The sequence below is a fragment of the Marmota monax genome, unplaced genomic scaffold, assembly GCF_021218885.2.
Source record: "Marmota monax isolate L192 unplaced genomic scaffold, Marmota_monax_Labrador192_F-V1.1 WCK01_AAM20220418_F8-fsc00180, whole genome shotgun sequence".
NCBI classification, from domain to species: domain Eukaryota; kingdom Metazoa; phylum Chordata; class Mammalia; order Rodentia; family Sciuridae; genus Marmota; species Marmota monax.
Window position 1 is genome coordinate 6,190 of NW_026693881.1, and position 60,948 is coordinate 67,137.

At 38.8% G+C, this 60,948-nt stretch overlaps 1 protein-coding gene and 1 pseudogene across 1 annotated transcript; both read left to right on the forward strand.

The window, feature by feature from the left end:
• The first annotated feature begins 13,805 nt into the window (after positions 1-13,805).
• Positions 13,806-15,079, forward strand: LOC124105575 (transcription factor AP-2-epsilon-like; annotated as a pseudogene).
• Positions 15,080-22,200: 7,121 nt separating this feature from the next.
• Positions 22,201-59,643, forward strand: LOC124105576 (zinc finger protein 420-like). Its single transcript, XM_058585123.1, has 4 exons — positions 22,201-22,441; positions 50,171-50,297; positions 56,252-56,330; positions 57,584-59,643. The coding sequence occupies exons 1-4, from the start codon at positions 22,409-22,411 to the stop codon at positions 59,511-59,513; spliced, it is 2,169 nt and encodes a 722-aa protein (XP_058441106.1). The 5' UTR covers positions 22,201-22,408; the 3' UTR covers positions 59,514-59,643.
• Positions 59,644-60,948: the final 1,305 nt, after the last annotated feature.

The following is a 60,948-nucleotide window of genomic DNA, read 5'->3' on the forward strand; positions in this document are numbered from 1 at the left end:
ATGATAAATTCAAACCCAAACACATCATACAGAAAAGAGGAAAAATGGAAAGCATTTCCTTTAAAATCTGGGACAAAATGGGGACAGCCCACTCATACCTGAACTTTCCAAAATAGTACTAAAAATGTAAGCAGACCAATAGGACAAGAAAATGAGATAAAAGGGAAAAATAGGAAGGAAAAATTCAAATTGTTGCCATTTTTCAGACATGATGCTGTACTTCTAAGGTCTAAAACACTATGAAAAGACTGCTAGAGCTAATAAGCAAATTCAGCAATGCAGTAGGTTACAAAATCAGCCTGTAAAATCAATATATACCCTATACACCAATAATAATGATCCCAGTGAAAGCAAAATCAGAAAGGGACTCAAAAAAATAAGAAATACCTAGGGAAAAAATAACCAGTGAGGTGAAAGACCTCCACAATGAAAACTATAGAACACTGAAGAAAGAAACTGAAGAAGAACTTAGAAGTTGAAAAGACCTCCCATGTTCTTGAATAGGCAGAATTCATATCATCAAGGTAGCCACACTACCAAAAGTGTTATGTATATTCAATGTAATCCCCATCAAATGGACAATGACAATCTCCAGAGAACTAGAAAACAATTGACCCTAAAATCCATGTGCAAAGACTAAAGACTCATAATTGCCAAAGTAATATAGAGCAAGAAAAAATGATGTTTGATGCATCAAAATTCCTCATCCCAAATTATACTAAAGAGTGATAATTTTAAAATCATTGTAACTTTTTGGACAGAACACCAAAAGCACAGGCACAAAAAGAAGAAAAAACTGAATTACATCAAGCCTGGAAACTTATTCATCAAGGGACACAATCATCAGTGAAAAGGCAACTCCCTAAATGTATGAAAGCATTTGAAAATCATGTTTCTGATAAGAAGTTAGAGTCTACGATATAAAGAGCCCTTATACCTCAACAATAAGAAAACAACAACCCAAAATTAAAATGGGCAAATGACTTCCATAGATGTTTCTCAAAATATATACAAATGGCTGAGAAGCACATGGGAAGATGTTCAACATAAATAATGAGTGGAGAAATCAAAATCAAAATCACAATGAAATCCAGCTTCACATACATGATGAGGCCTACCATAAAAGAACCAGAAAACACCAGTGCTTCTGAGAATGTGAAGGAAATGGAACCCTAGTGCACTATGGGTTAGAATGCAAAGTGGTGTAGGCTCTATGTAAAACTGGTGGTTCCTAAAATTATCAAAAGTAGATTTACATGATCCTTCAATTCTACTTCTCAGCAAACACCTATACAACATTACAAGAATGGTCTTGAAGAAATATTTATACACATACAATCACTCTAGGTTTGTTATTATACTCAAGGGTCCATTGAGAAAGAATTTTTATATTTTTAGCTGTGCATTATAATATACATAAGCAGCGAATATAGTGTTCCAATTTGGTCCCCAGAACTTGCCCATTCCCTCCCCTCCTACCTGGCTCTGTTTCTTTTCTTCTTCTCCACTGGACTTCCTTCCATTTACATATAATTTTCTTAACTAGGCTTTACCGACATACATAAAGATGTCATTCACTATGGTTTCTTTATAGAGGTCCACAGGATAGTTTGGTCAATTTCATTCCACTATTTCCGCCTTTCTTAGCCTAAGGAAGAATATTTTACATGTAGCAAAAGATGAAATATTAGTTTGTCTGGAAAATGAAGGAAAATCTGGCTGATGCTAGAACAAGGATTAACCTTGACAATGCTGAGTAAAGGAATACATTCTGAATGATACTTACTTACATGAGTCACAGTACACAGAGAGATTAAAACAGTACAGAGAGGAGAATGGTGATTTCTTAGGACATGAGGGAAACTGACAATTATTATTTCATAAATAAGCTTCAACTTTGCAAGATGAAAAAACTTCTGTGGCAGCATGCTGGTATTAGAAGAATGGCAAAATAAGTGTAAATAATGCCAAAAATGTGCCTTCCCAAGTAGTTAACATGGTAAAATTTTGCTGTGTTTGATCACATATAAAAAACTAAACTCCTTTTATTTATTTCCACATAAAAACCAAGGAAGTTCTCCACTAGTAGAACTGATCAATAAGGAATGTGAAAGGTTCACTCAGGTTGAAAGGATGGATAACTCACTCATTCCTGACAAGAAATGAAGAATAACAATGAGGGTAGCTCTTCAGGAAAATTTAAAACCATTATCATTGTACATTGTACATTTTTTTCATTTTGTTTTGTTTTTCATGTGATAAGTTTATTTTATAACACTCATGGCATTTATTTATTTATTTTAAGCCTTTTTTTGGTACATTCAGTTTTTCACTCCTTCCTAATGTGCTTGAGGAGCAACTATGTAATAATTATAGAGCTCATGGGGTTGCCAGAGCATGCACCCTATGAGGCCAGTCATGTGCACACATGGGCCACCAACAGAACCAGGCTGGGAGGAGCCTGTGGGGACTTATACTTAGAGTTTTGGCCTTTGTCTTGCAGAGGAAAAAAACCCAAGGGAGGAACCAATAGGTGGACAATCATAAACAACTCTCTCAGCAATAGTCCCTGGATCTATGAATCTGCCATAAACTTCCTTCTGGAGTCAGTCCCTTTGAACCGTTCTGGAGAGGAATGGCCATGCCTCATATCATGAAGGAAAATCTCCCCCACCACTTCTAAGGGGTCATCTTTGATCAGCTTCCATCCACCAACCCAGGATCCTGGAAGTCAGCCCCACTCAAGCACAAGAGGCACATCCACTCACCATCACAACCAATGCAGACAAGATGTCAGATAAGGATGAGAAAGCAGAAATCACTTTTGGAGCTCCAGATCCACAGGAACAAGGGTCAGTACACATGAGAAAAGCTTGCTATCACCAATGTGCTCCTGCTACTCCTTACAGCTATAGACACACACATGCCACCCAGCCACAGAGACCTGTGCACATACCACTCAGGCACACACACATGTGAGGATACACACTCAAACCCTCACACTATGGATATCATCAAACCCCCTCACATTTGGAAACAGGCGCATGTCCCACAACTCACTGCCAGACCCCAAACACACAGATGTGTAAATCTACCCCATCCTTGCCTTCCCTGAATACACACACCACCCTTTCCCTTCTAAAAAAAATATACTCAATGCATATCCCCAAATATACATGCTTGTGACTACTCAGGTACTGATGGACAGGCAGCTATAATGTATACTTTTCCAAATGCAGGCTTATACATTCCTATATACTCTATAGTTCCTGAAGACATGTGCACACGATATCACCAATCAACAAGTATACACACATGCACACGCACACACACAAATACACACAAAAAAACTACTTGTTACCAGAAGTCAAATAAAGAAAATCCCAAATCCAAAGATTTGATTCTCTCAACAAAAATACACACTCAATAAGCATAAGTAATATTGCTTCATCCCCAACTTACACAAAAAGCTCTTAGGACTTCCCCAAGCTTCAATGCAACCAGATACACCCTGGTCATAAAAATGTAGCATCCATAACCCTAAAGGACACAGGCAGAAAGTCTGGGACAAGTGCCCCAGATTGGCATTGCTCCCATTATAGCCTGCTACAACTGTGGCCAAGAGGGATACTACAAAAAAAGCATACATTTTTTTGTCTCCAACTACAGGGTCCCATAGTGATTTTGAGTTTCAAAGACAGGAAAATTAATTTATATGTCTACACTGGAGCCATTTTTTCTGTTCTCCTCTCAAACCCAGGCCTCCTCTCCTCTCACAGTATGACCATAAGGGGAGTGTCAGGAAAGCCTGTGACTGAATATTTCTCCCAAATTCTTAGCTGCTCTTGGGATGATCTCCTCTTCTCACATGCCTTTTTGATAATGCCTGAAAGTTCCATCCCCCTTATGGGAAAAGATATTTTGACTCACCTAGGCACCACACTTCTTATGACACCAGAAGAGAGACTTTGTCTGACCCTAGTTGAAACTGAGAATAAACCGGAAGTCTGGATACCCAGTGGGGAGGGGGGAAGATGCAGCAATAGAACCTGCTCCTGTACAGATCCATCGTAAAGATCCTCCATCCTTTTCCCAACACAAAATTATCCCCTGAAACCAGAGACTAAAAAGGGGGTGACAACCTATAATAACATAACTTAAAATGACAGGATTTTAAAATGACAGGGTCTATTAAGACCCTGTAATAGGGGGCTGAGGATATAGCTCAATTGGTGGAGTGCCTGCCTCACATGCATGAGGCCCTGAGTTCAATCTCCAGCACCCCCCCCACACACACATACACACAAAACCCTGTAATAGTCCACATAATACACCCATTAAAAGCCCAGTGGAGAATAAAAATGAGTAAAGGGCCTCAGATTGGTAAATGAGGCAGTGGTTCCCATATATCCAATGTTCCCCAATCTTTATACCTTGTTATCCCAAAATCCTCAAGATTCTAACCGGTTCAGTTTTAGACTAAAAAGAGGCATTTTTCTGCATCCTGCACCCAAATTCTCAATACCTAGTTTCTTTTGAGGATTCCCTCTGACAAGTGCACCCAATTAACCTGATATTTTCTGCCCTGGGGGTTTAAAGACAGCCCCCAATTGGTTGCCCAGGCATTGGCCCAAGTCTTAATTCAATTTAGTCAATCACAAGTTAAGGTCATACAATATGTAGATTACATCTTCCTTTGTGCCCCAACTAAGGAAACCTTACAGCAGGGCACCCAAGCTCTACTTGCTTTCCTGGCAAGAAAAAAAAGGTTATAAAGTTCCACAATCCAAAACCAAACTTTTCCAAATATCTACAAGACACTTGGGCATATAGGCCAAGGTAACCCAGATGTTAGGAGAAGACAGAATATAACCTATTTCTCCCTACCCAGTACCCCCATCAATGCCCCTGTTCAGTTTTAAGTAGCCAGAGTGGTCATGTCCCTTTCCCCTAATGGGTTCCCAAGCAGAACCACTGGCATCAGCATCTGTGCAGGAATCCTGGCTGCAGCTACTAGCAGGACACCTAGCTGCTACCCATGTGCAGGACTTCTGGCTGCCACTCGTGTGTTGACCCCCATCTACCAATGTGGATGAGGGCCCACAGTCGCCTCTATCTTGGGACACTGTGATCACTGCCATAGTCACCTAACCTGGGGACACTGCACAAGGTCTGGAGACAGCCACCAGCCACAATACCGCATGCCACATGCTGCATCTCTGAACACGCCTCCCAATACCACCACCTGGCACCACCCAATCTGACACTCCATTTCTGAAAACAGCCACCTCCATCTTAGGAGACTTTTGTTGCCATCTTTATTTGGTGCAACTCCTAGTTTGGGACACCAGCTGGGGCTTAGGAGCAATGTCAAGGTATCTATAGTCCCCAACTCCCCCCCTTTCTTTGACAGCCGCTAACCTTGCACAGTGCTTGCGGCTATGCTGCTGGTCCGTAACTCACAAAACCTTGTCCTGAACTGCCCAATACAAAACACCTCTCCACAACAGGTGTGCAGCACCTAGAGTGCAGCCCACAAGACCTCCAGAGAGAAATGTTCCTGATTGGGAAGTAGAAAGGGAGGGGTGAGTGAGATATAGTTTAGAGACTAAATTAGAGACCAGGAATTGTGAGGTCTACAGTGGATATAAGGAGATATGATCAGGTGCCCATATCACACAAGCAGGCCCCAAAGGAGATCCTTGGAGTTTAGTCTCACATTGGGGATGAGCAAATGCTATATCCCATCTCCAGGAGTTCTGCTCCCAAGACAACCCTCCAACACTAATAACTTTCACCATCCCGAGGGTGTATATACCAGCAAACAATAGACAACCCCACCTAATGGATGAGAAGGGAAGCAAGAAAATACTATCTCCAATTATTACAATCCTTGTATCTTTCTTCAAGATTTTTTTTTCTCTTTTCTTTTTCTCACATACTCAACATTTATGAAACCAAATGCTTTTCATGAATTAGGCTACTGAGGACTGGGATGTCTGAACAGTATATTACAGTTGTGTTGTATATTCTTTTATCTCCTATTTTTACATTTTTTGAATTTTTTTCTTAATACTTATGTTTTTTTTTTACTCTCTCTATTGTCTTCCCATTTAGCTCCCAAAATCACTTTCTCTCTCTTCTCCTGCTATTGACCAGCTTCTTTAGATTCCTTTTTCATGCTTCGTAAGGTCTAATAAATCTGTATCTATCTTCACCTCCTTCCCCCTCAACAATGCAGCCTACACCTCACCCCTAATTCTTTGTCCACCGTCAGAAACTGTAGACCCTTTTGCAAACCTACTCTTTGTATTGTAGATAATAATTGAATTTACCATTTCTGTATATTGGAACAAAACTGTAAGTGTCTTAATTGCATCTATTTGGTTGAAGGCTGTATATGGTTTGTATTGGCATCTCTTAATATTCTTCTCCCCCTTAAAGGAGACGTATTGGAACCCTGAAGGGACACCATAAGCCTATAGGGTAAAAACTGTAATGCCTCAGATCTGCAGTGCTAGAAGGAAAAAACACATGAACAACATGAAAAAGCAAGGGAATAAAGTGCCCCCAATAAACCAAAATACTACATTACTAGAATCCATGGAAAGCACAACAGAAGAAATGACAAATAAGGAGTTCAGGATGTACATAATTAAAATGTTCTGTGAATTAAAGAATGATATAACACAGCAAATACAAGCAGCAAAAGATCATTTTGATAAAGCACTACATAAGCAAATACAGAAAGCAAAACATTACTTCAATAAGGAGACAAAGGTTCTGAAAAAAATTAAAAAACAGAAATCCATAAAATAAAACAATAAACAAAATTTAAAAACTCAATACAAAGCACCACCAACAGATTAGATCACTTGAATGGTAGGACCCCAGACAATGAAGACAAAATATATAATCTTGAAAATAATGTTGACCACACAGTGAAGATGGTAAGAAACCATGAGCAGAACATTAAAGAATTATAAGATAACATAAAAACACCAAATTTAAGAATTATTGGGATAGAAAAAGGAATAGAGTTACAAACCAAAGGAGTGACGAATCTCTTCAATGAAATAATATCAGAAAAATTTCCAAACATAAAGAATGAATTGGATATAATCCAGCAATTCCACTTCTGCATATTCAACAGAACTGAAAGGCAGAACTTGAGAGGATATGTGCATAGTCACGTCCATAGCAGCATCATTCCAGTAGACAAATGATGGAAGTGACCCATGTATTCACAAATGGATGAATTAACAAAATGGAGCATATAAACACAATAACATAGTATTCAATCGTGAAAGGGAAAGAAATTCTGATATTTTGCAACACGACCATGCCTAAAGACAATGTGCTAAGGGCAATAAACCCTACATAAAACAACAGTGGGCTCTTACACATGATGTACTTAGAGTAGTCAAATCCACAGGGAAAGAATGGAGTTTCCACAGCTGAAAGTGGAGAGAATAGGAGGCTATGAATTACTATGTATAGTTTCAACTTGGAATAATAAATATGTTCTGGAAATGGATTTTGATAATTCTTGAAAACAAGGTTAGAGTAGTTAAGACCACTTAATGATCTCTTTAAAATCTGTTAAAAAGGAAACTTTTATACTATGTATGCTATATAGCAATTAAAAAAAAGAAAGAATTCTGTTTCGAAATGATATAAGTAGGACTTGCAGAAGAGGGGTTGAGCTGCAGTACAGTCACAACAAAAGCTTTAGTAAACTCCTTAGGGAACTATGGAACTAGATGTTCCCTCCAGAATTGACCTACCTTGAAGACAGGGGCAGGAATATTTTACCACCCGCATCAAAAAGTAATTGAGTGTTTCCTTTAATGAGAGATCTGGACAACAGAATCTACCATCCATTACAGTCCACGCTTCTGGATGCCTTACATAATACCCTGCCACAGCAGAGGCATTGTTCTATTACATACTGTTGTTCTCTCTCTCTCTCTCTCTCTCTCTCTCTCTCTCTCTCCAGGTTTTAAGAGCCATCTTAGGTGTATGGCAGTACACAGGTATAACAGATAAGTGCCTACATATCAATAATCTTATTATATACAATCTAAGGTCTTCCCATTTTGACCCTGAACCCTCCTCATAATCCAGATCTTTCCATATTCCACCAGCTCCTTGTTATGTGTTGGCTTAGTTTTGCATATATTTCAGTTTTAAAATGCATTATGACTTCCTAGCATAAACAATGCCCTTGGTTATTATAACTTCCATATTTTTTACCTATTGCTTAATTGCTTTCCAGATTCCCTTTCAATTTTGGCCTAACAAAAGTCTTGAATGTAGATACCAATATCATTGGAAGATTTCTTAATGTGGAAAAAGTCACAGTAGACTATTCAAGCTGTTAAATTTATTTGCTTTGTTGTCTAGTAAAAGTTGATACATGTCATTATCTATTTAATGAAAAATAAATGATAAGTGTTGTTTAAAACTTAAAAAAAAAAGAATGAATTGGAAAATCAAATACAAGAGGATTACAGGACGCCAAATGTACAAAAATCACAACAGAGCCACAAAAAGCATATTATAATGAAAATACCAAGCATTAAGAATAAGGGAAGAATTCTAAAAGCCACAAGAGAAATGAATTGTATATATACAGGAGGAAACCAATTAGGATATCTGCACATTTTTTAAACTCAGATCCTGGAGGCTAGAAGATCCTGGAAAAACATATACCAACCTCTCAAAGAAAATAGACACCAACCAAGAATCTTATATCCAGCAAAATTAAGCCTTAGATTTGAAGAAGAAATAAAAACCTCCCATGAAAAACCAAAGTTAAACTAATTTACAACTAGTTTAACTTCATTATAGAATATCCTCATGGCAAAATATTCCATGAGGAAGAAATGAAAAACAATGAAAATCAGCAAAGGGAAGTACTACATTAAAGGAAAAACCAATCAAAGGAGAAACTAAGCCAAGTTTATTACAAAAAAATTAAACAAAAATGAAGAGGAAGACAAATCATTTCTCAATAATAATCCTGAATGTTAATGGCCTAAACTCACCAATCAAAAGACATAGACTTGGGATGGGGTTGTGGCTCAGTGGTAGAATGCTTGCCTAGCACATGTGAGGCACTGGGTTCGATTCTCAGCAACACATATAAATAAATGAACAAAATAAAGGCCTATCAACAACTAAAAATATATTTAAAAGAAACACCTAGACTGGCAGATTAGAGTGCCCCCCCCCTCTCTCTCTATACACACACACACACACACACACATATGCACAGATGTTTTCTTTGAATGTGTTTGTTATACCTTTAATCAAGGCTTGACTTTGTCCACCAATTTCATTAGAACAATTTTACTCTCTCTCTCTCTCTCCCTGTTTGTAATATATGGCATACTTTCAGTTGATATACTTTAAAAACATGTATCATGGATAAACTTAGCCTGTAATATTGAGGGGACACACATTAGGTGTGACACTGCCAAGGGCCACCTTGGGTGAAGACAGAAAAGCTCTAAAGGAAGCAGACTGGGTCTTTGCCATTACTTCAAGGTTTCCCGATTGGGTGGAAGTGCTTCTGTTTTCTGAAGCTTTTCAGATATACTCAGACATGTTTTTTTTTTTGTGTGTGTGTTTTCTTTGCTCAGCAATCAGTATTAGCCTAAGGATTTATAATAATAATGGACAGATGGTAGGGCAGAAGGACATTTAACTGCTCCTTTCCATAGCCAGTCTGCACAAATTGAATTTGAGCTAGTTGGATTATATGTGCATGTAGAGTCTAGCCATTTTGAAGGAGTGCAAAACTGATTGCATGGGGTTAGGGATGAAGTTCAGTGGTAAAGCACTGCCCAAGATTGTACAAGAACCCTGAACATATCTTAGTCTAGCAAATAAGGCTTACTTTGAAAATCTTACGTCCATCATTCATTACAATAAACCATTATTTAAAAAAACAATTGTAGAATTATGAGAAACAACATTATCACACTGTCCTTTATATCACTATTTCAAAAAAAAAGAAGAAACACAACAGATTTAATATCAATGACATGAATGAAGACTGTGGGAAATAATGAGCATATTAGATAAGTGAAAGAAGAGCTGAAGAAGCCTGTTTTCAGTGTCTGAGTTTCCTGTTTTGCCCCATTTTTTTTAAAAAGGCTTGAGTTGGTGTTGAATACCTCATGAACACCCAAGTGTGTATTTTGAAGATTTGAATGGATGAAAGAAATATTCTGTTCATAAAATTCAAGCCACACTGCTTAGAGAATTGGCTTTTTATACCCATGATTGTGTGACTGATGAGAACCATGGCTAACTGGTCATGGCCAGCAGGGGAAGGAAACAGAGATAATTGATGAGGAGTTGGAATAGAGTTGCATCTGTCAAGCCACTGACCTGTAAATCTGAGAAACTATTTCAAAATGGCCCAGAGGCACACACCACTTATGGCCCCACTGAATTCTGTGAAGGGAATTTAAGTTCTTCTATACCTGCCTGAGCTCTTCATGGAATGTCTTCCCAGTCCCACCCAGGCCTGCTGCACTAACCCCCAATCCCCAAAAAATGTCTTGACCCCTCATTTCACTGGTGTTTACATTCAAACTTTGCATAGCTACAGTAGGACCCTGAGCATCTGCTATAGCCAGTTCATGCTCTGGGTCCTCTATTGATGTTTCCCACTCGTGAAACTGCAAGACTCTGTGTCCAGTGTCCTGGCCTTTAGAATGAGGTGAGTCTGGAGGGTCAGGAGCTTGTCATCATGCTTCCAGTTGCTTTGTAAAACCTTAGGAATTTGAATGGAGTAATTCTCTGTGGTCAACTGGTTGAGCAGAAGTAGAGGAGGGAAAGAGCCTCAGATGATGCACTTGACAAGGCTCAGGAAGTCCGGGAAGGCTAAAACTGCTCATGGGGAAGAGGGCTCCTAAGACACAGGTCCAGAAAATTGGGGTCTAACCCCATGTGATGGAGATTAGAACCTACTTTTTCTTCTATTAGATGCAGAGTCTCTGGTTTGATTCCTAGATCCTTGATCCATTTTGAGTTAACTTTTGTGCATGGTGAGAGATAGGGATTCAATTTCATTTTGTTGCATAAGGATTTCCAGTTTTCCCAATTTCCTTAATAAGACACCTATAGCACAAGAATTAAAACCAAGAATCAACAAATGGGATAAATTCAAACTAAAAGTTTTTTCTCAGCAAGAGAAATACTATGTGAGGTGAATAGGGATCCTGCATCCTGGGAACAATTTTTTACCCCTCACACACCAGGTAGAGCTCTAATCTCTAGGGTATACAAAGAACTCAAAAGCTAAACAGAAAAAAATAAAAAATAAATAAACCAAACAACAAATGGGCCAAGGACTTGAACAGACACTTCTCAGAAGAGGATATACAATCAATCAACAAATATATGAAAAAATGCTCATCATCCCTAGCAATCAGAGAAATGCAAATTAAAACTACTCTAAGATACCATCTCACTCCAGTAAGAATGGCAGCCATGATGAAGACAAACAGCAACAAATGCTGGCAAGGATGTGGGGAAAAAGGTACACTCATACACTGCTGCTGGGACTGTAAATTGATGCAGCCAATTTGGAAAGCAGTATGGAGATTCCTTGGAAAGCTGGGAAAGGAACCACCATTTGACCCAGCTATTCCTCTTCTCGGACTATACCCAAAAGACCTAAAAATCATCATACTACAGGGACACAGCCACATCAATGTTTATAGCAGCACAATTCACAATAGCTAGACTGTGGAGCCAACCTAGATGCCCTTCAATGGATGAGTGGATAAAAAAAAATATGGCATGTATACACAATGGAATATTACTCAGCAATAAAAAAATAATAAGATCATGGCATTTGCAGGGAAATGGATGGCATTAGAGCAGATTATGCTACGTGAAGTTAGCCAATCCCCCCAAAAAAACAAATGCTGAATGTCTTCTCTGATATAAGGAGGGTGACTCAAAATGGGGAAGAGAGTATGGGAAGAAGATTACCTTTACATAGGAAAGAGGGGTGGTCATAGGAGAAACCAAAAGGAGTATGATGTATTAATTCAAAAATGGCAAGGATAGTGAAAGTGAGAAGCAAATGTTATGTAAATAAAGGAGGTTAAGATCTGAGAGGTGATGACATAGTTGGTTCATTATCATTACAGAAACATCAACATAGATGACTACAATCTGCAGACTAGCTCACTCTAAAATGCACAACTGCACCCAAGGGAACAGAAATGATTCCAATAATTACCTTAAACATAGAGTTAAATAATTTGAGTTTGAAAGAGCTTCTAATTTATTTAGAACTATTTTAAATTTTACCAGTAAAATACTAAACCAAAGGGATTTTTATCTATTACTTATTTTGATCTTATTTAATATTTATTAATTGTTTGATCTATTACTTATTTCTAGAGAGTAATACATTTATTACTCACATATTCTGAATGAGCTTGCATCAATAACTAGGAGTAATTCAATAAAATTCATCATTGAAAAATGAACTGGCAAATGTGTTTAAATTTGAGAAAGCCAATCTGGGGCAATTGATGATAATTAAGAGTGTTTACTGGGATGGGGTCTACTAGATTCATAAATATATAAAATGGAGCCTTGAAAACACTAAAAGTTAAAGATCAGAGATAGGATGTGAACAGCCAACTACAAAAAAAAATAAGATTAGGTGAGCAATGCATAAGTAAGTGACTGAGACTGTGAGAGTGTGTATATTCACATGTGTGCAAATGTAAAACCACAATTAAGGTTACCAAAAAATTGTAATTTTTTCTTTCCTCTTTTCCTCTACTCCTTACAATCATCAGTATATATTCTCCATCTTTATTCCCCCCATAAAATAAGAATTTAGAATCTTATGAATTTAGAATCTTATTTAAGTTATAGAAAATTACGAAAAATGCCTTGAATTACAAAGAGTAAATACTGGAAATAGAGTACCAAGCAAATTTCACTCTCTGACAAGTTTTAGGGAGGAGCAGAAACTTCTCTGACACCATCTTGAGCAGATTCTGCCTGAGCAAAGAGTTCCCATGGTTAACCATTTCTGAAAGCATCAATCCAAAGCAAACTGTGCTTACTTATGAAGCAGGACTTTTTCACCATTCATATGAAGCTCAGAAAAATGAGGTTTCTTTAAGCACAATTAGATTTGATGTCCTGAACTTGATATAGTTCCAGTAACACCTCCAACTGTCTTCTCCCCAAGGAGCACCAAAAATGTTGTTGGCAGGCACTTTTTCCAACTTAATTAATACTTTTGACTGCATAATCTTCAAAATATTTAGTTCTAAATTTAATAAAAGCACTTGCCTTGTTTCCAAAAATTAACACATTTGGTTGACTTCACTCTTCCTGTTGTTGAAACAACAGTAATTAAATCACTGCCAAGTATAAAGTGCTCTGTAGGAGCCTCAGTGATGGACAGCCACTACAGGAGTTGAGCATGGTAAAACACATGTACACGCTCACACACAAACTCACTGAAATGCAAGGCAGCCCATTATTCCTGGAATGCATGGAGCAGGCTGCTCTCGAGGGAGTGGTGCAGGCGCTGGGTACCCCGGTTGACCGACTTTTCCAAGTGCCATCAGCGGCAGGTCCTTTCGGCTTCCTTGGACCAGCCTCAGGGTACTCACAGGTGAGGACTTTAAGTCGGCTGGGCTCAGGGCTGGGTGGTACCCAGGTGCTGCGCCGCGACCCTAGCCAGCTGTGTCCGCTTCCCACCCCTCTTCTAGCAGCCCTCGCCGTTGGGCGATAGCTCTGCCGCCGCCATGTCTCACACCCCGCACTACCCGCCTCTTGCTGGTGCACACTTACTCTGCCATGGAGTGCCCCCACGCGCAGCGGTTGGCGGGGCCCATCTGTCCTCTCGGCCCCAGGCAGTCTACAGACCAGCACCACCGCTCTACCACAGGCCAGCGGCAGCAGGGCCGCCCGACCCTATGGCGCCTGGCAGCCGCCATTGCCCAGGGCCAGGCGCCCGCCGCCGCCGCCACCTTTCCCCAAGGCCGGGGACCCATACAGAGAGGCCTGACGCTCCTGGCGCAGCCGCAACCTCCACAGGCTTGCTGGCGCCGCCCGCCAGCGCTCTGAGTCCCGACCAGCTCTGTGACTGCACCTCTGCAGTGCTGCGGCTACTGCACAGCCTGGCCAATGGTACACAATGCCTAGCTGAGGCACCCCTTGGTCTTCCCGGGCTGGCGGCACCATGTGGCCTGGAAGATCTGCAGGCCATGGATGAGCCTGGAATGAACTCCTGGAGCAGTCTGTGATAAAGAAAGGCCCCATCCCCTCCAAAGCCAGCAGCCTTTTGGTCCTCTCATTGGCCAAAGGCAGCCTGGTTGGCGGCATCACCAACCCCAGGGAGGTCTTCTGCTCCCTGCCTGGACGGCTTTCATTGCTCAGCTCAACATCCATGTATAAGGTGACCATGAGGGAAGTACAGCGGGGACTCTAACTCCTGAGTGCCTCAACACCTCCCTCCTGGGGGGCGGCCTCCACAGAGCCAAGTCCAAGAATGGGGGTCGGTGTCTACGGGAAAAGCTAGAGAAGATTGGGCTCAACCTGCCAGCTGGCCGCCCGGAAGGCTGCCAATGTGACACTGCTGACCTCACTGGTGGAGGGAGAGGCTGTGCACCTGGCTCAAGACTTTGGCTACATCTGTGAGACTGAGCTCCCAGCCAAAGCAGCTGCTGAGTACCTGTGCCTACAGCACACTGACCCTGGGGAACTACATAGCCACAGAGTATGTTGCTGGCTGCCAAGCAGATGTGCAGAGTTTGCCAACTTGATGGCTCAGGATCGCTCCCCATTGGGCAACAGCCACCCAGCACTTATCCAGGAGCCTGGAGTGCAGAGTTGCCTGACACACTTTAGCCTCATCACCCATGGCTTTGGAGGGCCTGCCATCTGTGCTGCCATCACCACCTTCCAGAACTACCTGCTAGAGTCACTCAAGCAACTGGACAAGATGTTTCTAACCAGTGCAGGCAGTGGGCATGGTGAAACCAAGATTTCAGAGAAGGATGCCAAACATCAGAAATAGCCGAATCTCTCATTCATCCTAAGGGGCTCCCAAGCCTTGAGCTGAGACTTAGCTCCTAATGTGACCCTGAAAGGACTAAAAGGTGGGATTAGAGTCAGGTCAGATAAAGAACATTCATCCATAAATCCTAGTTAGGGCTGTGAATAGGAACAAGGGAGGTGGTCTGTTGGTAAGAGCCCAGGTATCTGTCTCACATGTGCAATTGTCTGACCTTTGCTAAAAAGGGCTTGGACAGGAAATTGGAATGAAAAAGTCTGACTTGAGGAGCAGAGCCTTACCCGTTAAGGAGTCTGGGCAGTGGGCTCCTAGGGGCAAAGATTTCTGCTTTTTACTAATGGCTGGAGGACATTGTTAACAAATCAGAGGTGCCACTGAAGAGCTGGTGAGCCTCATCCCAGAATCTCCTATCCCAGAAAAGAGGTGCTGGAAGGAGGTCCCAGTGGGCTTTTTGAGCCCTTTCCATTCTTGGAGCAAAGGGCAGGAGAGGCCCTTGTGGAACACAGCACAACTTGCAGAACTTGAATCCAGGCTGTGCATCACAGCCCTATTGCTATTTGTCCTATTTATTTATGTTTGATGTAATTAAATTTGAAAGTTAAAAAAATGCAAGGCAGACCAAGGTGAATGCCCAGAGTTAGTTTCAGAGGCTGTGGATGGTCAGTGAAGTCAGAGAAAATATTCCCACTTCTGTTTAACTCCACTACCATAATCTGCTTCAGTTGATCTGATTCCCTTGTTTCCAAGCATCTCAAGACTCACCACTTTTATGCCCAGCCTAGATTCCAGCAGTCTTCAGTTTCTCTACATCTGCAACTTCCTAATTTTTTTTATCTTTTAAATTGTGTCCTTTTTGGCTGGGGATGTTGCTCAGTGGTTTAGTGCCCCTAGGTTCAGTCTCTGTGTTTTGAGAAATAAAAAGAATTCATCTCTGTCTGAGAGATCAGGAGAGGGTTGGGGATGGAGGGGCAGGGGAAGGTGGTGGTTACTGGCAGTAAAGACTGGGAAGGAGCTTGAGAGCACAATAGGAGAACCTTGAACACCATGCTGGAGATTCTGGATTTGAGGCTATAATAAATTGGTTCACATCATTGGCTTTTTCATCAGTAAAAGGATATTATCAGATGGGTATTTAGAGTTTGCAGAGATAGCAGGGTAGAGGAGAAGTATTGAAGGGGAAGAACCTGAAAGAGAAGACAAGTAGATGATTTTATCCTTCTAGGAAAGAGATGACAAAGATTTGATGTGTGGTTCTGGTGAGAAGAGACAGAAGCCTTGAGAGACAGTCTGGAAGGTGACAGAAAGTGCCCTCCCTGTGACCTATGCTGAGCCTAAGCTCCAAGGAGGGGTTCTTGCTCCTAGGAAAACTGAAACAAAAGAAACAGAAACTTGGGAAAGCAAGAATTTTAACGGTCACTTGGTCTAACATTGAGGTAGAGCTTAAGTAACTTTAGGAGTTACTTATTGTGTGATAAGTAAAGATAAAGTGGCTAAGCAAGGAATTTAGAACAGCAAGGGAGGAGCTAGTGTGTAATAATTTTACCATCACTAAATTCATAATTTGACTTAAGTCATTTTTTTTACTTTAACCTCAATTTCTTCATCTGTTTAATTTATATAATCTGTGCACTTCAGGCCAGGGCCAATACCACAAGTTTAAAAAAAAATTATATATCCTCTTTATTTTTAAAATTTACCCTATGAAGTTCATATTAGTCTCCCAGTTTTACAGATGAGGACCATCTTTTACAGAGGTACAGAGGGCAATTTACCTAGAGTCACAAATATTGGAAAGGATTGAGGAATGAAAGTACATTGTTTTTTAAACCTGATACTTTAATCTGCAAATATCAAGAGGGGGGGTAGGGTGCCCAGAATTAAACCCCATTTAGATTTCAGCTCCAAGGAGGAGGAGGCAGCTTTTTGTGTGACTCTGGAAGGGAAAGAGGGTACTTGGGAAGGAACTTAGAACCAGAGAGGATGAACTTATCATTTCCTTAAACATGGGAGCTCAGCACAGCTGAGTTCACAGTGCAGGTCCTATGGAAGAAGGGAATGGAAAGTGAGAAATGTGGTAAAGGAGAAACAACCTCAGACTCAACTAATCCAAATAGATTTTAACATCTATTTGTCTCACCAGAGCCCAGTTAGTTGATAAATTCACCCATTTCTTGTAGTTCCAAAGCATTAAGAATAATTAGTACATACTAGTATTCACCTGTCTTTTTATCATTTCACCATCTCAGTCATCATAGGCAACAGTTTTACTGAAAGTTTTGTGGCAATATAACAAAGGTTACCAACTTTCTAGTCTGTAATATCTGTTTCCTTGCCACTCTTAAGATTTAGGAAGGTGGGAGTGAATTGGAGAAGAAAAAAAATATTTTATTTGCATAATGAGAAAAACTTTACATAGCCTAATGATGATCAAGTGCCATAAATTTAAGACTTAAAAAATCAAAACTTTATATTTCATCAAACTAAAAACCTTCTTCACAGCAAAGGAAATAATCAAGAACATGAAGAGAAAGCCTACAGAATGGGAGAAAATCTTTGCTACCTGTACCTCAGATAGAGCATTAATCTCCAGGATACATAAAGAACTCAAAAAACGGGGGCTGGTTTGTGGCTCAGAGGTAGAGTGCATGCCTAACATGCATGGGGCACTGAGTTTGATCCTCAGCACCACATAAAGCAAAATAAAGGGCACTGTCTCCACCTATAACTAAAAAATAAATATTTTTTAAAAACTCAAAAAACTTAACACCAAAAAAAATAACCCAATCAATAAATGAACAAAGAAACTGAATAGACACTTCACAGAAGAAGAAACATGATTGGTTAACAAATATATGAAAAAATGTTCAATATCTCTAGCAAATTAGAAATGCAAATTAAATCTGCACTGAGATTTTATCCCACTCCAATCAGAATGGCAATTAACAAGAATACAAGTAGCAATAAATATTGGCAAGGATGTGGGAGAAAGGTATGCTTATACATTGCTGGTGGGACTGCAAATTGGTGCAACTACTCTGGAGAGCAGAACAGAGACTCCTCAGAAAACTTGGAATGGAACCACCATTTGACCCAGTTATTCCACTCCTCGATATACACCCCAAAGGACTTAATATCAGCATACTATAGTGATGGTCACAACAATGTCCATAGCAGCTCAATTCACAATACCTAAGCTGTAGAAACAACCTAGGTGCCCTTCAACAGATGAATGGATAAAGGAAATGTGGTATATATGCACAATGAAATATTACTCAGCCATAAAGAAGAATGAAATTATGGCATTTGCTGGTAAGTGGATGGAACTGGAGACTATTATGCTAAGTGAAATAAGCCAATCCCCAAAATTGAAAGGCCCAATGTTCTGATATTCAGATGCTGACTCACAATAGGCGTGGGGAGGGAGACTGGAGGGAGGGAATAAGAGGAAGGGAGGGGGATGGGATTGGGAAAAACCGTAGAACAATGTAACCCCATATCATGTATAACCTCAGGAATGGGAAGTTATACTCCATATATATATGATATATCAAAATACATTCTATTTTTATGTATAACAAGAAGAATAAATTTTAAAAAATCGAAAAAAAAATTGTGTCTTTTTTGTTAGATTTCAAGGAAAGACTATTCCAAACTTTCAGTGCCTCAATTCCTAAAATTCAGTATTCTTTATGGAAAATCCCACATAAGTGTAGGAAACAAATCTAAGATCTGTGATCTAAGATCTTAGGAAAACCTATCAACCCTTCCTGTCCTCAGCAAGTCACTACCTCTCATTCTCTTCAGCAATTGTCCAGAACTTTTAAGATTCTCTGTCAACCCACCATTCATTGATCACTATCATCAGATGCTGCTGAAAAACAGTAAAAATCAAGGTCAGAGTGTGAACTCCTTCAAGGTTTGGGTCTCCTACTGATACAAGGATTTTTCTTATACCATCCTATCTAAGTCTTCAGTGCTCAAAAGCACAACTTGTCTCCTCAAAGACTGTCCCCTTCAGCAATTTTTAATCCCTTTAATCTTAAATTTGTTATTCTCCACTGGCTCTTTTCCATTCAGCCTATGTGTGTAAATCTCTCCTTTGCAAGTAACCCTTCTGGAATTCTTTTTGCCCCTCCATCTCATGATATCACTTAATTGGTGTGTGTCACTATTTTTTATTATAACGGTTCATTATAGATTATTGGAAAAATGAAGAAATGTACAATTAAATAAAGTTGTTCTAATTCCATGATATACAAGGGATCTTTTTGTTTAACTTTTAAAAATATCACTATATTCTTTATAGTATTCTATTTTAATCAATTCTACTGTGTTCTATTCAATTATATATATAAGCTGCTTTATTTCGTAACAAAATCTGAACTCAAAATAATTTGAATTCTAAAGTTTGCATTTTACAATATCAAGAACATTACCTTGCACCAATTATTTCACAAAAAATATATTCAATGACTCCACATTAGTCCTTTGATCTCTGTAGCTTACATTATTTTTCATAAACTGTGGTAATAGAATATTTTATAATTTAAAAAGAAAAAAAAAAAATATATATATATATATATACACACACACACACACACACACACACACATTTGAATTAGTTTGATCATTGGAAATTTGGACATCATATTATCTATGTCTCTATCTGTTTTGTTATCTTTTTATGAAGTATATGTTGACATTCTTGCCCATTTTTCATTTATTTATAAGTCTACCTGTATATACTAAGAGTATTCACACTTTTTCATATGTGTACCAGTAACTTTGTCTTTGCTATGTGTCCCTTAATTTGGTTATAATATTTTATGCAATGTTTTTTTTCAATTTAGACTGGCAATTATTTAGACTTTTTCTGTTGCTTTATGCACTGTGAATCATCCTTCAGAAAATTTACATGGTTTCCTTTTTTCATATGGGCTTCAATTTTTTACATGTAACTATTTCATACCCATGTAATTTATTCTGTCCTGTAAAATAACATGAAAACCAGTTGAACCTTACATGTATTATAGTTAACAACAGTTCCAGCCACTTTTACTGTTTCTATCATCTCCCCTGATTTTCTGTTATCACATATTCTGTAGTCCATCCATTGACTCATTCTTGACCTTCTGCTGCTTTGCTGCTTTCTTAAGGAGACTGACCTATAAAGACTGTTTTCCACGCTGCCTTATTAAACTATTTCCAGCACTTCCAGGAGGAGGCACTGGTGTGAGGGCAAAAAACAGCCACCCTCTTGTTGCCTCAGGTGATGTCTTAGGCAGAGGTTACATTTTTCTCTAGCTCCTGTACCTGCTTAGACATTCTACCTTCCACCTGATTCCTCTACCCTTGGACTCTGGCATTCCCATCCCAGCTTAGGGACATAGTAGCTGCCTTCTGTTCAACATCAGGAACTTCTCAGGCTCTTCTAACCAGAGTCATCTTCCCTGTGCTTTAAATACTTAACTTAATTTCAATTTTTCTGTTTGAAACATTATCTTTCCTATTCAGTGACATATGTTCTTTTCTATATCAGGCTATAATTTTAAATGATTGTAGTTTTTATAAAGTGATTTTATTCATATTTTATAAAATGTTATTATCTAATTTTGTTTTGGGAAAAAAAAACCTTCTCTAAGTGAACTTAAATGTATTTTTCAATCTTTACACATTTTATCTCATTTTTACACATTTTTTATTATAAAGGTTCATTATAGATTAATATACTTATTAATATACTTATGAATACACTTACATGAATAACAAAAACCTATACACATCTAAAATATTTTTACTGGAACATTATTTATACTAATAAAAAGTGGACAAAAATCAGCATGAAATAAATTATAATATCTCTATATAAAGGAAATCTCTAGGCCATTAAAACTATGTAGTAATTCACTACTATGAGAGCATAAATTGCTATGATTATTCCAAAAACCTTTCTGGAAATCTATACTAAAATTAAAAATATGGATACTCCACTACCCATGAATTCCATATCTAGGTGTAGACCCAACAGAAATATGTAAGTATGTTCTCAAAAAGACAAGTCCAAGAATGTTCCCAGAAACCATTTCATAATATTTTCAGTCTGAATACAACTCTAATATCTACTAAAAGAGACATGTACATTCTGTATATATTCACAAAATAATGTGATATCAATTTGAATGGGAAAACCAAACTAATAAATGACATGTACACATGTAATGTTGAAAATGAGAGCAGACACAAAAATAACATCCTGCAGGATTCCCATTTGTGTAAAGTTTAAAAATGGGGAATACTAATTGAGGCATAAAAAACCAGTGGTGGTTTGGGGATTAAGATTAGAAGGTAGGGGTTGATTTCTACACTCTTTCATACTTATATTTTTTAGAAGTTTAAAAATTTTTACAGTAGATCCATGTGTATTGATATAGAAAGATATCCAAGTTATGCTGCTAAGTTGAGTAAAACGGTTGCTGAAGGGTATGTAAAGAAAGAGTCCATATGTGTAAAAAAAGGCATATATGTGTTTGTATAAATATATACACCTGTGAATACACACATATACAAGAAAAGAGATTGTGAAATTATATGTAAAGAAAATATAACCTCACTTATATTGATTTATATGAAGAAGCACACATACCTCAGGGTAGTAAAAGTTGAGTTTTCTCTCGTCTTGTCGGGTGGGTTTCTAGGAAGTGGCAGGCCTCTGCATCCAAGCTGATCTTAATAGGAGACTCTGCCCACCAGAGTTCCAGACTGCAGAAGCTCACCATCGATTTTCTTTCACAGGGTTCCCGGCTTGGCTTCTGAATTCCAAAAACGAAAACTACCTAGAAACATCCCCCACCACCTCTCTCTCCAGTTGAGAGCGCTCAGCTAGCGGTATATATACCTCTTGGGTCAACGCTATTGGTTCACATTTATGCTAATAAGGGTTTGGAAAAAGTAGCAACCCTATTGGTTCAAATTTATGAATTGCTCCTGCCACCACGCCCCCTGAGGGGAAAACGGAAGTGAGGGCGGAGCTCTTGCGCTTTACCAATAGCGTTGGGGGTTGGGGGGGGGGGGGCTGCACCAGAGCTCAGGAGCCAATGCGGCATTGTTGCATCCGGAGTGCTGGAGACAATTTGTTCCTCACTGCCTCCAGAACGTAGTAGCCGCCACTGCTACCACCACCACAGCACAGGCGCTGGAGCGCAGGAGCCATGGTAGCCTCCAGAGCACAAGAGATGCAGGATCCTAGGAACCTCTGCTACCCTGCGAGCATAAGCCAAAGCCGCAGCTGCTGCGATTTCAGAGTGCCAGAGAGCTGCTGCCACCACCGCCGCCATGCTCAGGAGCCAATGCCGCCACAGCCACCAGGTATGTCTACAATGCAGGACCCACCACAACCGCCTCCAGACCACAGGAGCCAGTACTGTTGCAGATGCAATGCAGGAGCTGGTGCCATTAAAGCTCAGAGACATCCACAGGGAGGGTGCAGTCGCCTTGGGTTGGGGGACAGCGGCTTCTGGAGAGGTACTGTTTGGCAAAGGGAGTCACCACATAAGAGGCAGGCTCACCCAGGGTGGGCATCTTCCTCTTCAGGGCTGGAGGTGTGGCCTGTGAGTTTTGGGATTGTGGGGCTGGAGGTAAGGAGATACTTCTGGTGTCTTTACCATGTGTGCAGGGGCGGATGCAGCGTGAGTATCCTCCAGGTGGGGGTTATAACTTGAGGTGTCTGGGTGGAACCCCGTTTAGTGGAGGAAGAGGTATGTGGGTCTCAGTGAGGAGACCTTAAAGGAAAGACAATCTCCTGGGGACTGGGAGGCCAGTTGGTGGGGGTCAATGTAAAAAGGGATGTCAAAGGGGGCCCAGCATTCAGCAAAGAGGATAGGTTCAGATTGGGGCCATAAAGATTTCCTCTCATGCCACAATATTCTCACTCCTTGGAGACAACTCTAGAAGTCAGGTGGTCCCAGTCACTAAAGGTTCTAGGATAAAGTGTGAGGACTGCTCCTTTGGCAAGTAGGGTCTCCTCGCCCCTTGCTTCCTATGACAGGAAGATGACAGAATTTGGCTGGCCCTCTGCCTTTTCATTTTCTCTTGGGTCAGCCTGGAGCTTAGTATGGCATCTGGATTTATAGCCAACAACTTTTCAGGTCCCTGTAGAGGTTGGGAATGTTTACAATTGTGGAGACTAAGGATAGTATTTGCATGTCTGGAGTGGGAGAATGTGGGTGCACAAATATGGCTCTTTATGCTTGAGGACATGTGGTTGGAATATGTGTATATGAGAATGTGCATCTGTCTGGAGATGTTCAGTGTATATTTAGGTATCGTATGTATGTGTATCTGTGTTCATGAACTGTTTTTGTGACTCTGTATTTATGTGATGTGTGAATTAGTGGGAATGAATAAGGTTATGATTGTGTGTGTGCTTGTGTGGTGTGTGTGTATTACCCTTCCCTTTTCAGGGCCCCCATCATTCAGCCTGGCACAAAATTGCAGCTATGTTTGTATCTTGTGAGTTGTCAGCCCAAGAAAAAGGTGAATACAAAATAAAGGAGATGGAATAGAGAAGTGGAAAAAAGGAAGAGGGCAGAGTGTTGGGGAAAGGTGTGAACAGAAAGGGCCAGAGTATGCAGGGGAATCAGGGGCATGGGAAGAGGCCTCTTCCCAGCCCTGAGTGCTTCCATTTGGGCAGGTGCTGCAGCCACTTCCCAGAGGCAGCATATGATATTGGGCCAAAGCTGCCTGCTCTCAGAGCCCTCTTGGAGCTGGGAGTGCACACCTAGGGGCAAACTGGTGACATCCTGGATCCTGAGTTCTTCATTGATTTGCAAAAGTGGCAACAGCAGTGCTTCTGGAAAGACAGGCAATGAACAGAGGCATGGCTCTGGGCAGGGACTCAAGAACCTAAGGACAGTGGCTAACTGAACACTACCAAGAGATGGTGGACCACATGATCACAGTATTTTGGAGAGGCAGGAAGGACCAGCATGCAAAGGCTACCTGGAGCTCAGCTGCCTGGTAAAGACTGCACTCACCACCTGATGCTCAGTCAAGCAAGAGGCAGTAGTGGATGACATTTTTCTTGGCTTAGCTCCTTGCTAAAGGAGGAAAATATTTTATGCACTAATAGGAAATGTTTTGCTAGCGGAGATAAAAGAAGGAATTGTGGAGGGAACAAAAGAGATTGTTCTGTCAATTTGGGCCTGGGGTGGAGTTGAATCTGAGAAGGCAGTCTGCTGTGGAGTTGCAGCTCCTGGACTGAGGGTAGGAAATGCCAAGGTGCCAACCAATGGGATATTCCTGTAATGGGATGTGACTATGATGAGAGGTGGCTAGGAAAGAGCCAGGGTCTCCCTACCCAGATTACTTACTCTTGGATTTTTTTTCTTCCTTTGATGCTGGATCCAAGACACCAAGTGTCAGGGCTGGCAGAGTTTTTAGGCTCTGTGTGTGAGTGTGTGTTCTCATGCCCAGACTTGTGAGCACAGTATGGGTGGGACCTTCATTTGATTTCGTAAGGTCTTTAGGAGAGCATTCACACCAACCTTCTAGAGGAGCCACTTGCTTGAATGACACTTAGTGGATCCAAGAGGTAAACGTTGGTCTTAGAGTAGTGTATGTGAAGGTCCTTAGCCAGGATGTGCTTTTTTACTCACCCAGTCTATACTTGGTTAGCGGTGGCTGCCGAGTTGCAATGGAACCCCTCTCTGAAACCCTCTCCAGGCAGGCTCCTTACAGCAAGACTAAGTTGTGCTTGTTTTAAATGGCTGACCCTTGGAGGAGGAAAACTCACTGGAGCAGATTTCACTTGTCTGCTTGGCTGGGTGCATGTTGCAGTTGTGATATTGATCTTGATCTGCATGCTCATGCATATGGGTGGCTCTTCTTGAATGCAGGTTGGAAATGAAGAGAAAGCAGGAGTTTGGGTATTGCATGCATATGGACAAATATCAAGCATGAAAACCTTCATTTGTGTACAAGTGTTATATGAACTTGTTGGAAATCTGTGAGGATATGTGCCCCCTACCCTATGCTGTGGATATTGTTTGAAATGTGAACAAACAGACCTCCTTGGGAGGGAAATGTATTCATTAGAGCAATTGTGTTTATAAGGACCCTGATTATTTCACTGTGTGCTTTGCATAGACCTTTCCGTTCTCCCTTGGCTTCTGATTTCCAACAAAACTAATAACCTATGCCCCATTTTTGCATTTTTCAGGGTTATTATTTGAAAAGAAGTAAGCATCCTTCATAATTATGTAGTACAAATAATTATGTATTGTGACATCATTATATTCCATGAACTATTCATCACTATTTCCTGTGTTTGAAACATTGTCCATGTATTTGCTTTAGAGAGAGATCATGCATGAGTATGTACTTCTCAGAAGGGGGAATGAGAAACCTAAAACAGATACATACTTGTAGACAGAATTGTCATGGCCACCTATAAAAGAAATTATTAATTTCTGTTTCAAATAAATTGAAATAGACACAGTGTGAGTGCACCCTCTGTAATGGAACCCAGTATTGCAGATGCATATGGACATGGAACATACCTTCTGCTTAAGAGTGTGTTCCAACTCCTGTGGTTCCCAGCCCATGATTCCAACACTAAATAGTCTGTCCTTGGATTTTCTTTACATGGTTTTCTCAATTAGCTGAATATGTAATTAGTTATTGTACTTTTTATAATTAGTGATTATGGAGGTACAAGGCGAACTATTTTTGAAGGAGTTTCCATATGGAGATATAACTTTAGCTTACATTACTAACTGAAAAATAATGATGTTGTAGTCTAATTTAGATGGTTTCTGTAGGCTGGATCCTATGAGATTGAATATAACATGAAAATAGTGAAGATGAAATTCTGGGTTTTTTTCAGTAATGGTGAATATGGAATTCTGGGATGAAGAGTAGACTTAAAAAGTATGGCACAGAAAATTGCTGTGACACCAAAGTGTAATTTGGGAAAAGGAATATGTGGAATTAAGATTTAGAGAAAGCAGAACTGTTATCATAATTAGAGTTTTGTATTAAGTCCACATTAATACTTATTTTCAAAATTTTGTTTTAAAGTTTAGAGAAATGTATGAATATGTATTATCCTCTGTAGGGCATGATGTAAGGTGGGGCATGTTGCATCAGAAAAGAGGAAACTTAACTTGCTGGCTGCTACCTGATTCCCAGTCCTGGGGCCACATGTGGCTAAGAAAGCACCTAGCGATTAGCCAGAAGGCATTGCCGTGGATTGTGATGAAGAATGAGACCTCCTCTAGAATAGGCTCAGAACCCTTCCGCCCTCAAGGACAGCTCCTGTCTCCCATTACTGCCTGTAGGATGGGTGTAAATGTGAATTCTCCTCACCCTGCTGACCTTTATCCTGATTGGCTCCTGTACATTATATTAGCTGTGTGTGTTTTCTCAATAAACAAGATTCTGCTTTGAGGGAGGGCTGGGTGCAGGCAGCCAGTCGACCTTTACCTTTCTTGGACCTTTACCTTTCTTGGCCCATCCTGGTTGGGGCATGCTCCCCCAATCTCTCTCGCAGGTCAGGAGGGAATGGAGGGATAAAAACCCTGACAATCCTCTATCTTCCTGGGGAGGGGGTATAATAAAATATTATTTTATTTCTTCAGGTTATTTAAGGTTGCATAAACCTCTTTAGTGTGCTACCCTCCCATGAGTTTCTTAAGAAGAACAACGATTATTTTCTCTTTTTAATTTTTTATTGTTCTAATTGGTTATATATGAGAGCAGAATGCATTTTGACTTTTGTACAAAATGGAGCACAACTTTTCATTACTCTGGTTGTACAGGATGCAGACTCACACCATTCGTGCAATAATACATGTACAAAGGGTAATAATGTCCCTCTCATTCCACAATCTTTCCCACACACCCCCATACCCTCTCCCCTTTCCTCATTTCCCTCTGCCTAATCCAAAGTTCCTCTACTCTCCCACCCTCTCCTTCATTATGGATCAGCACCCACATATCAGAGAAAACATTTGGCCTTTTTTTTTTTTTAGGATTGGCTTACCTTGCATAGCATGATATTCTCCAGCTCCATCCATATACCTGCAAATGCCATAATTTCATTATTCTTGAAGGCTAAGTACTATTCCACTGTGTATATATACCACATTTTTTTTTTATCCATTCATCTGATGGAGACTATCTAGGTTGGTTCCACAGTTTAGCTATTATTAATTGAGCTGCTATAAACATTGATTTGGCTGCTTCTCTATAATGTGCTGATTTTAATCCTTTGTGTACAAACTGAAGAGTAGGATAGCTAGGTCAAATGGAGGTTTCATTCCAAGTTTTCTAAGGAATCTCCATACTGCTTTCCAGAGTGTTTGCACCATTTTGCAGTCCTACCACCTATGCATGAGTGTGTTTTTTACCCTTTATCTTCACCAACACTTATTGTTTATATTCATGATAATTGCCATTTTGATTGCAGTGAAATGAAATATTTGCATTTCTCTAATTGCTAGTGATGTTGAACGTTTTTGAGTTATTTGTTGTTTTGGTGTTAAGTGTTTTTGAGTTTTTTTATTTATCTTGGAAATTAGTGCTCAAGGGTTTTTTTATTTTTTTAAGAGAGAGAGACAGAGAGAGAGAGAGAATTTTTTAATATTTATTTTTCAGTTTACAGTGGACACCACATCTTTATTTTATTTTTATGTGGTGCTTAGTATTGAACCCAGCGCCCTGTGCATGCCAGATAAGCATGTTACCGCTTGAGCTACATCGCCAGCCCGCTCAAGTTCTTAACCTTTAGTATTTCTATTTTGTATTTTTTTAAAATATCTTTTTGCTCAACCAATCATTGACAGAGTAATTATCTTCCATTGAATTTTTTTTTGTTTCTCTTTTACTTTTTATACTATGTTCTCAAGTGCATATATATTTACAACTGTTTTACCTTCTTAATGAATTGAAATTTTAATCATTACATAACAACTCTCCATTTTCCCTGGTTTTATTTTTCTTTACAATTTTCTCTCAATAGTTATATATGCAAAACATTTTTTAAAATGTATTTTACATGTAAGTACCTAATTTTTAATTTCTTGTAAAATGGCCATTTGAAGTATCCAGTCTTCCTTCTGAATGAAATAAAAGATTTATTGTGACATTTTGGTAAGCTAACCTCATTTTATTTGTACAAACATAACCATAATTAAAATAAAAGACAAAGCAAACATAAACCACTTTTAAAAAAATGACTAACTACTCAAAAGCTATGGAAAATATCATTGTAGGTAAAATAATTTTTTTTCTGGGCTTTCTCCAAAGACAATGTGGTGCTTCTCAGTATCCATGTCACAAAACAACTATGTTAAAGGGGTTTTGCTTTCATTTTGAAAGAAGACAGTAAAGTGAAACAAAAATAATTTGAGTGTTCTCAGTTTCTGACAATTAAAAATGTTTTATTGTTCTAAATCATGGCACAGTTGATAACTCAATCCTCTCTATGTTCATTGGGAGAAAGAGAGAAGTAATAAACAGTGGGGAAAAATTTAGAAAAAATGAAATTGAGTTGCAATGGAGTCATTGTGTCAAGAAGACATTCATTCTATAGAAATGTGTGTTCAGGATTTGATGATAATTATAGAAGCATTGAGGAATTGGATTTTTAGACCAGGCAAATGAATGGAAATACACATTTGTTGCTGTAAAAGAAAGGATACATGTATTTAAAATATTAAAGAGGGAATTGTACAAATATCAATTAATAGAAGTTACAAAACTGTTAAGCAGAAATGAATATTCAGGATTTAGAGGATATGTCATAAAAGTTAAATAAGCCAGATATCCTTGTAGCAGGACTAGAGTCAGTGCTTAATATAAAATCAATAGAAGGTGACATCCAGTTGAACCAAATTTACAGAATTTTCTATGTGGTCTTATCAATTTGCTTTGATAAGTTCTTACAGAGTGGTGCCTCTTTTTAAAATAATAAGTCTATTTTTTAGTAATGTTTTACCTGTAAAATATTTGTCCCCCCTCCTCTGAATAGCAGCATAATACTAAAAGGCATGGAGACAGACATAAACAAAACCCTACCAATATAAGAGTATATGTCAAGTCTACCATTTCTAATACAAACAGGAAAATAATAGGTCAGAAAGTCTGATGTATTTCAAGCCCGTGAGATTTTTAAACATGCCTTAGAATAACTAATAAAGGATAAGGGTCAGTTAGTTACTGACCCCTGACATATATTCAGGAAATATGAACCTTTCTAGATACTTAACCATGATTCTCAGCAACAAGTTCATTGCTAAGTCCTGCTTCTAGTTAAGGTCAGTACATAATTCAAAGTCCAGGCACAGTGCAACAGGGCTTTCTAAGGCTGCCATCCATAGTGACAGATGTTTCTTAAATTTCCTAGTGTAAGGCCAGGGATTTGACTGAATTGCTGGGAAATTTCCCAATGAAACCGCTATGGTTCCCATAATGTTTGTTGATCCAAAATATCTCCAAACCAAGTGCTCTGGAAACAATCTGATAAATATCTAGAGTAGCCTAAAGGTGTAACTATTATCAACTTGTATTGTGACAAAGAAAATACAAGGTGTTGTGCCTCATAACTGATTAATCTATGTCCTGGAAATCATACTGTAATCATTTTTCTAATAGGAATCTATGTAAATTAGAGTTCTGCTAATTTAAGATTGAATCTGTGATTAATTTTGTGAATAATTTTGGAATCAGAGAAATTTAAAATAAAAACCAGTTTAGATATTTAATCAGATTGGCTTTAGGGTTAGCCAAGGTAGTTGATTTCTGATTCTCAGTTTCTGCCTTTGTGAAATGGGCACAGGCTATCCCTTATATTCATATTAGTATCAACAACATTAATTACACATGAGGAGTATTAGTTATTATCACTGCCATATTCCATTCTGGTGATGTGCAGGAAATGATGTGATGTAATTCCTATGATTTAAATATAATAGCATTGGCCAAGAGAGCCCATGTTTAGAAAAAAAGTTTATAACTAAGTTTTCAAGTTTTTCTACAGTTGAGTTAGAGATCTTGCTGTGATCTCTATGCATTAAATAAGTTAGTTCCTATTTTCAGAAGGAGCAAAGAAGAGCAAAGTCAGTTTAGCTGGCACAAGGGAGACCTGAATATTGGCCAATGCCTGGTTAAGAAATTGAAATACAAACTTCTGTAAATAATGTCTTGAGCTGAGAACATATATCAGGATTGACCAAAGGGTCAAGCTGTAGACACAGAGCAAAAATGTTATAATTGGCACATTTTGCATACAAAGGTAATTATCAATTATGGAAGAACACCTCATGAATAAGCCAACTATGTACTATAAAGCAATAGGAAGTTTATGATGAACTCATGAGCTCCTCCTCTTCTCTTCTTCCATCCCCTCCCATATTAGTTTTGGTTCATTTAGGCTTGTATAACAGAATGTCACAGACTAAGTTGCTAATAAAACAACAGAATTTTTTTTTCTCACTAGCAGCTGGGATGCCAAAAAATAAAATGCCATGCATTTTGGTTAGCTTGTGCTTTCTGATACATAGATGGCACCTGCTGGCTGTGGTGGAAAGTCAAGTCAGCTCCAAGGACCTATTTAATGACAACATTAATCCCATTTATGAGGGTGCAGTCCTCATGACATAATCACCTCCCCAAATTCATTCAACTGGACACTTGTTTTCAACATGAATTTGGGGTGGACACAAACATTCAGGAGATAACATCTCTCACGACTCCTCTCTTTACTGTCCTTTCCTTCTTTCCATTATGCAGATAATAGTTTTATTCTTTATATTTTCTAAATATATATATATATATATATATATAGACATCTATAACCCTAAATTGAAAGGAGCTTATATGCAGTGTTCAAGGCAAATATCCTCCTGGCTGGGCTGGATTCCATTACTACAAGAAAACCTTCCCTTGGTTAGCGGAGGCCTGAGGCTATGGATTTCAATTCCCAGCACCTCAAAAGAAGAAAGAAAGCTGCAGCCAAGAACCTGTCATTCTGACCCCATTCATTCCTGCTTTTAATGTCATCTATCACCCAGACAGAAGACTCACTGGGCTCAGCCTGAGAGGGTGAAGCCTTAAGCCCTGTCCCTCAGGAGCCCTTAGGTAACCATTGTTCAGTCCAGCACACAGCCAGTGAAGAGGGCAGGCTTGGCCACCCTGGGTGGCTCCAGGGCCTGCCAGTGTTGGTGGCCATCACTAGGCTCCTGCTGCTTTGCTCGGGAGGCTTGGTTTGCTCTGCTGTGCAGGTGCTTGAAGATCTACAGGGAGAAAACTGGGCCACTTAAAAGCCAGTGAGTGGTGAGCGTGCAGTGGCCTCCTGAAACAGGGAGCGAGGCTGCTGGCCACTGGCCACACTGACTGCCATGGGAACTCACAGTCGTGAGTGGGAATCCCTGTGGTAGTCTCTGTGATCTGCAGGGCTGGGTCTGCTCTGGGGAAGGTCAGCCCTGATTCCCAGCTGGACAGTGAAGTGGGGCATATGTCAGTGGTGGAGACCCTGGGAGTCCTGCCCTATCTCTGCAGAGTGTCTTCAGCCCCTACCTGAAGCCCTATCTGGGCACTTAAGTGTCAGCATTCTAGCACATTCCCAGGTTGTGTGGGGACTGAGGAGTGGGATGATCATCAGAATCACAACTACATGTGTTGTTTTCCTGCATCAGGGGGCTATAGTCTGCAGGATCCTCAGTTCCTCCTTCCTGCTGAGCTTGCTTTTCTTTCTCCCTTTCTATTTTTTTTTTGGGGGGGGGCAGTGACTAGGGATTGAATGCAGAGGTACTTTACCACTGAGCTACTTTCCCAGTACTTTTTTTTTTTTTTTTTTTTTTTTGAGACAGTGTCTCACCAAGTTTCTCAGGTTGGCCTTGAATAGATACTAAAGTCTCCTGAGTTGCTGGGATTATAAGTATGTGCCACCTGCTTGAATCCTGCTGAATATTCTAAATGCATGGGAAGCAAATTGCCAAGTCCAGAACTCTGTTTCCCATCTTAAACCTTTGTGCATCTGCCAATAAATTCCTAAAATTCTAGCTTCTTTTCCACATTCCCAATGACAGCGTCCCCTCTCCACAATATTATCAGCTATTGGTTTCCCATGCTATGATTCAAATGGCATAGTACTTTTACTTTGTTTTACCATGAACTGTTTAAAGGATTTGTTTTCTAACTGGGTGCATTGGCATATGCCTATAATCCCAAAGACTCAGGAGGCAGAGTCAGGAAGATTACAATTTTAAGGTCAACCTCAGGGATTTAGGTAGATCTGTAGCAACTCATCAAGACCTGTCTCCAAATTTTAAAACAAGGGCTGGGGCTCTAGCTCAGGTTTAATATGCATGGGGTTAAATCCCTGTCGAAACAAATAGAAGAGAAACATTTGTGACCCTAAGGTGAGCAGTGTCAGCAGTCACTAGAAGGTAGAATGATTTTTTCCTACAGTCTGTGGAAGGAGTGTGTCTCTGCTAACACTGTGACATTAGTCCATTGTCAGGATACTTAAAACATTCATAACTGAAAATAAATTCCCTACTATTTTTAGCAATAATATTTTTGAAGATTTCTTTCACAGTAGGAAAGTTTCTTTCTGCCATTTAAATTAACTGTGTTTCCAGATGCTCACAATAAAGCTGACTAGTGGTCGTCAAAGCCATGCACATCTTTTGCAGAATATTTTTGGAGATTAGATCTTATTGTCAGAAACAGCAACACTTTTGTCATACAACTTCTTCAATCTGAAGTATTAATATGTTCTGTGTTGTAGTCTGAGGAACATTTCCCTCTTTGCTTTACACTAAATCTCAGAATTTATTCCTGAAGAAACATTCTATAGCTAACAGTGAATTTTTTTTTATTATTATTTGCAGTGAACAACCCTGATCTACATAAGGAAAGGTCTGATGCTTTCATAATTTCCTGATAATACTGTTTTTAGTTTTGGAGATTGATAGATTTCTTTCCTGACTCTATCTTCTTCTGGATGGGGAACACAAAGTTCCCCTGGCTAGTGATTCTGTCACCTCTTGTGTCTGGAAACGTGTTTGTGGCAGCTTGTTTTCTTGTTCTCTTGGTTTCTGACTTGTAGGGACTAGACTTTGGCCGAGATTCTTACCATATCTTTATTTTGAGACAGTGTCTCACTAAGTTACTGAGGCTGGACTCAAAGTTGTGATCCTCCAGACTCAGCCTCCCAGGCAGCTGGGATTACATGTGTGTGCCACCACTCCTGGCAGGGATTGCATTCTTGATTTTGATATTATTACAAGTTGGCTCAGGATGAGATGTAGACTTGCAAATGTGTGTTACTATCTCTATTCCTGAGGGTGGAAGATGGCGGCCATAAAGAGAGGGAATGGCTCTCCATAGCCTAAGAAATGGAAAGCCAAGTACTATTTCAAATACAGTTATTCAGTATTTAAAGGTTCCCCAGACATTATAAAAATAATTGTTTGGGACATGGAAAGAGGAAGGGGGACTAGGTGTTTCAAAGTGTGTGAAAGAGGACTCTGAGAAAACTCAATGCTGAGCTACCTGGGTATGAGTAGTCCCCGAGGTCCAACTGCAGGGTGGTAGGAGATACACAGGAATGGAAGCAAGGCTGTGGGTGTGTTTGGTGATCAGGAATAGGACTTAGTCTAAGCTCCTGACCATCACACCCACCCACAGACATCACTCACCCCCGTTCCACCACCCAAGTACACATCAGCTCTGCTCCAGATGCACCTGCTTGATGGGAAATGTCAGCGTCAGTGGCCCTCCAGGCACCACCAAGGCAGAACTTCTTGCCTAGCTTGTGGCAGAAACCAGCAAAGAAATGATAGTCCATCTCTGTCTTTCTCTGTCACACACAAATAAGAACAATAATAAGATTTCAGTTATAGATAAATTGATGGATGAATGAACTTGGGAGTAGTGTGCCAAATAATTGGAGCACTGAGAATACAAAAGTGCAACAATATTTTGAATCACCATCTCCTATCACCCTAATGTTTTATCTCTTTTGCATGAAAGCAGTGTGTGTGTGTGAGTGTGTGTAATATAATCTATTGGACACTCCCAAATTAATGTGTGTCAGGATTAAAGAGAATTAGCATATTTTTATCTTTTTGTTAACACATTTAGAGCAACAGAGACCTGGATCTTAGTCCATGCTTTGGATTGCTTCTTTTCAGTTTGTTAAAACCAGGCTAAGGAGCATAGTTTCCTTTATTCTTTTGTTGTATAAATCTGAGTTGTATAACAATGTGTTTAGCAATGCATATAAAGTAAAAAATCAGTGGGGTACTTAAGCAGTTTAGTGTATCCATCAGAAATTATGTTATATATTCACAATGGTATATTATCCAGAAATGAATAAAAATAAACCCTGTAATGTTAAGCAAAATAGTTGGAATTGGATGATGTAATTCTAAGTGAAGAAAGCCACACAAAGTATCACATCTCATACATGATAACTTAAATAAGTTTATGTGAAGGTAGAATATTGATCACTGTGGCTGGGGAGGGTGCTGGGCATCGAGGGTGGATAATATTGATAATAATTGAATATTATCAATACATGCATATGCATATATGAACGTATGTATCACACTGAATCCCATTAATGTGTACAGTTGACATGTGTGAATAAGACCCATAATCTCACATAATTACTTCATTCTGTAGTAAGAACACCTGAGACATTACTGTCCTTGGGAACGTGCAGTATATGACCCAGTAGTATTAACTTGGTGCTCTACAACCACCACTCTCTCTCTGTGTCTGTGTTCATCTTCCCTCCACCCCAGATTCCACACCGAGTCTGCAATGGACTTCTTTCTGTGTCTGTATCTTTTCACTAGGAATGAACTCCTCCAGCTTTATCCACATATTGCAAATGGCAGAATATTCTTTTATTGCTGGGGATTGAATCCAGGGTTGCTTTCCCAATGAGATAAAATTTTTATTTTTCACTTTTAAGACAGCATCTTGCTAAATTACTAAGGCTGGTCTTCAACTTTTGCCAGTACTCCCAACTACAGCTTCTGCATTTTTCTTTCAAAGCCTGAATGATAAGCCAGGTGTGGGGGTACATACCTTTAGTAATACCAGGGGCTTAGAAGGCTGAGGGGGGAGGGTCATGAGTTTGAAGCCAGCCTCAGCATTTTAGCAAGACCCTCTCCATCTTAGGAGACCCTGTCTCAGGGCTGGGGCTGTGGCTCAGTGGTAGAGCGCTTTCCTGGCATGTGTGAGGCACTGGGTTCAATCCTCAGCACCATATAAAAATAAATAAATAAAATGAAGGTATTGTGTCTATCTACAACCCCAAAAAAATATTTAAAAAAGACCCTGCCTCAAAATAATTTTTAAAAACTGAAAAAGATTATGTATGTATGTTTATATAAAAGAGATACCCTAATTTTCTTATTCATTTATTCTTTAATGGATTTCATTTATTCTTTAATTGTTTTCATGAAATAGCTATTGTGGATAATGTTGCAATGAACTTGAGAGTTCCTAAAGGTGGATTTCATTTTCTTAAATTATTGCAATGGCTAATTTGGGCTTTCAGCAAGGGTAGATTGAGGTTTGCCTAACAATTGCTCTAGAATACCTCTGGGGGCATGTGTGAGTCTGTTTCCTGATGATTGGGTCAGAGAGCAATGGGAAGACCTGTCGTGAACGTGTGTGTATATCAAGAGGCTCCAAGCTTGAAGGGTGCTTTTTTCCTGATAGCTTTACCTGTGGACACCTGACTTCAGATTCTTCAGCCTTTGAATATGAACTTGCACCATTGGCTCTGCGGGGGTTTTTCCACCTCAATGTTCCTCCTCTTGGACTGAATCGTACCAGTTCCCCAGTTTTGCAGCCTGAAGGCAATGGTTTTAGGACTGTTCATTCTATGATCATGTGAATCCATCTGATGAATCCCCTTCTATGTGCACATGTACACGTGTAGATTTTACTGATTCTGTTTTTCTGAAGGACCCTGAGTAATACAGGCATATGCTCAGGAAAATATCTGGATCATGTGGTATTTCTAGTTTTACTTTTTGAAAAACCCCCATGGTGTTTTCCATGATGTCCATACCAGTTTATATTCCTGGCAAGAGAGTCCAAGTTTCCTTTTCTGCACATCCTCTGCAGTGTACGGTACCTACTGTCATTTTGATAAAAGCCATCCTAATAAGAATGTGGTGATAACTCACTGTGATATAACCTGAAACCATAAAACTTCCAGAAGAAAATGGGAGAAATTCTTTGACATTGGTGTTGGCTGTAGTTTTGGGTAGGATGAAGAATGAAGAGAAACAAAATAAACAAGTGAGTCCATATAAAGCTAAAAATGCTTCTGTACAGCAAAGGAATCCGTCATTAAAATGTAAAAGTAGACTGTGAATTGGAGAAAACGTTTGGTAGCCACATATTTGAGAAAAATTAAATATCTAAAATATATGAAAATCCTATAACTCATCAAAAAAGAAAAAAGGGGGAAAAGACTAATAACCTAATTTAAATATGGCAAAATACCTAAATAGACATTTCCCTAAAACTTAAGCAAATGTATGAATGTATAGAAACACTTTTCAGCGTCATTAATTATCTAAAAAATACTTTAGTTGTAAGTTGTTTTAGCGTCATACAGAAGTATGAGTGCTAAATAGTGTGTATTCTCCATCCTACACTGGGCATCCTGAGACATTGGTCAATTCACAAAATGCCAGGCCCTCCTGTTCTTCCTCATTATTTCATCTTAATTGCAAGAAAATCTAGAAATTGGAAGATAACTTCTTATGTATAAATTCGTAGATAGCCATGGATTTTGAAATTTACAATAAAATTAAATAGGATACATTCATAGACCTGGTTGTGACCAAATAGAAAATAGACCTACAAAATAAAATTTAACTTAATTACAAATATCCCTTTAAGAGGCTAACAGCTGGTCCTGGGGGTGCATGCCAGTAGTCCCAGCCACTTGTGAGGCTTAAGCGGAATGATGATTTGAACCTGGGCCTCAGAGTCAAAACCTAGTCCAAAGGCAACCAGCCAACAAAACCCTAAACAAGAACAACATAAAAGGAAAAAAAAATGCCTTCACTGGTGATTTCTGCCAAACTTTCAGTAACAAAGCACTAACAATAATTCATGATCACTTCTAAAAATATAAGAAGAAAAACTTACCAATTCTTTCTATAAGGCCAGGTTTACCAGATAACACATCTCAAGAATGGAAATTGCATGTCATATTCCACCTCGGATTTGAGGAAGTCTCTTCCTACTTAGCAGGTGTCAAGAAAATAATAATAATTGTCATGATAATTATAATAGAATGCTACTTAAGATATGAGAAAAGTTTATTTGAACAATGATAAATGTTATAAAACAATAAATATGAGAGTGACTTTAGCTGATCTTCCGAAAGAAATAATCAAGATTAGAAACCTACTTTTGTGCTGGGGATGTGGCCCCGTGGTGGAGAGGTTGCCTGGCTTGTGCAAGAACCCAGGTTGAATTCCCAACTCACAAAGTAAAGGAAGAGCTTTGTGTTATTAGAGCATCATAGTTACACACAGTAGTTGGGTTATTTTGACAAAATCATACATGGTGGGATTCCATCTACTCCCTTTCAGTCTCATTACCCCTTTCCCTTTCTATCCTCCCTCCCAACATCCTCCTCGTCTGCTCTACAGATCTTCCTTTCACTCATTTACTTACTTTTGCTGGGTGCTTTCTACATGTAAATAAAGGTGGAATTTATGGAGTTACATATGCACACAATATGATTGTGTTAAATCCATTCCCCATTTCTCTCCTTTTCTGTCCCTCCTCCCCCTCCCTCACGCTCCTTCCAGCCTTCCCTGTATCTTTATGATCTCCAGCCCCCTTTCCTCCTCGCTTTGCTCTGGCTGTCATGCATGAGAGAAAACCTCTGACCCTTTTTCTTCTGAGCCTGATTTATTTCACTTAGCATGATGTTCTCCATTTCCATCCATGTACTGGCAGGTGTCATTATTTAATTCTTCTTTATGGCTGAGTAAAACTCCAGGGTGTGTGTTTGTATCTATTAATGGGCACATGAGCTGCTTCCATGGTTTGGCTAATGTGAATTGTGCTTCTATAAACATAGATATGGCTGTATCGAAATACAGTCCTATCACATTTATCTGGGTCTGTATGGGAAACACTTGACAGATATCCAGTATTCGTGGCTATTGGGACGTGTTTCTCTGATAGAAATCAATCAGCCATAGGAAGAAAAGAGCAGCAGTTCCCTGAGGATCAAGTCTGGAGCCATGGCGAATGCACATAGCGCCCCTCGTTATGGAAGTGATCTTCGTCACCCATCCAGTCTCTGGCATTCTGTTTCCCTTTTTATTGGCTGTGGCTCTCACTGCTCTGTATATATTTGTATATATTTGCTATTTAGAATACAAATACTCTGTGCCTCCTGGATCAGTGTCTGTCTTTTTCAGGTTACCATTGTGACCATGTTTAGGGGCATGATTCAATTCGGCAGCACTTAGAGCACTCGCTGTGTTGTGAGCGACCACAGCTCTCCAGCTCCACAGCTCTCTAGCTCCCTGTGTTACAGATTAAACACCCAGCGCCTTCCAGCACTATCCTGATTTCTCCGCCCCCCACACACTGGGGTGTGATGTTCATCAGATGAATTTTCTTTCCATGCCTTGGCTTTGTCTTAAAAGTTTAGATAATTTGACCTCTGCTCTGTGTGGCCAGTTCCTCTGATTTCTTTCCCTTACCATGTTTTCAAGGCCATCTCTATGATATTTTAGAACTCTTAATTCAACTCTTACTGAGTAAAATTCCAGTGTGTGGACATACCGAATTTTAGTCATCAGTTATGATTATGGTTGTGCCTTTGGCAGGACTGCAGCTGAATCCAGGTGTACTCTACCACTGAACAACATCTCCAGACCTTTTATTTTTCATTTTTGAGGCAGATAATCCTTAAACTGGCTCATACTTAATTCTCCTAAGCCTCCAGAGTTCCCGGGATTCTAGTCTGTACCCCCATCCCTAGCAGTTATTAGGTAATCTGCTGTTGGATATATGGGTTGCTTGCACTTTGATTATTTACATTTATGAATGCACATTATTGATATTGATAAATTGATACAACTGTACATTCCAGGTGAAATTCAAATGTCTTCTTTGCAAGGTCAGCTATCCCTCAAGGTAGGAAGCTCTCTCTGAAAAGGGTTGTAGCCAGGAACCTGTCAATCTTGTGTTCTGTGGCCAGGCTTTGAATTTCTTCACCTGCTACTTAGGGCTAGAGGAATCTGAGCCTGGAGCTTTGTCCAGTCAGGGATGATAGGATGAGAATTATCCAGTCAGAGGCACAGGTGGATAAGAGGGGCAAAGGGATAAAAGGCAGATAAGACTTCCTAATCTGAAAGATTTTTATCTCTGGCTCAAGCGAAGCTCTGAATCCATCTTCAGGTTCCCTGAGGTCTGGGTGTCTGTGTCACAGGCCTTGTCACTCTGATGTTTCAGGTGCTGGAGCATTTGTAGAAAGGTTGCCTGGACATAGCAGGAGTCAGGAAATGGTAAGTCTCCAGGGTTAGGTGTGATGCAACAGGGGCTAAGGGTTGGTTTGAAGCAGCTGGGCCTAAGGTTAGGTATTAAGTCTGTGAATTCCATTCCAGCACAGGTACAGCTTGATATCTGTTCTTTCTGGCCCACATGATTGCTTCACTCTGTGCCTGATTGGATACCTTGGAGAGATCTAGAGCTCTCTTTGTGTGGCTCCTTGCCTATATCTTACACTGACTCAGAATGGGTCATGAACACAGGGATGGTCATCATGGGAGAATCCTGACTTATGTAGAAGATTTCTATTGGGAGCATCTGTGGTCTGTAGCAATCCTCGTCACTCGTTCCAACCCAGAGGTCACATTTTGTACTGTTTTCCAAGTCTGTGGAAAGCATGGTCTTTCTAAATGCTGTATTCCTCCTTCCAGTTCACTACATAATTAAACGTGTACCCATGCTACATTTTAAGTGCCAAAGTATTTTAATTCATTTTCACTAAGTTATTCATGGCATTTAAAAAAATTTTTTTGTTGTTGTTGTTTATGATTATCCACATAACAGGAATTCAGGGAGTAATCACCTGACACTCAGTTGTAAAGCATCTTTTTATCTCTTCTCCATTTATCTTTCTGAGGCATAGATGCCATATTGGAATGTCTTTTTGAGTCTCCCCTTAGGAAACATGATAGGATGATATGTCCTCGGTCACTGCTATATCTTTTCCTGGTTCTCCATTTAAGACCTGCAGGAGACTGACACAGGTTCCCATAGTTGCCGTGTCTCTTAGTGTTCCTAGAGGATATCAGCCCCTGTTCAGTCAGCTCCTCCTACAGAGCAGCTTGAGTTTCTGGAATGGAGCCTCTTGTACTAGCAACTGAGTAATCTGGGGAGCATAGGAATGTTTTGGCAGAGGTTTCATCAAAGTAAATCATGGATTGGACATTAGGATTATCTTCCCCCAACTCTAGTTTCTAATCCTTGCAGACACATTTTTGGTCTAGTATTGAAGAGAAAGTCAAAGGTGATCCTTTTCTCTGGGTCCTCAGAGTTGTGAAAGGAGATTAAACTATTCTAGAGAACTCAGAAGATTATCCAGTGAATTCTTAAGGATATTTCCAAGGCAAAACTCACTTCATGCAGCTACAAGGGCACAGGACAATGCCACATGGTGGGGAAGGTCATCCAGTCCTTAAATGAGCTGGATGTTTATGGGAGAATTTCCCATTTGGTCAGATAACTTGACTTGACTCTTGAGTCAGTCATGTTTGTGTTCCAGTCAGCAGTGCCCTTCTCTGGATTTGTCAATTTAAAAAATAGATGTTCACTAATTTCATCCTCATTTTTTATAAACTATGTATTTTATCAGTTTTTAAAAATATTTTTATTTATATTTAAGTTTATTTAAAATTTTAAGCTTAATACTTTAAAAATGTTTTAAAATATAGTGCCAAGGATCAAATCCAATGCCTCACACATGTGAGGCAAGTGCTCTACCACTGAGCCACACCCCAGCCCCTATCAGTAATATTTTAAAGATATAAAAATGTTTTCTAAGAGGCAAGATACCAGTGGATTTTACTTTTAAAAAAATGCATAAACCAAGGCGAAAGTTCTGAGCCTATAAGTGATACTGTTGAAGGCCCAGTTCTTTCTGTGAGGCTCCCCTGCTGCTGTCACATTCTGCTCCCACCCCTGTGGAAGGGTCTCGTACACTATGGGCACAGAGCACCAGGAGACTGGGGATCCAGAGCTGGGTATGTTTCTGACTTTGTAGAACAGGGAATTGGATGGCCTTTCTGAAGTTATGATTTTTGGTATTGTGGGGCTATTTTATACTGTCAAATGTGCCAAAGTCAGATTTGGGTAACAAGTAACTTTATTTTAAAGATGCACTGAGTTACTGGGAAAGTAAGATCTCAGATGTTAGGCAGAGAATGACTTGCTTTCTGTCCTTGTCCCCAGTGCTGATCCAATGACAAGAAAAAGGTTCTGAGAAAACGGAAAAAGTTTTGTTGCTTTGATAGCAAAGGAGAAATACAGGGGACTCCTTTGTTTCTAGAGGCTGTAATTATAACTGCCCTGGGGAACCAAGGCCTCACAATGAGGTTCTAAGACCACATGTAGCTGTGCCCTGTCAGGAGTTGTATCCTTGGGGGACTGCAATTTCTAGTGCTAAACCTGAACTTTTTTAAAAAACTTGGTTATTTTTAGTTGTACATGACAGTAGAATTCATTGTGATATAATTGTACAAGCATGGAATATATCTTATTCTAGTTAGGACCCCGTTCTTACGGATACACATGATAGTGAGATTCACTGATATAGTCATATCACTCCCTTTCCTTTTCCTACCCCCCCTCCCTTCCCTTCATCCCTAAAATCTTGATTTCTTCATTCCCATGGTGCAGGAGCTGAAGGAAAGATAATTAGCCAAGGGCAGGAAGGTGAATCTTGCTCTTCCCATGGTTAGGAAGGGAGGGAGAAAGAAAAGAAGTCCATTTCAAAATAAACCACAGTGACAGAGCAGCAAGGATTATGTTCAAATCATGGAGTGGACTGCCCCATTACATTTCGTCCACTGTCAATTTTTATGGACAAATTGCTGACTACATTTCTAAGCTGCTTCAGGCTTAAACTGGGTGATGAAGGAGTTCCTAGAATGGAAGGGTTTTTCTCTGTTGTATCTTTTTCTTTTGGATTTTTTCTAGAAGGGATGAAGAGGAAATTCCAGCCTTGGTGGTAACCTGGAAGAAGCACACTCTTGTAGAGCAGTTACTGTTGGACTGATCATTGTTCATTGTTTTAACTGAGGTTTTGTTTTTAATTTTTATTTTACTATTGCCAAAATTTCCCTTCTTTGAACATGGTACAAGGAAGGGTCTCTATTATGCTATTTCTTTGTGGGTTCAATTGCTTTGACCTGTATAGCCATTAATTCAGAAACCCACAAGAGGTGATGGGGGATTAAGAAAAGCACAAACATGTAGATAGAAAGGTAGGATCAGGTTGGAAGCTGTCCTCTGATTGAGAACAATGATCCAGAGCTGGCTGCACACATTTATTAGATAGGTTTTATTATCAGAAGGTTATTTGTAGGAAAGTTTCTGGAAAGCAAGCAGGCTTGGAGGTTACAGAATGGGTGAGACATTAGGGTTACCTCGCTGTGTTCAGAATCCCAAGGGCCAGCATTGCCACAGCAACTGGGAAATCTTAACCCTGTACTTCATAAGGGGAATCCCAGCCCATGTGCACCACAACCACAAAGTTCTGATTACAAAGTAATCAGATACCTTAATTCTTATCACTGCTCTCCATATCTCTTCCCCTTTTGTGTTTTTGACATGCAAATGATGTGGTTTTGTTTGAAGCTGTCAGATTTCTCCTCAGAGCATGTGGCATCCGGTTGTAATAATACAAAAAGAATTAGTAGCAAACACATAATTCCAAAAGTATACCATATTGTATGTTTTAATATATTCCAAGGATTAAAACCATTTAAATCATTAAGTATTTGTTCAGCAAGCCATATGGGATCCACCAGATCAGTTTGAGAGTTGCCAGTGTAATTGATAAAATCTAACATGGCTATCAAATGCCACAGATATCTTTGTATGAACAAAGGTCAGAACATGACTCACAAATCCTCAAAAAGTCATAATTTTTTGATGTGGGTGCCCCTTATCAAATCTCTGAGACCAGCTGAGCTGGGGATGTGGCTCAAGCGGTAGCGCACTCGTCTGGCATGTGTGCGGCCCGGGTTCGATCCTCAGCACCACATACAAACAAAGATGTTGTGTCCGCCGAAAACTAAAAAATATATATATAAATATATATATATATAAAATCTCTGAGACCAGTTCAGAATAAATCCACTACTGCCAGAGACATTATGTGTACTGACATAATCTTGGCACAATCCTCCCACTTAGGAAAGGCATTCAATTCTATTGTACGACTAGGACAGTAAGGTATTCCTGGATGTTCCATGGAAAGCGTAGGCATATCATCAAGAAGTCCCATTTTTTTAACTGTCTGGAAATACAATTTTTTATTTTGTATCTGGAGAGTAGATTCTTTCTCTGCTTTCTGGTTCTCATGTGAGCTGCTTCTTTCTGCCACACTCTTCTACAACAAGCAATGGAGCCAGTCTGCTATGAATTAAGACCTCTGAAAACCAGAGCCCTTAACTAACCTTTTCTTCCCTAAATTGTTCTGGTCAGATCCTTTAGTCACAGCAGTGAAAAAGCTGATTAAACAGTATATAAATCACACATGATAGAATCTTAAGACTTAACCTTGTTTTTAGTGAAGATACATAAATAAAGCAATCTCAAACATTTTTCCATTTACCAATTTATGTAAACAAACATAATATTTAAATATACTACCTCATGGAGTTTAAGTGTACTAAATTTCATATTTAGTGGTTGATATTTAGCACTTTGAATTTGTAAATTAATCAGATGTCTACTTTAACAGACACATCTAGGAAAATTAATCTCATTTATGTTAATTCTGATTTACTTATTTTTAACTGTAAAACCACGATGTCAAACAAATGTAGTTAACAGTATTAGTCATCTCTTTCCTGTTGAAGAAAAATCCTAGATGTAATGGATATGACATCTGAGACAGTTTATAGAAACAAATACTTTAGTAATTGCTTGAACACCTAGAAAAATGCGAGCTAGTAATTTTAAAGACATCTTTATTTTTTATCTATTTACCCAATCCAAATTGAACTTTTTAAAAAAATCATATAAACTAAAAAGTGTTTGGATCCATTTCTTATTCAAATTTTAATTTTTGAGGACTCATTTATCTCTGTCTATTTTGATCCTATGTACATGAGATATGGGAATAAGGACATATGTAGACACAACAACACAATACACAGGTGTGCACACATACACAAAACAGGGAATATTTTGTAAGAGGAGCTCCACACATAGGAGGCAATATTATAGATGTTTATTAAAATCTTTATTAGATTTAACCTGATAGAAATTTAAATAGAGCCCATCTGACATTTATATTTTGACTTAATTATAGGGCAGTCCTGTACAGCTGGAAATGCCAGATATAAAATTTAACAGCTATGCAGACACTAAAAGCAAAGGTTCAGACAGACAGACAGCCATTTCTTCTTGACGGCTATTAGATCAGCATGTTCATGTCCTTTTTAGGATTTAGTAAAAAGAATTTTTTTAATGTATTTCAGAGTTAACCCTAGGAAAATTGGCCTCTGAACAAGACATCCCTCTCTTTGGATCCTGTGTGTTCCTTATTTTACATCTGACTATACTCACACTCCATACCTTTATTTAAATGATTCCATCCCCCAGGATTGTCCCCTGAATACTCATCAAAGTTCCCTGTGTCCAGGTTCCTGATTGGGTACCAACTGTCACCCAGCGAGGGGTGATGGGGATTAAGAAAAGACAAACATTTAGAGAGAAAGGTGGCTTCAGGTGGGAAGCTGCCCTCTGGGTGAGAACAATGATCCAGAGCTGGCTATACACATTTATTGTATGGTTTTATCATCAGAAGGTTGATTGTGAGAAAGTTTCTGGAAACAGGCAGGCTTGAAGGTTACAGCACAGCAAAACATTATGGTTACCATGCTGTGTTCAGAATCCTCTGTTCTTAGAAGCCAGTGTCTGTGACTCAAGGTTAACACTGGCATTTCTGGATATTTTCCCAGAGAGACCAAGGGCCAGCATTGCCATAGCAACTGGGAAATGTTAACCCTGTACTTGTGCACAGGGAAATGTTAACCCTATATTTTCATATGGAGGAATACTAGCACAAGCGCACCACAACCACAAGTTAGACACCTTGACTCTCAGCACCACACCCCATACTCAATTTAGTCCTTGTGCTGTGAAACCCTTTTGAGGAGAGCATTTGGCAAACACCTATCTCACAGCAGGTGGGTTTCTTGGCATATTTTAGCCACCGTCTTTTTTAAGGTATGGTTGATGATTTCTGTTTTCCTGTAGGTTGGGATCTCCAGAATACATATTTCCATTATATATGCAATATTTTGCTCACTCATAGATCAGTTCTGCAATGAAAGATAGTCCGTGTTAGTTTGTATTGAGGGGAGCCCATAACTTGGGATCAGCTCCTTTAAGAGGACTCCAGTTTTCTGAAGTCTTTTCTGTTCTAGTAGAATCAGCCTGACTCACAGAGAAGGTATCTACCGGTACAAGCAAATATTTATAAGTTCCTATGAATGGGCATTTGGGTAAAGTATGCTTGTCAGTCATCAGAAGACTATGTTTTTATACCCTAAGTGTGTATTAGACTTTGAATTGTTTGAGTGCAGAAGACACAGTTCTGAATCACTTGCTGAACAGTCCACTAGAGGCATGGCCCTCACAAGTGGGCTTGATGAAATCGACACCCTTCCCCTAGTAGCACTCTCCTTGGAGTGTTTCATCAAGAACAGAGGGTGCTTCAGGAAGAGGGGTGAGCCTATGCAATTTCTGTCTGCACCTGGCACTGTTGTCCCAGAGTCCCAACTCCATTCTTTGCCCCTTTTCTCATTATCCTCAGTATAAACAGATTTGGAATTGGTTTGCTACAAGCTGAGATGCTAGGGCCCTGATAAAGGAGTTTGTCCTTCCTGACACTTTTGACTGCCCTGTCAGCAGCCTGATTTCTCCTGGCCACCCAGGTATCAATTGTCTCAAGGCAGGATAGTGCAGGATTACCACCTGCTATGGGGTGGACACAGCCTGTATTATTAACAGTATTTTCAAGGGCAGTCTTAGTGTCCTTTTCTCAGCTGTGAGGAGTCCTCTTTCTTTCCAGGTATCTCCGTGTGCATGTACCATCTTGGAGGCATGTTTTGAGTGAATATAAATGCTTACCTTCTTTCCTTTGGTCAGTCAGAGCTCATGTGAGAGAACTTAACTTGGTTTTCTGGGCTGATGTTGTTGGCAGCAGAGTCATGTGCCATGACTGCAGAATACCCAGGTATCCACTGGCCATTGCCTATGAACTTGCTTTCATTGGTGAAGACACTTCAGTCTGGCTCAGTGATAGGCTAATCAAGCAAGTCCCACTTGCCAAAGAGTCTCCAAGCTTTCTTTTTTTTAGAGAGAGAATTTTAATATTTATTTTTTTTTAGTTTTTTTCCGGCGGACACAACATCTTTGTTTGTATGTGGTGCTGAGGATCGAATCCGGGCCGCACGCATGCCAGGCGAGCGCGCTGCCACTTGAGCCACATCCCCAGCCCAGTCTCCAAGCTTTCTGAGCAGTCACATTGTATTGGTCCATTGTCATCTGCTGGCAACAGGTTTGTTTGATTTAAGGTGACACAGTTTCTCTTGAAGTTGACATTTAGATTGTCGAAAAGGATGGCCTGGAATCTCCCTACCCTCCCAGCAGTCAGCTGACACCCATCCTTCTGTTTTAGTAGGACAGGCCTTGATGAGCAACAAACCCAGTGATGGATTGTCCGAGTGGGTTTCTCAGCCTCTTGTGGTAAATCACTGGTGTCAGTCACACCCCACAGGACCCTCCTTTCATGGTGTGGTCAAGCTGTTCCCACACACAGGCTACTGGTTGCAGTATACCTCCAGTGTGTGTAAGAGAACTTCAACATCTGTACCTTGTTTCTCATTCATGAAGAGTCTTAACACCTTCTGTGAGTCAGGCAGGCCTAGGGCAGGGGCTCTCACAAGATTTTGTTTTAACTTCTCAAAGGCAGCTTGGCCTTCTGTGTACAGTGAAATGTTTTATTTGTTCCTTTTAAGGCCTCATGCAGGAGTTTACCTACGAGCCCAAAATTAGCGACCCAAATATGCAGCATGCTGACTGTTTTGGTCAGCTTTTTCAGTGCTGTGACCAAAATTCCCAACAAGAACAATTTTAGAGGAGGAGAAGTTTATTTCAGAGTTCCTGGGTTCAGAGGTCTCAGTCCATAGGTAGCTGACTCCATTCCTCAGGGCTTGGGCTGAGGCAGAACATTGTGGCAGAAGACTGGTGGAAGAAAGCAGCTGGGAACATGGTACCAGGGAGCAGAGAGCTCAACAAGGAAAAAATATAAATCCCAAAGGTGTGTCCCCAGGGACCCCCCCTCCTCCAGCCACACCCTGCCTGCCTACAGTTACCATGCTGCAGCTGTCAGGGGTTAATACACTGACTAGGTAAGACTGTCATAACCCAGTCACTTCATGTCTGAACTTTGCATTGTCTCACGTGAACTTTTGGGGGACACGAAATATCTAAATCATAACACTGACATTTCCAGGAACCCATGAACCTGTCTCTGGTTTCTGACTTCTTTAAGGCTTAAGCTAGCCTGCTTCTGCTCCGATATCAAGATTCAGGTTATTGGCTAATCTGGAATCCCGGGTAGGTGACTTGTTTACAAAATAAGCCACTTTAGTAGACATCTCATATCCACATGAGGTGCAGTGGTTTAGCTCAGCAATAGTATTTGAAAATCAGAATTCATAGTTGGGAGTTGGCTATAAGCAGGTCATCTTCATATTGTGAAAGGATTCCTTTATCCAGCTATGACTCTCACAGCTGACACTTTAAAACTTTCATTAAACAGTACAAAAGATTTTTAAATCCCTGAGATAAGATACTCCAGCAATCCTGGATGATTATTTTTTCTTGAAGTCCTGTCACTCAAAAGCAAACAGTGATTAGGGATTCCTTTTCAGAGTGTTGCAAAAGAACTCATCTTTTAAATCTAGCACTTTGAACCAGACACAGTTACTTGACATCACCATTAGTAAGGTGTATGGATTAGGTACTGTGTGGCTGAATATCAGAAACGATGTTATTTATAGCTCTCAGGCCTTGCCCAAGTAAGTATTCATCAGTGTGTGTGTGTATACATGTTTTTTTTTTTTTTTAAATTAAACAGCCAGAATTGCGGTATTACAGGGTATTTGGCAAAACTAACCAAATCCATCTTTTAAGAACTTGTCTACAATAGGCTTCAGATCCTTATCAATGCTTCCCTCTTGAGAAGGTATTGTTTCTTCTAGGGGCAGTTTACCACCTCCTTAAACAAAATCATCTTTGTGATGACATTGATCAGCCTTCTCAGAGTCTCTTTGACCCACAGAGAGTTATTTACTTTTTTTTGCTTTGGTACCAGGGATTGAGCCCATGGCCACTTAACCACTGACCACATCTTGTTGTTTTGTTGTTGGTGTTTTTTTTTTTTTTTTTAATTTTGGAAAAAAAAAATTGGGACAAAGTCTCACTATGTTGCTTAGGGCCTTGTTAAGTTGCTGGACCTGGCTTTGAACTTGCAATCCTCCTGCCTCAGCCTCTCACCCTCCCAAGCTGCTGGGATTATAGGCATGTTCCAGCATGCCTGGGTCAATAGAGTGTTTTTTTTTAAAAAAAGGTCTATTACAAATTGATTTATAAGTTTTTAAAAAATTGAGTATATTCTTTTCATCTATGTGAAAATTTATTGTTTTAATGTATAAAAAGTTGACATTTTTGTTTTTGTACATAAAATATAAATATCATTTGATCAATTTTGTTAACAGGTTTCCATTACTGTGCTCATTTATAATAACAGCCTTGCTCTGAAAATTCTTTTAACATTCACACTTTCTTTTGACCTTAATGTTCTTTTCTTCTGAATTTCAGATCAAATAAACTTGGGTAAAAAGTAAACCCTGCCTTTTACTGAATGCTTCATAAAATGTTATAAAAGATAAATACTCTTTTTAATTTTTTTTAATATTTATTTTTTAGTTGTAGTTGGACACTATCTTTATTTCATTTATTTTTGGACACTATCTTTATTTCATTTATTTATTTTTATGTGGTGCTGAGGATCGAACCCAGGGTCCCACACGTGCGAGGCAAGCACTCTACTGCTGAGCCACAACCCCAGCCTGATGAATACTCTTAATATCTCATTATTTGGGGTGTTACAGATTAAGATATGAAAAACCCTTAGGGTGATTTGTACACATTTGAAATGATCAAAAGGATTGTTGTTGCTGTTTGCTATTTTATTAACACACATAAATCCCATAAAATATTTGAAGTAAGACTCATCAGTGAATGTTTCCTTCAGTGGTCTGCCTCCTGGCAATTCAAAGTTTATCTTGTATGGCTATTACTGGAATCACTTGAGAGCTTACTGCATATTCAGAAAACCAGGCTCCATCTCAGAACTGCTGACTCAGAGTCTTGTTTTAATAAATTTGATTTATTGTTGTACAATTACAATTTGAGAATTACCCTTCTAAATCACCATAACACTCTCACATGAGGAAAATAAACAATTTATTCTGATATATAACATAACAAAATGTATACACTTGTTTTGATGCTTACTTACTTCACTTTTTCCTCAGAGTTAGATCATATATAGGATTATTGTATTCAAAATTATCTTATTATATAATGGAAGTCCCTCACCTACAAGAGAGCCATTTCTTCTAGATCTCATTTCAACTTCAGTTAAATTTTAAAAACTCTGTGAATGACTTTGTGGTCAATATGCAATTTATATGCCAATTTTCATTCCAGGAACTGATGACATTCAGGGATGTGGCCGTTGATTTCTCTGAAGAGGAGTGGGAATGCCTGGATCCTGCTCAGCAAAATTTATATAGAGATGTGATGTTAGAGAACTACAGAAACCTGGTCTTCCTGGGTGAGGATTACTTCCCTTCAGAATTCCTAATTATTTTCAATATTTAATTCCCTTTCCTTGCAGAATATCTTTTGAGGTGTTTTCTGTAAGAATGGGTTTCACATTTGTAGTTTCAGGAAAAAAGGGCCTTTTGGGGTACAGATAGAATATTAGTTACATTTCTTTTAATCTTTAATCTCTCCCTTTCTTGGTGTGACATAGTATTCTAGATAAGTGGTACTTAGCGTAATTCAGTGATGTAAAATATTGTGACCTACACATAGCAGAGGACACAGTTAAGAGGCCCAAAGGTCAAGGAGGAAGCCAGACTTCAAACTGTTGATTGAGAAGTTATCCCGGCAGAGAAGATATTTCAGATGCTTAGTTTTCTTCCTGTTGTTGTCATAGAAGAACACGTACTGCCTTGTCTGTCATGCTTTCATATTCAGTAAAGCCTCCTGATTGTCCTCCAGTGAGGTCACAGTTCATCCCAGTTACCCACCACAACACTTCCCTTTGCTTGTGAGGGTCAGCAAGATCTGACAGCTCTTCCTTGATGTTCAGGTCTCTAGGAAAGCTGGGCAAGTTTCCAGAGACCTCCAGGTCAAACCATTGTAAAATATTAACATCATCAATCAGTTTCTCTGACATTACTTGTATATTTATTCATTAAAATTCCCTGATCAGAGCTCTTTCTGAATATCTATAATGGATTTCCTCGGAAATTTTCTGCCACGTAATGTCAAGATTCACAATGGCTGCTCTGTTGGTCTATAGTCACAAGTATAAATTGCACTTATACACAAAGGTTTATAAAATAATGCATCTGTGGTTATTTACAATTTTGTTGGTTAAATTTTTTTTCCTCTCATTTTGTAGAGTAGGTTTCATTACATCAATTAATAGTGTTATATTTTGTGATTAGATGACAATTTTCATTACTTCACAAATTAGGACAATGTAAATTGAAATTAAGCTATGCATGAACCTTGTTTCTGTTACCAATAAAATTTACATGTGCTTTTACTTGCTTGTATAAATATTACACCTGTATTTTTAAAGACTTTTATATTTTATCTGGATTGGTTTTTCACCTGCCAATGTATATAGTGATGGAAATTTCCTATATGTGAATGTGATGGAGATTGAATTCAGGGGTACTCTAATAATGAGCTACATCTCCAGCCTCTCTTTGTTTATATTTGGAGAGAGGACCTCACTAAATTATCATGGATGGCTTTGAATTTTAAATCCTCCAGCCTCAGAATTGCTAGTAGCTGGGATTACTTGCATTCCCATCATTTATATATTGTTGAGTTTGTTCTTATTTATAGGAAAAGACCATAGCATTTTCATGGTAGCTTTCAAAAATTTTGTAGTTCTGTTTATCAATTTATGTTGTTTGAAATTTTAATTTTGATCAAAAACAAAAAAAAAAAAACTTGTTTTCTCCAACATTTCAAGTTTACTGTTCAGCAGTGTTAATTCAATTGTTATGCAGTGTATCTCCTGAAAGTTTCCCTATCAGAAAGCTAAAAAATCAATTCCTATAGAAACAAGGCCTCATTTCTGTGTCCCCCATCACAAATACCATTCTCATTTCTGTTCAGAAGGCACTTTTTTGTTTTGTTTTTAGTTTATATATCTCATATTAATATAATTCTGCAGAAATTGTCTGTTAATGACTTATTTCAATTAACATAATGTACTTAAGATTTATCCTCATTATAGATTTTAGAAAATTTCTTACCTTTTTTGACTTAAAAATATTCTATGCTTTTTATATTCCATATTGCCTCATCCACTCATTTCAAGGAATATTTGGGTTGCTTCCACATGATGGCTCTGTTGAATGATATTGTAACAAACGTTGCTGTGCAAATGTCTCCGTTTGCCATATATGTAAAAGCTTATTATCACACTCAGAATTCCTTATGCCTATTTTTCTAACTTAATTTCAATATTAACTATTGAATCTGGTAGCTTTTAATATATTTTTAAGTCATAAAACAACAGTCTTCCAATTTTATTTGTATTTTGAATATTTTTAAAGTAGTCACACAATTTTGAGTTGCTAGACAATTTCTAGAATAGCTTTTTCTGTTTCTGCAAAAATGTAACATTGGGAATATGATAGATATTATATGGACTTTCCAGATATTGTTGAGTAATACAAACATCTTTCAATTTTATCTTTCAGTTCTTGAACAAGGCCAGTTCAAGAGTATTTAATCCAATCTATTAACCTTTGTTTCATTCCCTACAAGTTGGTCGATCTAGTATAATAGTCCATTTGCTAGTGGAATATTGAGTACATACGTCAAATTGGTTTAAAATGTCTTTCAAAGTCTTCTGTTTTATGATTAACATTTTATGGGACTTTTCCTTTACAAAAAATGGGGATTGGTGTCTCCTAATATTACAGTGTTGCTTTCTATTTCTTCATTCACTTCTCTCCATCTTATCTTTTTATATCGGGGAAATGTGATGTGAGTTGAAAGTCTATCTAGTCTTATTTCGGTATCCTAGGGAAAGGTTCCTTTTATCTTTATATAATATTCTACTTTGTCTCTTTTCAAAGTTTTTTTTTAAGTTAAATTCTATTTTATCTCGTAACTTTTTGTTTTAAGCTACATTTTGCATATCATCACTTTTTGGCCCGGCTTTCTTGTGGTCATATTCTCATATTCATATTTTCATATTCTTTTGCTTTCAGTCTACTTATGTCCTAGATTTAGAGTTTCCTGTAGATCACATACCATTGTGTCTTAGTCAAGCTTTTTGTTTTGATTAGTGTTTGGTAATAATGCATTCATAATCAAGTAAATTTCTACAAATGAAGAACCCACTCCTCCTACTTTGTTAGCTGTTTTCTGTATTTCTCATGATTGTTTTACCCACTGTGTGTGTGTGTGTGTGTGTGTGTGTGTGTGTGGTGCTGGGGAGTGAACCCAGGGCCTTGTGCATGTGAGGCAAGCACCTACCAACCAAGCTCCACCCCAGCTCCTCCCACTTCTCTTAATGGTCCAATTTGTGGTTCCTTGCTTTTCATGGTGACAAGCTTTCATTCCTCCCCCACTTCTGTTTACACTTTCTATGGGAATTTATTCCCTCATTTTCAGTGAAACTTATAAAGTTTGCTGTAAGTTCACACTATATTTTAAACTGGTAACAAATTAACTTCATTATAAAATTCGGCATATTAATATATTCATTCAAAATTATGTTGTTGAAGATTTTGTACTGCATTCCCATTTAAAGTTTATGTTGATTTTTACACTTTTGTCTTTGAAATTCTGTTTCAAAATTAATTTATAACCCATTGTTAACAGTAAAATAGAATTGTATGTGACTTTTTTTCTGCCAAGAAAACTGTATTCTTTTCTTTATGAGTTGTGGTGTTGTGCAGATTTATTCTTCACTATGAAAAATTCCCTTAGTGTTTTTGGAGGACAGCTCTAGTGGTGGTGAACTTTTGAGCATTTTCGTATTTTAAAATCTTTTATTTATTGATTTATTTTTTCAATTTTGAAAGATAGTATTTCTGGATACAATATTCTTGGTTGGTAATTTTAAATCTTTTACCCATTTGGCAATATTCCCCATTCCTTTCTGCCATGTAAATTTCCCTTTTTAATTGATGCATCTTTTTCTCTGTGCTTTTCAGATTCTCTTGAATTTTTAAACTTTGATTAAATCATTCTTTGAGTCTTTCTGTTTGCCCTACTTTGAGATAACTGAGCTTCTTGAATCTTGATTTGTTTTATTTATAGTATTCATAATTGTTGACTTTCTTGTTGGTACTGGGGATGGAACTTAGTGGTGCTCTACCACTCTGTTACATAACTCAGCCGTCTTCATGTTGTAAAGTTTTTGACAGACAGTACATTGCTGAGGCTGGCCTCCTGGCTTAGCCTCTCAGATTGCTAGAATCAGTTGTATACAATCACCCGCGACTCTCTCAGACAGTCTTTTAAAAGAATTCTTCACATACACAATTTCTGCTTATTTCTCTTAACAAGTTTTGTCTGAATTTTATTTAGTTTTCTGTGTTCCTGGTTAGGTCACTTTACTTTTTTCAAATGGGGAGTGGTATCTTTCAGTAATTAATGACTCCCACTTTCCTCATGTTTAATTCTTAATATTTTGTTACCTAGGTTAAGCCATCTTTGTTTTTATGTGCTGTACTATTTTAATTGATTTATCCATTTAAAAACCAGTAAACAGTAAATTATATAGTCATTTTTGTAAATAGTCTGGAAGTGTATAAAGAAATGAAAAATAGGCAAGCACAGTGCTACATGCTTGTAATCCCAGCTAATTAGGAAGCCATGCAAAAGAATTTCAAATTCAAGGCAAATCACAGCAACTTAGTGAAACCATGTCTCAAATGATTTTTAAAAGGTTTCTGTTGTAGCTCAGCAATACAGGACCCATGGCCTTAATCCCAAGCACCACACATATAAAAACGTTAACAATAGAATGAATGACCCTGTGATCGAGAAATGTAGGTACTAAATATGTATCCAAAAAAGAAATCAATCAGCATGTTGAGGAGATACCTCCACTACCATGTTCACTGCAAGCATTGTTCACAATACTGAAACATGGACTTATGTTCTGTGCCCATCAATGACTGAATGAGAAAAACTGTGGTATTTATACATGATTACTATTTAGCCATAAAAGAGAGATACTTCATCATTTCAAGTGACCTTGAATGAACATGCAGGATTTTGCATTAAATTAAATAAGGCAGACAAAGAAAATCAGCTGAAGGAGCATCTGACTCACAGGTGGAAGTCAGAAATGCAGAGAATAAAATCATGGTCACCAGGTACTGGATTTTGTGGACTATTGGCACAGTGTTGGTCAAGCTCTACACTTTTTTTTTTTTTTAATATTTTTTTTAGTTCTAGGTGGAAACAATGCCATTATTTTTACTTATTTATTTTTATGTGGTGCTGAGGATCAAACCCAGTGCCTCACCTGCTGTACACAAGCACTCACCTCTGAGCCACAACCCCAGCCCCTACACTTTTTTTAAATCGGCAATCAGGTCAATAGTTGTAGTTGTATTTTACCACATGATGAGTGTGGTGTGCTGTACTCTTGTTAAATACTAATTGAATGAATGCAATGCTTTCTAAGCATAAGACTTGATAATTTTACGGAATAATGCATGCATTAATCCACTAGGATTAGTCATTTTACCATGTACATGTACTTTATAATACATGGTATACTTAGTATATACACAAAATTTAACTTATCAATGAAATAAGTCTACAAATAACAAAAATTTAAAAACATGAAATACAAGTCCTGTGTATTGGCTTCATCCAGGTAATGTGGTCATAGGCTGTGCTAGGTTTTTATTGCCTCTCATGCTTTTTTTTAATGGTGAATCTCTTTTGAAGCATGTGTGTGTATATTTTCAACTTATAATTTAGTTCATATTTCTTTTTTAGAGTCCATAGGCTCTTTGCCCCTGTTGACCATCTCTGTGGTATTGTCATCCAAAATCTCTTATCTTCAAGTCTTTATGTCATGACAGACACAAACTAATTTTCAGACAGTACCTAAGAAAGCCACAAATATTTGCATGTGCTTCATATTTCCCTCGTACTACTGAGATTGTAGGGAGTTGGTAGATTTTATTCTCATTGCACAATGCTATATTATGGAGGAGGGTAGAGTGTGATTGATAAAAGGAACATAGTTTTCTTCCCTCTGCTATATTCCTTTCCTTAGTAATGTACTCATCTTGGATCCCGTGTTCTCTAAGATGGCTTGGGCAGTTCTCACAAAGTAATTTTGTCTGAACATTTTTATTTAGTCTGCATATTTCTGGAATAATGATGGTCTTGGATTTACTGCTGATATCCTGACATGTGTATAATTTTATATTATTGTTGCAAAATATATTCATTCAGTCCAGTAAGTAAAATGATTGTTATTTTTATTTATTTCAGCCATGACTTCTCATCATACCCTTGAATCTCCACCAAAGCAGGAAATAAAATATTTGTTTCAAAAAATAATGAAGGGAAGGTATGGAAATTGTGACTTTGAGTATTTACATCTAAGAAAAATGTGGGAAACTGCAAGTGAGAATGAAGGTCAGAAATCATATTACAAGGGACAAAACCAATTAGCAGTGACTATTCATAATGAAAACTTCACTGCCAACAGCCATCAAAAACATTTAATATTCTAAAAGAATTAAATTTATGCCAGTTTCTTTTGAGGAACTATAAATGTCTTTTTAAGAATATATCCAGAGCAGTTTTGAAGCATATATTTCCTCTGAAAGGAAGTGTGGAAAATCTGAAAAGAGATCTATTCCATGCTTCAGTTTTTAACTTGACCCTTTTCAAATGTAGCATTGAGATAAACTTCTAGTCAAATGTTTGTATAGACAAGAGATTAAAAGTGAGGGGGACACAATGGGCGGGAAGCTAGTGAAGAATAGAGCTACTTGGGTCAGAAAGAGGGACGGAAAAGAGGGAGAGGATATGGGGTAGGGAAAGTAGAATTAATTGGACATTATTACTCTATTCACATATATGATTATATGACTGATGTAACTATATAGTGTATAACCAGAAAGATGACAAGTTATGCTCCATTTATGTATGATATATCAAAATGCATTCCATGTACAACAATTGGAACAAATTTTAAAACATTAAGGACAAGTTCTGAAAGTGATCTTTTGAGAGTTCCTTTACACAATGTCCATTATCCTGCAATAAAGCAATAATTCCTCCTTATGCTCATACAATTTTAATGCTTTTAGGGAGTCCTTACTTACCCACTATTGCTTAATGAAAATTCAGATACAGATTTATGAAAAGTATCTACATATGTAATGAAACAAGTAACACCTTTAGCCAGGTCTCTGCCCTGATTACCAGTGTGCTTTTATTAGTGATAAAAAATATGAATATAGAATAACTTATAAAAACCTTAGTATTGGTTGCAGTGCCAGAAATCATGAATATTAATATGTTCACTTTTCAAAGAACATTTATTAACAATGTGGGGAAGCCTTACTTCAGTGCTCAAAACTTACTCCCATCCAAATATTCATAGGCAAAACAAGCCTTGTGAGTGTAAGGTGTATGAAGGAGCTCTTCATCAAATTGAAAAACTTACTCTATAGAAGAGAATTTATACTGGAAAGGATTCTTATGAGCTTAAAGAATATATCAAAAAAATGTTTTTAATTAAATAAAATTATAAATATAAAAAAGAGAAGATATCAAAGCATTTCATTATTCAACCCTTTCTAAACCCCACAGATACCATGACAGTGATAAACCCTACAAGTTTAAAGAATGTGGCAAAATTCTTAATCAGAGATCACCTTCTGTTAAACATGTGAGGATTTATGCTGGAAAGAAGCCTTGTGAATCTAAAGAAAGTGGCAGAGCCATTAACAATTGCTCAACTTCTTCTAAACATCTCAAGCAGCATAGCAGTGACAAAATAAAAAGCTCACTTGATACTCAACACCTGATAATATCTTCTGCAGGCAGATCCTACAAATATGAAGAATGTGCCAAGGTCTTAAAAAATTTTTCAATTCTTACTCAACACCAGAGTACTCATACTGGAGAGAAGCCCTACAAATGTGAAGAATGTGACAAAGGTTTTAATCGAAGACCATTGTTTACTGACCACCAGATAATTCATACTGGAGAGAAGCCCTACAAATGTAAAGAATGTGGCAAAAGTTTTAATCAAAGATCATATCTTAAAGATCACCAGAAAATTCATACTGGAGAGAAGCCCCACAAATGTACAGAATGTGACAAAGCTTTTGTTCACAAATCACTGCTTACTCGACACCAGAGAATGCATACTGGAGAGAAGCCCTACAATTGTGAAGAATGTGGCAAAGGTTTTGTTCAAAAATCGTTGCTTACTCAACACCATGGAATTCATACTGGAGAGAAACCCTACAAGTGTGGAGAATGTGGCAGAGGTTTTTATTACAAATCAAACCTTATTCAACACCAAGGAATTCATACTGGAAAGAAGCCCTACAAATGTGGAGAATGTGGCAAAGGTTTTAAACAAAGATCATCTTTGAAAGATCACCAGGGTATTCATACTGGAGAGAAGCACTACAAATGTGAAGAATGTGGCAGAAGTTTTTATTACAGGTCAAACCTTACACAACATCAAAGAATTCATACTAAAAAGAAGCCCTACAAATGTGAAGAATGTGGCAAAGTTTTTGAACAAAGATTATATTTTAAAGAGCACCAGAGAATTCATACTGGAGAGAAGCCTTACAAATGTCAAGAATGTGGAAAAGCTTTTAAACGAACAGATAATCTTTCTCTCCACCAGAGAATTCATACTGGAGAGAAGCCCTACAAGTGTGAAGAATGTGGCAGAGCTTTTGTTCATAAATCACTGCTTACTCAACACCAGAGACTTCATACTGGAGAGAAGCCTTACAATTGTAAAGAATGTGGCAAAGCTTTTCGTCAAAAAGAACATCTTATTTGCCACCAGAGAATTCATACTGGAGAGAAGCCGTACAAATGTGAAGAATGTGGCAAAGATTTTAATACAAAATCATTGCTTACTGAACACCACAGAATTCATACTGGAGAGCGGCCCTACAAATGTGAACAATGTGGCAAAGCTTTTGTTAAAAAATCACCACTTACTCGACACCAGAGGACCCATACTGGAGAGAAGCCCTATAGATGTGAAGAATGTGGCAAAGATTTTAAGCAAATATCAGCTCTTAAAGGACACCAGAGAATCCATACAGGACAGAAGCCCTATGCATGTGAAGAATGCGGCAAAGCTTTTTATGACAGATCAAACCTTGGTCAACACCAGAGAATTCACACTGGAGAGAAGCCCTACACGTGTGCACAGTGTGGCAGAGCTTTTGGGCACAAGTCACTGCTTACTCGACACCAGAGAATTCATACAGGAGAGAAACCCTACAGTTGTCAAGAATGTGGCAAAGCTTTTAGTCAAAAAGAAAAGCTTATTTACCATCAAAGACTTCATACTGGAGAGAAACCATACACATGTGAAGAATGTGGACAGGCTTTTATTCAAAAATCACAGCTTACTCAACACCAGAGAATTCATAGTGAAAAGAATTCCTACACTTGTGAAGAATGCGGCAAAGGTTTTTATCACAGATCAAGCCTTACTCAACACCAAAGAATTCATACTGGAAAGAAGCCCTACAAATGAAACATTCTCCCAATGCCTGAAAGGATGGTTCAACCCTTATTCTACACAGGAGGAATCAACAGAGAGAAATAGAAATTTTTTAAAAAGTGGCAAAATTTCCAACAGTTGTTCATTCACACCGTATTCAGCCCCTGAGAATTCATACTTTTGAGAGAGAATACAAGTGGAAAGATATCACAAGGCTTTTAGCCATTGTTCAAATATACTAAAAACTGGAGGATTCATAATGCATTGAAACCCTAAAAAATGTAAGTAATGTGTCCAAGCCATTAATCAAATTTCAAACTTTCTTTAAAATATGAAACCTCATATCTGTAGTGAATGTGGAATGACATTTGTCTAGAGTCCCTATCTAAACATATCTTCATGTATATGAGGATAATTGAGAGTTATCACTTTTAATAAAGAAAATGGGTAATTGACTTTAACTTTTCCAAAATTTACTAAACATCATTAGCTGACGTGGTAGAAATAATGAAATCCCCACAGAAATAGTATAGTTTCGATAGATTATCACTGAAAGGGAATTTGTTTATTGTGATTCAAACATTACCAAGTAGCCTCACTTTTGAAAACTAGAGAACACATGGGTATCACAGTTGATTATATCAGGAATCTAATTGCAGGAGGGAGCTTTCCAGATGGCAGAATAGAAGAGGTTCCTTTCCTGGCTCCTCCATGGCATGAAACCAAGAAAGGCATCTTCTCTGAAAGCTGGATGGATAAAAAGAGGGTAAATAACTGGGAATTCATACTGCAGTCAAACAATGGGAACTATGGAAGTTGGATGCAATAAAATAAGGAAGAAATCCCCAGTGCCAGCCAAGCAAAGTGGAGAGGTTGGGACATTAAAAGAACCCATGTTTTTTTGTAGACCTGTGACATGTTTGGGTACAGAGAGATCAGAGGCCGGTCACTGGGGACTAACGTGACAGGCATGCTGAACCACATCCTAGTGCCAACAAGGAGCCATCTTTCAGCTGTGCTATGGGGGCGGTCAGTTGGGGGAACTGATCCCAGGCGGACCAACTTGGGCCTAGGATTCAGGCTGGCAAACCCACAACACCTGACAAAGAGTGCCTAAGTGACCAGGAGAAAATCAGATGTGGAGAGGGGTTTACACAGGGTAATATAGGTCATGGAACACCCCCCCTGCGCCCCTCACGCCCCAGCCCAGCTCCCTCCACATTTGAGTCCAGCAGCTCACAGGACTGCTGGAAGAGACTCACCTGGCTGGGAATTTGAAAGGGCGGGAGTAGGCATACTTTGCTTTGGAGACTGAACCTTAGAGACCAGAAAGCACGGGATCAGTGGGTGATGGAGGGGAGAAAGGATTGGCTCCTTAGCCACATGAGAGGAACTCAGGGGAGGTACCTGGGCTGCAATCAACTATCATGAACCAGCAACTGCTGGGCCTGGAGGTGTGCTGATTTAA

What these genes read in the sequence shown, in the direction of transcription:
- LOC124105576 (XM_058585123.1), top strand. Translation starts at nt 22,409, where the DNA reads ATGCTCAGGAGCCAATGCCGCCACAGCCACCAG. An exon ending in AATGCCGCCACAGCCACCAG is followed by an intron (nt 22,442 to 50,170) that starts GTATGTCTACAA and finishes TTTTCATTCCAG; the next exon opens with GAACTGATGACATTCAGGGA. An exon ending in CAGAAACCTGGTCTTCCTGG is followed by an intron (nt 50,298 to 56,251) that starts GTGAGGATTACT and finishes TATTTATTTCAG; the next exon opens with CCATGACTTCTCATCATACC.